General features: G+C 43.6%; 2 protein-coding genes across 2 annotated transcripts; both read right to left on the bottom strand.

Moving 5' to 3' along the window:
• Positions 1-26085: 26085 nt before the first annotated feature.
• On the bottom strand, positions 26086-50544 carry hbp1 (HMG-box transcription factor 1). Its single transcript, XM_056281644.1, has 11 exons — positions 50531-50544; positions 49060-49240; positions 48757-48937; positions 43857-43977; positions 43566-43680; positions 43025-43140; positions 37242-37398; positions 30809-30953; positions 28815-29102; positions 27612-27753; positions 26086-27056 (listed from the first exon to the last, which is right to left on the bottom strand). Exons 2-11 carry the CDS (start codon positions 49199-49201, stop codon positions 27039-27041), a joined length of 1425 nt encoding a protein of 474 aa, XP_056137619.1. The 5' UTR covers positions 49202-49240; positions 50531-50544; the 3' UTR covers positions 26086-27038.
• Positions 50545-52512: 1968 nt separating this feature from the next.
• LOC130114203 (cAMP-dependent protein kinase type II-beta regulatory subunit) lies at positions 52513-61032 on the bottom strand. The gene is made up of 11 exons (XM_056282012.1): positions 60577-61032; positions 59402-59437; positions 56208-56260; positions 55896-55979; positions 55524-55630; positions 54981-55137; positions 54223-54324; positions 54062-54136; positions 53871-53939; positions 53608-53743; positions 52513-52646 (listed from the first exon to the last, which is right to left on the bottom strand). The coding sequence occupies exons 1-11, from the start codon at positions 60833-60835 to the stop codon at positions 52513-52515; spliced, it is 1212 nt and encodes a 403-aa protein (XP_056137987.1). The 5' UTR covers positions 60836-61032.
• Between the last annotated feature and the right edge of the window lie 11057 nt (positions 61033-72089).

Below are 72089 nucleotides of genomic sequence, written 5' to 3'. Positions count from 1 at the left end.
TATCAGTCATCTGTAAAGTCAAAGGACTCCCGTGTCACTGCCCCATCTCCTCCTTCTGTTGTGCCAAAGTGTCGTCCAACCCATCCTGCTCTACCGCGCCACCTGTTTCTTTAACATTCTCTATTTCACGGGTCAAACTCACACGCATAACCAACACTGCTGCCAACATAATAGGTCTCCCCACACCAAACCTCTCAGAGCTCAATTGTAGGGCCATCACACATATTAAGAAAAATACAATAACACAGGACATCATACACCAAGTCAATCGCCTCTTCACTGTGTGGCCCTCTGGGCGCAGGCACAGCTTTCTGAGGTGCAGCCCTAAACAGGGTGACTCATTGAGGGAACTACGTGTCTTGTTTTTATGTTGTTTGGCCTGCCACTGTTGTGTGCTATTTTTTCCCCCCTATACTTCATGTTCGTATTATTACTGTTTCATTGTTTTGCGATGATGTGTGTACATAAAGTGTAATGTTGATTCTCCTTGTGATGTACAGTGCTGTGGAAAAGAATGCCCCCCCCCCGGGACAATAAACTAAACTAAATAACTAAATAAAATGTGCTATGTGTACATGTAATATGTGTTCAGTGATATGAATGACAACATCAAATCAAAGCAAACAAAACAAGCAAATTCCTAAAAAAAAAAAAGTAGATATTCAGGACGCTTGGCAAACATGTGCCTTTAATGCATTCAGCAGATATTTTTTGGCTCGATTGCCGCAAGCATCAAGCCACGTTTTTAGGTGGGCGGGGCATTAAAGCAGCAACACGAACACAGCTTGTCTTTTTTAAATGCAGAAACCTGTGGCGTGGCGTTAAATCAATACCATTCAGCAATCCCTACTGATATTACACTGGTAATATTATGCTTCACAATCGTCAAAAAATTACACACAGCACCTTGAAAACAGTGATGTTATTGAGGACGCAAAATGACTTGTTTAAAAAAAAGCTCTGTCGGATGTAATCTAGACAGGCAATTGGCAGAGCAGATAACAGGGGATTTACCCACAAGCGCATGCAGGCTTAGAGGCAGCAGGCTATTAGGTTTGTATTGATGTCTGTACAGATTCAGTGAGCGATAAGAAGCTGGGAGATGTCAAGTAGTGCTTGCTTCCTTTAAAACATGCCCTTGGACAGGTTCAGTCCCGCTCTGACAACTCACTGTACCAAACATAAACGGGCTTAAGAATCAGAACCATGTCTGATCTGACTCGCTGGGTTGACATGGAAGCTGATATGGCTACAGCATAAGAAATCCTACATTTTATAGAGCCCACCTGTGATACAGTTATTTGTACTGTGTGTTAGAGGGAAAAAGAAAACCGCACTACAAATGCATAAGTATTCAACAAACACATCTGTTCATACACAAGCACCCATTACCTCCACTATTAACCAAACACTGCTTCACCCGATGCTCAACCCCGAGCATGGGTAAATTGTTTGAGCCTGATTAAGTCAGGATTTAGATAAGGGAATTAAAAAGCGAATGTTTTATTTCATAAATGGTAATAGGTTTTACCTCAGGGAGTACACTAGCAGCAATTGTGGGTGTGAATGTGACAAATGAACGCTAACCTTCTCTCCGTCTTCCCAGTCACTTTTAATCATTGAAAAAGCTGTTATGTCCTTGATCGAACTCAGTGGGGCCGTATATTTGGGGGCCGCAGATGCCCACAGAGAAAAGGAGCAGTCCAAGAGCTCTCCAGGGCAACTACATAAAATACTCCTCATGTTTTGTGTTATTTTGAGAACTATCTGTATTTATTGTTTAACATTTGTCTAATTATTCAGTTAATTTATACTTATTTATTATTGTTAGGCCTAATCAAAGATAGAGGTAAAGTGGAAAGAGTAGTAGAAGCATGAGGGAGATAGAGTCAGGGGGAGACGTCTGTTTGAACTGAACTCCCCCCCCCCTTCCCCCGCCAGATCGGGCTTGTACGCTCTATCTCCCCCTACTCCCTCATTTACATGAGGGAAAATAGACAGGAAATTCCTTGTTTAACATATATTAAAAACAATCTATATCAATTAATTGCAGTTTTTAGAATGTTGTTTTCTTTTTCTATCCCTGTCTTGATTTGTTCAGCTTGGCTCTTATCCAGTAGTTGCTTAAAAGGACGTCCATGTAGGTTTCTTGTGTTGAATCCAAGGGGGTTGGGTAGCTAATGTTACAATTTCATTTAGCAGACGCTTTTATCCAAAGCGACATATATCTGGAGTTAATACAACACAAGCAAAGATCTAGTCAGGGGACAACAATGCAAGTAAGTGCCAAAAAAGTAGGTTCAAATCTGATAGGACATAGGTGTCAACAGGCGGTGCACAAAGGCAATGCATAGGGTGCATAGAAGACAGTAAAACCAGCTTCCTGGTACACTGTAAATCCTAACAAGTTTAGTTAAAAAAAATTAGGAAACCGATTACCTTGTGTAAAGTAAGTAAATGAACTTGTGTCAAGTTATGTGAAATCATTTCACATAAAACCATTTAACATAACTTGACAATTAAGTTCATTTACTTATTTTTCCCAAGGTAATCGGTTTGCTAGTTGTTTTTCTATAAGTAAACTTAACTTTTAGAATTTACAGTGCACTACCCCCGCTGTACACCACTAAACTCTATGATGTTGTTCACGAGTCACCAGGTTGGTTCTGCCACCGCTCATTCCGCTTTATCCAGATCCACTGGGACGACACCTCTGCTGGTTTGGTGATGTTGGTTTCCAGCCGCTTCCTAGCCAGGCCTTCAATCCCAAGCAGTCCTGCCTTGCAAAGCCCCTGCATCTCACTTCCACTGGCAGATTCGAGGCTTTCCATCTATTCCGTTGGTTCTCAAAGATGAGGGGGATCTTTCTTTACCTTGTGCTCATCTGCGTCCTCCTTCCTCTCTTCTCGAGGCATTGTAAGCTCTATAAGAACCACCTGCTGGGTACCTTTAGACTAGACACTGAGAAGATATACTTTCTCCGCCAGCTCAAGAAATTCAACCTGCCTCAGGAACTGTTGATTCAGTTCTACACTGCAGTAATTCAGTCTGTCCTCTGCACATCCATCACTGTCTGGTTTGGTTCAGCCACCAAACAGGACAGGGACAGACTACAACGGACAGTTAGGTCGACAGAGAAAATCATTGGTACCAACCTGCCCTCCATTCAGGAATTATACATCTCCAGACTCAGGAAACGGGCAGGCAACATCTCTGCAGACCCATCATCATCAGCGGTAACTCGGGGTCGAGTATGGCTGTCCTTTAGGATACCTGCATGGGATAGCTTTTTCGTGGAGTGGCTGATGCACCTGCAGCCACCACATGGTCCTTGGCAGGGGGTGGCCAGAGTCCAATGGTATGTAGAACAAAGACAATTGGGGACCACCCTCTGTTGCAGCCTTCATCCGCCTTCACTGGCATTGTGACACGGAGACATCTTCCACCAGTTCCGCCGTTGAGGTCTTTGTTAGATCGTGCTTTGTCCGGAACTTCCCCCTTAACCTATCTGCCTTGGGTGACCCTACCAGGAGCCAAGCTCCAGACGGCATAGCTCTTGGGATCATTGGTACATGCACGCTTCTCCAACACGACAAGGTGGTAATCCAGGAGCAGACCCATCACACCCTGGTCACGGCCTGTTCCAACTCCTCCCTTCTAGCAAGCGCTACAGAGCACTGTTTCCCAAAACAACCAGATATAAAAATAGTTTCTTTCCACAGGCTGTCATTCAAACAAATGCTTAACACTATCAAATAAACTATATACTATACTGTACTGTACATTGTACATATACTGGTATGCTCTGCCATGTCCATCTACCTCAGGCATGTATGTAAAGTAACCTGCTATCATCTATTTCACCAGCTCTGATATATTCTCTGCACCATTGCACTTTATCACCTCTTATTTTGCTTGTACAAGTCAATCCTTGTGTATATATCTGAAGATTGTTGTGTTGTGGTGTTGTTGTTCTATGTTAAGTACACTGAGACAGCCACGAAACCAGTGTCAAAATCCATGTATGTGCAAACCTACATGGCCAATAAACATGATTCTGGGAGAGATCCAGAGTATGTATGTATATGAGGCTGGTTTCAATCTGGCCAAAGACAGGAGATATGGCCGAAATGTTATTGACCACAGGGGCAGCAGAACATTGCAGGGGATGGTTGTGGCATGCAGGAAGTTCACCCCCCCCCCCCCATTGCATCATAAAGGAAAATATCAGATGTGATGTTGGTGAAAATTTGTGGTCAGAGACAGACAGGAGCAACAGGACATCCAGTGATGTGCAGTCTTTAGTGTAGCACTCCAGCTTTACTGTGTTACAGTGTTAGGCTATACATTACTGTATTTTCCTATTCAGTATTAATGTATTTTGTATTATATCGTGCTGTGTAAGTTGTTTTTTTTTTATTACTGTGGTGTAAGACAGTTACATTACGTAAATCAGTAACAATTTCCACGGAAATTAGTGCAATGTTTAATGTAAAACATTGCACTGTTGAAATCTTCATCTGAATAGTATTCAGTTAAATGCACAATAGCATTCAGTTAGCTACACAAAAATAACATTCTAGTACAATAAACATTCAGTGTCAATGAAAAAATAGGACAAGACTGAAATGTGGATATAAGGAACAATTCCAGGGTCCACTGACAAGACATCAGAACATTTTGACCACCATGGTTTACACAATAACAAAGGAAGTTTTCATTTTGAGGCCATTGACGTTTTGTATGAGACAAAATAACTTTGTTTTGAAGCATGAGTTAAATGTTTTGGATGAGTTATGACCCTTTGCAGGTGTGCTATGGTGCTGTGCTATACTGTATAAGCTGTTTTGACAAATTCACCTAGAGCTTTGAAGATTTTAAAAAGACAGTTCACCCCAAAATCAAAAATACATGATTTTCCTCTTACCTGTAGTGCTATTTATCCATCTAGATCGTTTTGGTGTGAGTTACCGAGTTTTGGAAATATCGACCATAGCCTTCTCTTGAATACAATGGAACCAGATGGCACTCAGCTTGTGTTGCTCAAAGCACCAAAATAAAAAATAAAAAAAATATTTTATTTTAAAAACTCAACAGCAATGTCTCTTTCCAGAAATCATGACCTGGTTACTCAAGATAATCCAAACACCTTGTTGTGAACAGTTTCATGTACGTGTAGTTCGGTCTAAGAAAATAGTTCCTACACGAAACTGCTCACAACAAGGTCTGTGGATTATCTTGACCGGGTCTTGATTTCTGGAAACAGACATTAGTGTTTAGTTTTTCAAAAGTTTTTTTTTTTAACCCAGCCACTGAGGATGCACAAGCCAGTGCATTCTTAGTGCCGGTCCCAAGCCCGGATAAATGGGGAGTGTTGTGTCAGGAAGGGCATCCGGCGTAAAATCTTTGCCAAATAAAATATGCAGATCATAAATAAGATTTCCATACCGGATTGGTCAAGGCCCAGGTTACCAACGACCGCCACCGGTACTGTTAACCAGCAGGGTGCCAGTGGAAACTATGCTACTGTTGGGAAAAGGAGAAAGAGAGGGGGTAGGCATGTCCAAAGGCAGCTAGAGAGGAGGAAGGGTAGAAGTGTGGAGGTGAGAGTCAGAACTTTGAATGTTGGCACTATGACTGGTAAAGGGAGAGAGCTGGCTGATATGATGGAGAGAAGAAAGGTAGGCATACTGTGTGTGCAAGAGACCAAGTGGAAGGGGAGTAAGCCAGGAGTATTGGAGGTGGGTTCAAACTCTTCTACCATGGTGACAATGGGAGGAGAAATGGGGTAGGGGTAATTCTGAGGAAAGAGTATGTCAAGAGTGTGCTGGAGGTGAAGAGAGTGTCGGACAGAGTGATGAGTATGAAGCTGGAAATTGAAGGTGTATTTATGAATATTATCAGCACATTTGCCCTGCAAGTTGGGTGTGAGATGGAAGAGAAAGAAGAATTCTGGAGTGAGTTGGACGACATGGTGGAGAGGGTACCCAAGGAGGAGAGAGTGGTGATTGGAGCGGACTTCAATGGACATGTTGGTGAAGAGAACAGAGGTGATGAGGAGGTGATGGGTAGGTATGGTGTCAAGGAGAGAAATGTGGAAGGACAGATGGTGGTGGATTTTGCGAAAAGGATGGAAATGGCTGTGGTGAATACATATTTCAAGAAGAGGGAGGAACACAGGGTGACATACAAGAGTGGAGGAAAATGCACACAGGTGGACTATATCTTATGTAGAAGGTGCGATCTGAAAGGGATTGGAGACTGCAAGGTGGTGACAGGGGAGAATGTAGCTAGGCAGCATCAGATGGTGGGTCTGTAGGATGACTTTGGAGACCAAGAAGACGAAGCGAGTGAAGGTAGAGCCAAGGATTACATGGTGGAAGTTGAAGAAGGAAGACTGTTGTGTGGAGTTCAGGCAGGAGTTAAGACAGGCACTGGGTGGTAGTGAAGAGTTGCCGGATGGCTGAGCAACCACTGCAGACATAGTGAGGGAGACATCTAGGAAGGTACTTAGTGTGTCATCAGGACAGAGGAAGGAAGACAAGGAGACTTGGTGGTGGAATGAGGAAGTACAGTAAATTATACAGAGGAAGAGGTTGGTAAAGAAGTGGGATAGTCAGAGAAATGAAGAAAGTAGACAGGAGTACAAGGAGACACAGCGTAAAGTGAAGAGAGAGGTGGCAAAGGCAAAGGAAAAGGCGTATGGCCAGTTGAATGACAGGTTAGACACTGAGGAAGGAGAAAAGGACTTGTACCGATTGGCTAGAAAGAGGGACTGAGCTGCGAAGGATGTGCAACAAGTTATGGCGATCAAGGATAGAGATGGAAATGTGCTGACAAGCGAGGAGAGTGTGCTGAGAAGGTGGAAGGAGTACTTTGAGGGGCTGATGAATGACGAAAATGAGAGATAGAGAAGGTTGGATGATGTAGGGATAGTGAATCAGGAAGTGCAGTGGATTAGCAAGGAGGAAGTGAGGGCAGCTATGAAGAGGATGAAGAGTGGAAAGGCAGTTGGTCCTGAGGACATACCTATGGAGGCATGGAGGTGTTTAGGAGAGATGGCAGTGGGATTTTTAACTAGATTGTTTAACACAATCTTGGAAAGTGAGAGGATGCCTGAGGAGTGGAGAAGAAGCATACTGGTACCGATTTTCAAGAACGAGGGTGATGTGCAGAACTGTAACACCTACAGAGGTATAAAGTTGATCAGCCACAGCATGAAGATATGGGAAAGAGTAATAGAAGCTAGGTTAAGAGGAGAGGTGATGATTAGCGAGCAGCAGTATGGTTTCATGCCACGATAGAGCACCACAGATGTGATGTTTGCTTTGAGAATGTTGATGGAGAAGTATAGAGAAGGCCAGAAAGAGTTGCATTGTGTCTTTGTAGATTTAGAGAAAGCTTATGACAGAGTGCCGAGAGAGGAGGTGTGGTATTGTATGAGGAAGTCGGGAGTTGCAGAGAAGTGTGTAGGAGTGGTGCAGGATATGTATGAGGGAAGTGTGACAATGGTGAGGTGTGCGGTTGGAATTTCAGATGGGTTCAAGGTGGAGGTGGGATTACGTCAAGGATCGGCTCTGAGCCCTTTCTTGTTTGCAATGGTGATGGACAGGTTGACGGACAAGATCAGGCAGGAGTCTCCATGGATGATGATCTTTGTGGATGACAGTGTGATCTGTAGAGAGAGTAGGGGGCAGGTTGAGGAGAGCCTGGAGAGGTTGAGGTATGCACTGGAGAGAAGAGGAATGAAAGTCAGTAGGAGCAAGACGGAATACCTATGCATGAATAAGAGGGAGGACAGTGGAATGGTGAGGATGCAAGGAGTGGAGGTGACAAAGGCGTATGACTTTAAATACTTGGGATCAACTGTTCAAAGCAAGGGGGAGTGTGAAAGAGAGGTGAAGAAGAGAGTGCAGGCAGGATGGAGTGGGTGCAGAAGAGTGTCAGGAGTGATTTGTGACAGAAGGGTTCCAGTAAGAGTTAATGGGAAGGTTTACAAGATGGTAGTGAGACCAGATGTTTCTTGGTTTGGCGATGGTAGCACTGATGGAAAGACAGGAAGTGGAGTTGGAGGTGGCAGAGTTGAAGAGGTTAAGATTTTTGTTGGGAGTGACGAAAAAGGACAGGATTAGGAGTGATTATATTAGAGGGACAGCTCAGATTGGCCGGTTTGGAGACAAAGCAAGAGAGGCAAGATTGAGATGGCTTGGACATGGGTGGAGGAGAGATGCTGGGTATATTGGGAGAAGTATGTTGAATATGGAGCTGCCAGGGAAGAGGAAAAGAGGAAGGCCAAAGAGGAGGTTTATGGATGTGGTGAGGGAAGCCATGCAGGTGGCTGGTGTGACAGAGGAAGATGCAGAGGACAGGAAGAGATGGAAACGAATGATCCACTGTGGCGACCCCTAGCGGGAGCAGCTGAATGTAGTAGTAGTAGTAGTAGTTTTTTTTGTTTTTTTGGCGCTTTGAGCAACACAAGCCGAGTGCCATCCAGTTCCATTGTATTCCAAGAGAAGGTTCTACATCCTATAGATATATCCATCCATCCATTATCTGAACCACTTATCCTGCTCTCAGGGTCGCGGGGATGCTGGAGCCTATCCCAGCAGTCATTGGGCAGCAGGTGAGGAGACACCCTGGACAGGCCGCCAGGCCACCACAAGGCTGACACCCACACACACACACATTCATACCTAGGGACAATTTAGTATGGCCGATTCACCTGACTTACATGTCTTTGGACTGTGGGAGGAAACCGGAGTATCTTGAATTGATGTCCACGCGAGTGGCAAAGAAACGTTGATTTTCACAACTCCTGAACAAGACAACATACAAAGACAAATGAACCCACTTTTTCATATAATTTTGACACCAGCAATCAAATGGATAGGTAATTGACGTAGTACAACTATTTTTCACTTCATTGGTGAAAAACAGGCAAATAAGAAATTTTTCTATTTTGATTCGCAGTAGTTTCCTGCAATCGCCATATTAAACTACTTTATTCTCTTATATCAATTGCAAGGTTATTAAATGGATGGCAATCACTCTAACTGACATAGATGGCAATCTGATAATACTAGCTAATTGAATGCAAAAGTCATCAAAACCCCATTTCACTGATCATCATCATCGTCCATCTCATCAATCTCCACCTCATCCTCTTCCCCCTCATCATCATCAATGATGACCCCAGCAGCCAACAGGTCAATGACAGATGGGGGCAGAATTGGTCCATAAGACCAGAGAGGCTCCAAAATCCCTCCCTCTTTCTCCCACCCCTGACCCTCTTCATATGGTTTAGGCCTCCCGAAGATCGGCTCAGCTACGTGCTTGTAACAGGCCACTCTATAGTTCACCCGCTGGATGTAGGGAATGAGTGAGTCTTGGCAGGGGGGCAGGCAAGCAAAATCGACTCTCGACTTTCTGCTAAGTGTCTCGTCTTCTCCCACAATCTTCCTGAGCATCTTGCTCCTAACCAGGTTGACTGATGTCTCACGTGCTTGACTGTACATCACGCATGTAAAGTCCTCCAACTGCTCCTGCGCTTCCGGCTTCACCTTCCACTCATCGCCCAGCTAACTGTAAAAAGATTGTTGGGATAATTGCTAAAGTTTTCTCTTTCCGAATCTTGCATTCTATTCAATATACATACTATAACATGTCAAATTATCTAAAAATTCCTTCATCAACCTGAAAGCCTTTTGAAATTTGGGGTTCTTCTGGAGCTTTTTGAGCGGTGCCACCTTGTCCCTTGCCCTTGAAGGCGCTGGTAAAGTCCTCACCATCGAATACATACATACATACATACATAGCTCACTAAGCCAGGTTTCAGTGAGGCACAGGGCGGCAGATCTGGAAAAGTCCGAGTTTTCTCCGTTTATGAGTAGGAGTTCGTTCATCTTGTTGGCCAGAGAGTGGACAATCGCCAGGTGGCTTGACGGAAGCGCGGTTCTAAATCCCCGCTGTCGCAGTATAACAAGTGCTCCTGCTCGCTTCCCCCTTCGGGCATCTTCATCGAAGTCTGCACAGGGCTGTACCAATCGAGACCTTGGCAAGACCTGCGTTAAAATGTTCAGTTAAAGTCGGTAAAAAAAAGTTTGTTCAGTTTGTCCAGTGGACAGTTGGAGGCTTAAAATTTCTTCCCTGCTGTATGTGATCCGTGAGTGGGCGCTGGAAACTAAACAATTAAACAAAAACGAGCTACCGTCTGTGGCGCCATTATGATTAATGATTAGCGCAATAGCTCAGTCCATATGTCCAAGCTCTTATCCCAAGGGTGACCCAGATTTGATTTTGGTCAGCGTGGTGGCCCAGTGGTTAGCACTGTTGCCTCACAGCGAGTAGGTTTGAACCTCAGGCCGTCCTAGGCCCTTTCTATGAGGAGTTTGCATGTTCTCCCCGTGTCTGCATGGGTTTCCTCCGGGTGCTCCGATTTCCTCCCACCATCAAAGACATGCATGTTAAAGTTAAAACTCCTGTCTGCGCCCCTGACCAAGAATTGGAGTTGGTCCCCAGGCACTGCACTGTGCCTGCCCACTGCTCCTACTGCACATTGCTTCCCACTGTTTCTAGTATATGTATAGATGAGTTTAAATGAAGAGAATTAATTTCATGGTATGTACAGTTACACTAAAGTAAAGCATCTTCAATTACAGTAAACTAAGTGTCAGTATAGAGCTGGTATACTGTATAATGAGAATGGAGACCAGGTGGGTGTTTGAAGATGTCTGCACTTTATCTCTCTGTCTCTCTCTGTCTCTCTCTTTTTATCTTTGGCGCTGGGTACAAGAGGAAGGATGCAGAAAAGTGGCAACTGTTAAATTTTGTAGTGGGGCAAGCGAAGTTTTCGATTTACAGAAGCAGGAAAAGTCTTATTAATAATGGTTCAGAGGAAGATTTGCTTCCGTTGTTCATTGCAAGGGTGAAGGCGAGAGTCCGAGTGGACTTCAGCTTCTTTACCTTCATGAACAACTTGGATTAATTTATTTCGCGGTGGTGTTTCAGTACAGCCGTTTGTTCAGTCCAATGAGAGGCAACTGGTGTTTCATTCTGTCTTTGCATAATATTCCTTTTGACCCTTTGGGAGGATGTGACTTGGACCACTGTTCTAAAAAAAGAAGAAAAAAAGACTTTTTTAGACGGCTTAATGTGAAAGAGTTGCTCGTGTTGATGTTGTGAAATGGATGTGTCTGTTGATTTTTTTTTGTTTTATGTAAAATAGAGTTTTTAAAAAAATTCAAATTCTCTCTCTCCATTTCTCTCTGTTTGTAGCACATCAGCAATGTGTCATTAGCGCTGTGCCCTGCGGTTATTGATCACTAGGAAGACGTTAATCACATTGTCGAGGCTTGGCCTGTATCTAAACACAGGAAATGAGGATCTCTGAACGATCATGTTTACTGATCTCAGTGGCGCGCTGACTCCAGCCCTCTATCTGGGCCCCGGTCGGAATTACGAGCAAAGCATTAATTGGCTGATGCATGTGGCATGATGAAAGCCTTTCGCTGTTTGCATTTCGTGACCATTTCGCTCTCAGACATTGCCCTGAAAGCTTTTCCCCCCTTCCCCCTGTCATTGGAGGACTGCATCCAGGGAGGAAGCGCTTGCTGACAGCAGGCCGAGATGGCCTCAGTAATGGATTCATCATCCACCAATCACGATTGCTCCCTCTAAAAGGGGCGGGGAAATTGAACCGGAGAAACGATGCGTTGTGTCCCTAACTGATGGCCTATACTTCCACCACCAGGTTTCTTTCCCACTGCTCGTTCTCCCCCCCACCACACCTGCCACTTGTCTGGTTCTGCCCCTTTACGGGGGATTTGTTCTCTTTGTTTTGTGATAGCTAGAGAGTGCTCTCGAAGTACAGTCGCCAGCAAATACAAGCAGATGCATTCGTTGCCGGAGCTTAATAATCACATTGTCATTCTAAAGCAATAACATATTCAGTGTAATGGAAGCGTATCTTGATACGAACTAGTCCCCTTGTTGATGCAACAAACGCATCTGCTCCATTGTAAAGTGTCAGTCGCCTGGCAAGAGAAAGCACTCAGTCGTACGTTCCTCCCAGCTCGCCGGGCGTGCGGCGGCCTACAGGAACAAACAGATTTGTAAGTCAGAGCAGTTCCTCCGACCACTGGTGCGTATTAGCATGCAGCTCAGTGGCTCCTTCCCAGCTACATTTAACTCTTGTGTGATTTCTTTTCTTTTTGCTTTTGTTGTTCACTTGACAGGCCGCAAAAGCACAAATTCTATCAGCGGCGATTTATTCTGTTCGGCTCTTGGTTATCCGAAAGCCGTGGACCAGGGAAATGAGAACATTCTCCTTCTTTCGCAGCCTTTACACAACCAACCAATTAGACCCCCGAGACACGAGGGAGAGAGCAATAGGTGGGCAGACATGCGAGTAGTAAAAATAAGGAGAGAATAAGAATAGCAGTGTGACGGGTCATAGGATGAAGCCGGAGAAAGACAGACGGATGTGAAAAGGGAAGATGGTGCGCGCTTAATCCGTTCGTTCTTTTAAAACAATGGTGCTTCTGCTGCTCTTGAATACCACTCCTGCCTCTCAGACTCTTTCCCTCTTACAGGTGGGGCACTCATCAACAATTCATGAATTATTTTTGATTAAGCGACTCTGAATATTTTAACAGATCCCCAGAGGTGACGCAGAAAGAAATAGAGGAGGCGATGAGTCCAGGCCATGAAAAGCCAGCCAATTTTTAATACTCCATAAAATATGGAGCAGGTGCTTGTTTGATGCAGTGTATGTCCAATAACAAAATCAGGGATCTTTGCTCCAGTTGAACTTGTGAGACCAACAGTGAAAAAGGGCCCATAGTTTCTCAATGACCTTCTTCGCCAGTCTGACACCTTTTGCACTGCAAGTCATCCTGCAGAAGCAGCCCAGTCAAAGGCAGAAATTCAGCTTACTGACTGAATGAAGCCACTTCTTTGCCCAATTTTGAGCTTCCAAACAAGAACAGCTAAGTGGATATGGCAGAATATAGCAGAAAGTATGGCAAAAGGAGGTTTTGGGCTTACTTGAGTGGGAAGGTTGTCATGTCTATGAAGAGATTATGTGGAGTAAAGGAAACTGAATTTTCAAGTTTCTCCGATGGCAAGTCATTCTTGACAACCTTTTTCTGTTTTTTGTTTTTTTTTCTTGAAAAATTTCAATGCCAAATTCCTCTTCAAATGGAGCATGTTTAATTGCTAAGACTGGCCAAGGAAAACATGTCAGATTTGCAATTGACTCTTTCCTACTTTTCTTTTGGCTTGGATTGATCGCCATGATCAGCACATATCACTTCCATGGCTGTGATAATAACACTTGCCCTACATCAGGGGCTGCATAACACATTACCCTGAATTGATGGTCTAATTCATAACAAGTTAAGCTCGCTACGTTTTAGCTACCTCAGTGATGATGATGATGATGATGATGATGATGATGATGATGATGATGATTGACATAGACCTACTTACCTGCAGTAGTATGAGAATCTTGCTTTTGTCATCTTTTGAGACTCTATTGCAAACTGCATTGTAAGTCCCTGTATTCTAGTGATTTTTCCCTCCTTCTGTGTGGAGTTTTCATGTTCTTCTCTGTGTACCCCTGCAACTCCTCTTGGTGCTCTGAATTACCCATAGGTTTGTGTGTGTGTGTGTGTGTGTGTGTGTGGTGTGCACTGTGCATAAGTGCGTGAGCCCTGTGGTGCACCAGCAACCTGTCCGGGTAGTACGCCTATCTGGCATAGTTTCCAGGGACCATGAATTGGGGAATAGATTTTCAAAATTTGAGGTGGTTCGGGCATCTGATTAGGATGCCTCCTGGGCGCCTTCCTTTGGAGGTTTACCGGGCACGGCCAACTGGGAGGAGACCCCTGGGTAGACCCAGAACTCGATGGAGGGACTACATGTCCAATTTGGCCCGGGAACGCCTTGGGATCCCCCAGGAGGCGCTGGAGGGCGTTGCTGGGGAGAGGGACATCTGGAGTGTCCTACTTAGCTTGCTGCCACCGCGACCCGACCCCGGAGAAGCAGCTGAAGATGGATGAATGAGTTTCGAAATGAATATTCATGTGGCTCTCAGGTGTCAGGTCACAAATGGCATGGGACAATGTAAAAAAAAAAATTCATTGTCAGGAAAAAACCCCTGCTCTTCGGGTCAGTTCCTTCTCTCACATCATTTCTCTGCCTCATTATCGCTGACGACCTAGAGCCCTCTCAGCTTTTCTGCTCACTCCATAGAGCTCCCCTCTGTACTCGTCATGGGCAGCAAACTGCTGAAGCTACAGCAATCTGCTGTAGCGCTCAAATGTCAAGCCGGCGCTGAGGCGCCAGGTGATTGTAGAATAAGTGGGAAGAGAGAAAAGAGGAATGTAGTCATCCTTCTTCCTCTCATAGTCCCTTTCTGAATGACAGCTGCACAAGATTTAGAGACAGACAGACAGACAGACAGATAGATAGATAGATAGATAGATAGATAGATAGATAGATAGATAGATAGATAGATAGATAGATAGATAGATAGATAGATAGATAGATAGATAGATAGATAGATAGATAGATAGATAGATAGATAGATAGATAGATAGATAGATAGTTGACTATTAATCCCCAGAGAGAAATTAAAACATAATTTCACACATCTTTGTTCTTAAATACTGCATTTCCTGGAGCAGCGACAAACAAACAAGCAGAGACTTTCTCTCTGAGATCGTCTTCATGCTCCGTTCTGCTTACGACTGTGTTGGGTTTGTACAGATGATGAGTGATGTGATGGTAAAATAGAAATGAAGACAGTACGGGGATAGTTTGATGTCAGCTCCACTTGGCAACCCTTTGTCACAATTGTCCCAGAAGCGAGAGGAGATTTCAGGAAAGGGCCTTCGGGAAACACCTCATCTGAGCTCCTGCCGATATGGAGACCAGGGGAAACCTCACAAACGTCAGATAGAGCTAAGCAAGACACACCCACCCACACAGGTATGCACCAACACACACCCACCCACACCCACTGCTGTGGGTGGGGGTGGGTAACGACGACACCAAGAGTCTGCTACCGCTCAGTGAATTACTATAGTTAATTGCCTGTAATTAGGAGGTCTTGATGAAGGTGCGGCTTCTGGTTTGAGAGGCAGGCATGAGCTCTGTCTGTCATTTTTTCCCATCCTAATTGTTCATTTCATTATTCATTTGCTATATAATTGTTTCTGCCGAAGACCTTATGCATAATTCAAGCCAGTGGTCAGGTGAAAGGCCTCGCCTTGGTGTCTTGAGACCTTAACTCAGATTTATTTCAGTGATTGCAGCTCACGAACCCGGGGAATTATTTTTTCATATATCACTCTTCATTTGCACAAGCTGCCGGCAGAGACTGGGGACGCATCGAGGACAATATTCACCTGAGATTTTTTACGAGCACATTTTGTTTTTTGCTGTTATTTCTTTTTTTTTTTTTACATTGGCCCTCAAATCTGTAATGTGACAGACCTTCACGACTGAGCCAGACAACAGCATCGGTATCAATCACAAACGCTCATATGCACTGTAACAGTGCTACAGGTTGCATTACACAGGCTAGCTCTGCTGTGGGCATCTAATGGGAAATAATCATCGGAGGTAACACGGGGATTCGAACCGGAGATCCCCGTGTTGGTAGGCAACGGAATAGACCGCCACGCTACCCGGACACCCTGAGGAACTTTTTCCACCGTTTTGAGGTATCTGCCCCTTATAATACTAAACTGATGCTGTAGCATCCAATATATTACTGCTAAAGTGTTTGAAGTTTCAGAAATGCTTTTAATTTCTGACTGAAAAGTTCATTTCTTCTTTGAAACGTTGACGTCACCAGCTGTGGCGTAGGTAGGAATCACAGCGTGGGTATGCACAGAGAAAATCAGGAGGGCCTAGCCCGTCCAAGACCGGTCATACTTAATAGGCTCTGTATATATATATATATATATATATATATATATACTTTATTAATCCCCGTGGGGAAATCATGCTCTGCCTTTAGCCCATCCTCGCTGTGTAGCTAGGAGCAGTGGGCCGCCGCTGTGCAGCACTTGGACCAACTCCTCCAGTTCGTCTCGCCATGCCTCGGTCAAGGCACGGTCAAGGTCAAGGGCCCAGACAGGAGTACGAACCCTAACCTGCACGTCTTTTTGATGGTGGGGGAAACCGGAGCACCCGGAGAAAACCCACCGCAGACACGGGGAGAGCACATGAAGCCCCACACAGAGGACGACCTTGGATGACCCCCGAGGTTGGACGACCCCGGGGTTCAAACCCAGGACCTTCCTGCCGTGAGATGACAGCGCTAACCACTGCGCCACCTTGCCGCAGTGGTTAACCAAAATAGGCCATTACAACTACACTTGCCTGAATGCACCACAGTTTAATCATAAAAGCCTTATGCATCACCAGAGATAATGTTACAGGCACCGAGACACACATTAACAGCATCACACAGCCTGGCACCACACACACACACACACACACACACACACACACACACACACACACACACACACACACACAAAATCATCATTGGCAGTCACTTGAACGAGTGTGACTGTCCTCTCCGTGCTGCAGAGGCCGATCCGCGATCCACATACTCTGGAGGACGCCTGTGCGTGACTTTGTTTAATGCGGGGAGACTGATGCACAGACAGCCACCACACGGTCCTTGACAGATCTGGGTCAGGATCCAGTGGCATGGAGTCCAAGACCACTGGGGGCCCATTTCTGCTGCAGCCTTAATCTGCCTTCCTAGCCGTCGTGATGCTTCCCTAGAGTCAGCCATCATCCTCCGCCTGTTCCACCGTTGCGGTCTTGGCTGGCTTACTCTTCATCAGGGACCCCACCTTTGACCTTACCACCATGGGTGACCCTACCAGGAGCATAGCTCCAGATGGCATTGCTCTCGGGATCTCAGGACCATGCAAGCTTCTCCACCACGACAAGGTGGCAATCCACAGAGTACCCACACACACACACACACACACACACACACACACACACACACACACACACACACACACACACACACACACACACACACACACACATCAGCATAAACGTCAGTTGTACACCCAACAAACATTAGTATGGTAATGTGCAATAGGCTACTAGAGTCCGAAATTGTAAATTAGCTTACTTCTGATGATTACAACAGGAGAAGACGGGTGTGGTGTTGAACACTGACATTATTTTGTTATAGTCCAATGAGTCAGTTGGTTCTCTTTCAAAGGGGAGCAGGGACAGAGTCCTGTGTCATAACCGATGCCCTGATGCCAGTTTTTATCCAACTGACAGCTGAAAAGAGTCTTTCAACAGTTCAGCTTGTTATGGGTAGGGTGATGAGGGCCCATAGGGTGACGAGGGCCCGTAGGAGACAATTCATTTTGGGGAACATGTCGCTGGGGCATGTGTCAAGTTCCTAAACAAGCGATGAAAAGGCCCTGTCCTCTGTGACCTTTCTCTTCAGCTGCTGTGAAAACACTTCCACAGCGATGGGGAAAGTGTGTGCTGGCAGGCTGGATTAACGCCTTGTCACCAAAGGTGTTTGACCGAGGCAAGCAAGTAGCAGCTTCTCTCACGTGTCCGCCTTAAAACCAGTGTTCAGTTCCACGATCTGCATGTCTAGTATATCATTGCATATATATTTTCTAGGTCTGAGTTTTCCTTTACACGTGACGCTTTGCCCACGGTAGATTCAATCCGCATATCGCCCAACTTAGCTGGCAAGTTCCTCTTTTGAGACCCAGTGACGTCCCAGCTCAGAACGTCGTGTTTCTTCATCCGATCATCTGTCAGTGTCATTACTTTACCAAAGTCGTTTTGTGTATTCCTGAATGTATTGTAGCTCTATTTAAGACACTCAGTTAGATCAATGCAATTTGTAACTGATACGGTGGGAGGTTGCAAGCCCTTGGTGGCGTAGTCATTCATTTCAAACAACTTGTCGAACATGACAAGTAGAAACACAATTTTTTTTTACATTTGCATTTGCTGGAGTAGAGAGTCGGCTTCAAGTTTTGTGTGGCTGGAGCTTTCAGAGAATCTAGCAAGGGTCTCCAAAATTGAACCAAAAAGTGTCAAGAATTTACTTACTCCACTTGACCATGAGCTCCATCGGGCATCGCAGGATCTCTCTAGTTCCAAGGTTTGTTTCTCTGGTGGCAGCTGTTGCTGGATCTCCATAAATCTAGCACGTCTATGTGAACCAGTCATGAAACTGTGCAGATTGTTGGAACTGCAATGCACATATATGGCGTGGGGAATTTTTCTTTAAAATCATATGTCCCCCTTCTTTGTTGCTGCACATAACCGATGCCCCATTGGAGCCAAATCCAATGCACAACACGGGATCCAGCTGCAATGGCTGCAGTGATTGCAGGATCTCTGCTGATATAGCATTTACGTTCATGTCACCAGTCTCCACAAAACCCAGAGCCCTTTCCTTCAACATGCCTTTGTGCATGTATCTGATACAGACTGCCACGTCAGGGACGCGGGAAGGGGGAAGGGGGTGCTGAAGGTGCTGCAGCACCCTCTAGTGGAGATGGAATAGCCTGCCACCTTAGACGCAGCAGTAGCCTAACCTACGATATGCCGAAATGAAAACGAAAAAAAAAAAAAAAACAAGGCTAGTAATAACCGTGACACTGACGACGGGTTAAATTAATATTTTTGATTATCTACTGAAGAAATTACTTGTTGAGGAAACGTATTCATCTGAACAACATATTAGCCAATCAACGGCCCCCCTGAGTCTTGACGTCAACGCGCTTAAACAGAGCAACCACACAACCGGCAAGCAAAATGGCGAGTAAACCAGAAACGAATCTCAGATTATTTTTTCCAACAACAGTTCAAAAAAGAAAAAGAAATTAATAATACATGTACTGAGGACAAGGATAACAGCAAAGCTGGTGAAAACAACAATGATATCACCGGCGCTGAAACCGAGCCAGCCACTCCAGCAGAAGAGCCTACACCTAGCAGAGCTAGCAGCAGCCAGGTGATGTGTTGAGTTGATGCAGTTGGAGGACAGTAGGGGGAGCTAGAGGACAAGATAGGATGTAAGTGACTGTAAGAGGGAAGAAGGAGTGCGACTGTGACGTGGGTTGTTGAAGTAAAGAATCGTATGCTAACAGACGTGTGTCTTCGAGTGGTCCCTTAGCGACACAACACCAACGCTGGAAATCAACAGGCCACTACCTCTGCCAGAGTTAGCACTGCCGGGTATGAGGAGCCCTTTCAACCGAACATTAAATTTCCAGGGAGAAGATTTGGCACGGAGAGTTCTGAAAAATTCCTGTTCAATCTCCATATCCATACCCGGACACCATATGTATGAGCGTGCTAGGCCCTTCATTCTTGATATGCCTGGGTGTGTGTGGTGTAGCTGTTTCAGTATGGCCTTCCTTCCTCTCGTGGGGATGACCACTCTCGCGCCCCACAGCACACATCCATCCTTCACACTCAATTCCAGTCTTCTCTGACTGTATGGTCTGTATGACGGGTCCACCTCTCTTTGCCATCCTTTCAGCCACCATTCATTTACTCGGGAGAGTGTTTCGTCCTTGGCCGTCCACTGCTTCACCTGTGCTGTTGTGATTGGTGGTTCGTCCACCAACTCTAGCATGAGCACTTGGTCTGTGTCATCCTCCTCCTCCGTCTGGGGCAGCGGCAGCCTGCTCAACGTGTCTGTGTTTGCGTGATCTTTACCTGGCTTATAAACCATCTTGTACTCGTATGCTCTCAGCAGGACTGCCCAGCTCTGCACTCTGGGTGACCCCATCTGCGGCACTGGTTTCTCCTCATGCAACAGCGAGATCAATGACTTGTGGTCGGTGCAGATTGTGAATGTCCGTCCATAGAAGTACTTATGAAACCACTTAATCCCAAACATTATCGCCAACCCTTCTTTGTCGAGCTGCGAGTGATGTTTCTCCGCAGGTGTCAGTGTGCATGACATGAACCCAATGGCTTCTCACTTCCGTCTTCCATCACGTGTGACAGCACGGCTCCAACTCCATACAGTGAATCATCACATGACAACAGTAATTCTTTGTCAACTGAGTAATGACCTAGAACTTTGGCTGATTGGAGCAACAGCTTTGACCTCTGAAATGCTACTTCTTGTTCTCTGTTCCAGGCCCATGGCAAATTACATTACATCACAGTCAGTTATTTTATCCAAAGCAACTTACAATAAGTGCCTTTAACGTAGGAAATCAGGAGAACTACTAGTCATCAGAGGTCATAAGTGTATCTTCTCTCTAAACAAGCATCTAAGAGCAAAACCGGTGCTAAAGTAAAAGTGCAAGAAAGAGTTTTTTTTTATAAATGAGTGAATACAATAAGTGCTAATAGCAAGTAACAGGGTAGTAGTTCTTGAAGAGGTGAGTTTTCAACCTGTGCTGAAAGATGGGCAGTGACTCCGCTGTCCTGACATCAGTGGGGAGTTCATTCCACCACTGTGGGGCCAGGACAGAAAAGAGCCGTGACCGGGTCGATCGGCAGCAGGCGCCTCTGAGCGACAAGACAACCAGGCGTCCCGAGGCAGCAGAGCGAGTGGACAGGCGGGGGTGTAGGGCTTGACCATGGCCTGGAGATAGGTAGGAGCTGTTCCTTTCACTGCCCTGTAGGCTAGCACCAGAGTCTTAAACTGGATGTGAGCAGCTACTGGGAGCCAGTGTAGGGACATGACAAGGGAGTTGTCTGGGAGAACTTAAGGTGGTTGAACACCAAACGAGCTGCAGCTTTCTGAACTGCTCCAGAGGTCTCACATCTTTTCTCAGCAGCTGGTGTAATGGGGCTAGGCGTGTGGCAAGGTTAGGCAGGGATTTGTTGTAACAATTTAACAACCCCAAATAAGCTTTCAGGTCAGTTGCTGTGTCTGGGGATGGGACTTCCACTATGGCTCTCACTTTGCTCTCCACCGGATGTAAGCCTTCAGCATCTACCTTGTGACCTAGGTACTCGACTTCATCCTGTAAGAATACACACTTACTTCTGTGGAGTCACAGGCCAGCTTCTTTCAGTCGTCGGAGTACTTCATCCAGCATTCTCAGGTGCTCTGCTTCATCTCTCCCGGTCAGTAGAATGTCAATTCAAATACACAGCTACCCAGGGCAGGCACTGCAGCAGGCTCTCCATCGTTCTTTGGAAGATTGCAGGTGCTGACGAAACCTGACGAAACTCCAAATTGTAGGTGAAGAGACCTCTGTGTGTATTCACTGTTAGGTACCTTTTGGATTCCTCATCCAACCCAATTTGTTGGTAGGCGTAGCTTAAGTCAAGTTTGGAGAACTGTTTTCCTCCCTCTAATGTGTTGAAAAGGTCGTCGACATGGGGAATCGGGTATTGCTCTAGTGAGGAGGCGTTGTTGACTGTTAATTTGTAGTCGCCGCATACCATTCTGCTGGAGAACAGGAACGACGGGCGCTGCCCACTCAGCGTACTTGACTGGTGATATTATGCCCTCCTTCAACAGTCTGTCTAGCTCTTCTTCCACCTTGGCCCTCATGGCGTATGGGACAGAGTGCGGATGATAGAATTTGGGGCAGGCTTCAGCAGACATGCAAGTCATTGCTTTCATGCCTTTCAGCATGCCTAATTCTTTTTTGAAAACGTCCTCATTTTTAATGAGCGCCTCCTGTAATGTCAGCGCCTCTGTTCTCGTGTGCTTAATTTCATCCCACTTCAGCTTTATGGCCTCCAGCCACCTTCTTCCTAGTAAACTAGGTCCTGCACCTTTCACCACCACCAGGGTCTTCACCTGCCGTGCATAGTTCACTTCCACTTCTGCCACACCAACTACACTGATTTTCTCCCCAGTGTATGACTTCAGTATGAGTTTGGTTTGTTTTATTTGTGGGTGTTGTTTTGTTCCCTGCATCTCCTCGAACTTGCTCTCGTTCATTATGCTCACGCTGCAGCCCGTATCAATTTCTAAGAACACGGTTTTCTTGTTCACCTCAATATTCACTTCAAAAGGCTTCACTCTCTGTATTGCCGTGTCTGTTTTAATGCAGGCTTACCCCAATGCCTCCTCTGATTCGGAGCCATCATCACCGTCATCTGAGCTCTCTCGCACGTGGTGTGAACGGTGTGGGCGCGGGCCTCTGTGCTCTGGTCTGTGCTGCGCTCTGGGTACTTTATTTTCACTGCCACGATTGCGATACGCTTTGGCGATATGCCCTATTTCACCACAACAGTGACACTTCTCATTTTTAAACTTGCACTCGGCTGCACTGTGCTGTTTCCCGTGACATCGGTAGCATTCCCTCTGTGTCTGGTAAGTGTTTTCCGTACGTCTCTGTCTCATTGCGTTGTTCTCAGTCTTCACTCGGTTACATGCTACTACTTTAGCTTGCAAGTCTTTAACGTTCCTGCAAGCGGTTTCTGCAGACACAGCCATCTTGCATGCTTTCTCGAACGTCAGATCTGTTTCCGCTTGCTAGCAGAAACAGATCTGCAATCTAGCAATCGCTACTTTGGTCGAGCTCTGATATCTAACGTTACTTTTGTCTTCCTCTGTTACTTTTGTCTTCCTTCATTAACTAAAAAACCCCATAATTAATTGTTTTTCTTTCTTTCTTACACTCAGGTATGCAATCATGGGATGTTTTTGCATACGCTACTATTTCCAATAATGGATTCCAGTGAATGATTTGGGTTAGAATTAGCCCACGTCCTACCTCAGAATTCTGGAACATCAACACCAGGGGTGGGTAATCTTATCCAGAAAGGGCAGTGTGGGTGAAGGTTTTTGTTCCAACCAAGCAGTTACACACCTGATCCCACGAATCAACCAGTAGAGTCTTTGCTGACGAACTTGATTAGGAGACACAGGTGTGTAACTGCTTGGTTGGAACAAAAACCTTCACCCACACTGGCCCTTTCTGGATAAGACTGCCCACCCCTGATCTGGACCGTGTTTTGAAAAAAATTATATTGTATTTAAAAGACTCAATGGTCAGTTTAACAAAAATAAGACTGCACACCCCTTTCTGTTACAGTAATAAACACACGTTTTCATAATTTTGAATGGTGTAGCGAATTCTGAGGGCAGTCAGGGAACCGTCACAGCCGGGAAGCGAACCCGTATCTCCTACTCCGCAAACGAGAACGTTAACCAGTCGACTAAAGGGTCAGACTCGTCAATCAAGGACCAACGTGACCACTTATCCGTGCACGTTACAATACCATTCATTGCCTGACATCTTTAAGCATCTTTCTGTAAAATATGGTAAATTGATTTAAAATACATGTGATGACGTCACATTTTTACATTCACTTTTACGTTCAGTTGGCAGCACCCCCTACTTAGAACGTCTTCCCGCGGCCCTGTGCCACATGCTCTCGTTTTGAAGTCTTTACAGTCAGCTGCCAAACTTGCGTAGTACACAAGCCTGTCTTGTCATATAAATCCATCTTTATTTTGAGGATAAGTAGCGATACTGCCATTTCCAATATCTTATTCTGGATGTCGGGGTTCTTACCTTTCCCGTTTCTAGGCGATTCCTCCCGTCGCTGTTTTATTTCTGGGTCATAGTTAAAGACCAGCTGAAATAATGAACGAGAAGTTGCATCTGTTCAATGCGTCTTGGTTTTCATGACGCCCTTGCGACGGGATGTCTTGTTTTGCACAGAATAAAACGAGGTCTATAGAAGTGTTTCCTTACTTACCTGCGCAAACAAGCGTGCGCAGATTGTGAGGCAAAAAGGGGCCACGAGTCTTGTGTTTCTGAACATTACGACGTTCGTTTAGAAGAGGTCATCGCGGAGAAACTGATTTAAAACGAAACGAAATGCCTTTCCCCCTAGCCCACAGCGGTGCAACACACAGACAAGAACACGTTCAACAACTACAAGAACACACATATTCAAACTAACACATATATAAAAAGAACCCCAAAACAAAAAACAGCCGGTCTGCATGGGCTAGCAGTTAGCCTAGCCTACACGTCCTGTCAGACCGCCCCCCGTGTCTCCTCCTCAGGCGCAGCTCCAGGCAGGGGCCGTGGTCCCTGTGGCAGCCGGACGGAGCAGACCAAGCCCTCCCAGCCGATCCAGCTCCAGCTCTCCCAGCTGGCTCTCCCAGCCAGACACCCTTGACACACCTCCCCGCACTCCACACGACGACGTCAAAAACACCAGTAAACGCCAGGCGAGGCTGCTGCCCGACCGCCCTCGATGTTATCGGAACTGCCGGTCTGCATGGGCTAGCAGTTAGCTTAGCCTGCCCCACTCCCGCGTCCTGTCAGGCCGCCCTCGTTGTTACCTCCTCGCGTGCAGCACCAGGTAAGGCCGCGGTCCCCGGGCCCACAGTGCAGCAGACCAAGCTCTCGCAGTCGACGCAGCGCCAGCTCTCCCAGCCAACAAGCGGAAGACAAAAATGTAGACGTGGACAAAGACACTGCACCGACGGCACTGGGTGAGGCCGCCGCACATGTGAATTTGCGCCGCCATCTTCCCACACCGGTACTGGGTGAGGCCGGCGCGAGAGTGAATTCGCGCCGCCATCCAGAGGCAATGCAACATATGGCAAGCCCTTTTAACATTGGCTAGGCTGGATATTCAACGTCAGTGATCTGCAACGTCATTTCGCCTGGTGAACTCTTAACTCCTTAGAGCCATACAACCCTCTACAAGCCGGTCAGTTCCATGTGGCTCTCCACAATTGGGTGGGCCCGGGTGCCAAGTGGGTGGGGCCAAGGCCCACCTAGGCCCACCCAAAGCTACACATCTGGTCACCAGGGAATCAAAGGCACAATTAGACCCAACTGGCCATTTCTCAAATCTGTTCTCCATAAAGTATTTAACTCTACACATCATTTTCTAGTTTCCTGTTGTGGATATACTATAATTAGACTGCTATGCTTGAAAGAGTTGGAGGGTGTTGATCAGTTTTATTTCATGAGGCATGCAGTGGTTTGAATCCCCTCCATTCGGACTAGTTATTTTCTCCTCACAGAGAGAAAACAGGGCCCTTGGGTGTCTTTAAACATGAAAACAATGACGTGTCAGTGTCGGTCAATCATCAAATCTGCATTCCTTTCAGGGAATGTATTTCTTGTGCTATTTTCCGCTCATATTTCACACTGTACTACCAGTGAGTTTAACAGAGATTTAGTACCAAACTACCACTGTATATTCCCCTACAAATATAGTGTCTTAAGCATCATTTCTACATTAGCCTTGTATAGACTATCTTACTCAAAGGGAGAAGAAGGAATGAGATGAGGAATTATTACGTTATAGTAGGGACACTGCACATTGAACAATGAAGAAACCTGGCGTCTGAGCGCCCTCTGCAGAATACATGGCAGAATAAATGTGGGCTGAAAATGGAGCAACTGAATTCAGTTTTTCCAGTAACTGAGTGATCGATGTAGATAACCTGTATGTACCTGACAGCAGGGTCATTTAACGTGGACATCCTTTACTTTTACAGCCGATCATAATATATCAATGAGAGTTTTGATTATCTTCATGATCCTGTGATGATGCAATTTCCGCTTAGAGACACGGCCCCAAGTTAAAAGCTTGTGATGATTTGTTTTTTCCATCTTCATCTCCTTTTTCATCTTCCGCAGATAGGCCAGGGTGCCAAAATCATTCAATGACTTAATTAAAACCTTCAAAGTCCCTTTATTCTGACAAGAAGGGAAGAACCCATGTGAAAGTGCTGCTTGGGTGCTGACATTAGTTTATCCATGTGTAACGGTTTTGATGTGTAAGAGCAAAAGAGAGGGAAAAGAAGGAACATGTTGTTGCCACGGTAACTGTAGGCCTCTTTTTTAAGTTGAACACTTGGATCAGCAATAACAGAAGACGACACGAGCCAGAGAGATCTGAGGGAAATGGGTGATGTGCTAGCTTTTAGAGTGTCACCTCAGGACAAATAGCTCTTCAGAGCAAAGGAGAGGCCATGTCTATTAGGCAAATGATAAACTGGCTAAAAGCGGATTCAAACCCGTAGCCGAGCAACTACAAGTAATGGCACAGGCAGGCAACAATGTGCAAAAAAAAAAAGACCACACAACTGACTAAGATGCAAGTTTAGAAATTTATTTATAATATAATACAAGGATATTTTGTGCAAGAGGTTGGTGGGGCTGTGTGAACCTGTACATTATCAACAAAGCATTATCAATGCAATAACAACCTGCAAAGCGGAACATGGCCATTTGGCCACGATCGTGTCTGTCGACGATCTGATCAGATAGATGTCGTATTATACAAATGGTTTCTACTAGTATACAATGGCTGTATAAGATTAGATTACATATTTATATAAAGTGCAAGAGAAATGAAACACTTACAGTGAAGGCCTGACCCTGAATTGCTTTGAGACTGAGTATAAACCACGACTATGTGACAGCATCCACCTCATTATATGGCCAGGTGGTTGGGCTAGCATGCACAATGGCCTCAAGGAGGGCGATGTCGAAAACTATTGGCCCTAGTTCTTCAGCTGATTATTTATTCTGTATTAAAAAACGTATGAAAGGGTTACCGATCTGTACAATATATTGACTTGTACAAATATAATCAATATGAGCAGTTGAGAAAAAAAGTTTATCTAAAATTCCCCATTTTTACAATTATAAATAGACACTTGTCGTTTACTGCTCACACTAGTCTGAGCATAGCACCACAGGGTCACGTTTCAATCCTTAGTCATATGAAATAAACCTGAAATAAATGAGCAGATTCGATTTTTTTTTTCAGAGGAATAAGGCATTTCTGACATAAAAAAGATATATGAAAAATATAAGCACTGTTTACTAGATTACATGTTTTGTATGTAGCTCATAATTATTGTTTTCTTCTTAATGGTTTTGACTCTATAATGTTTCAAGGTTATAAAAAAAGCAAATGAATTCAGCGTCACAGTTAAAGTCTTGTGAATACAAGGAGAGCAAGGAGGCATCAAGCGGTCGTTCAGACTCTGTCCGGCACCTCTCCACATCAACCACCAGCACTTGGGGATTGTGGGGGATTATCTAGGTCTGCTGGGAACCCTGTGACAGCACAAACAGAGGGGGGGAAATCATCTTATCCTTTTTGTTTTCTACCAAGAACAAGAGGGTATTTAGTAGGTCACCAACATGTGGAAGAGATCAGCTCTGATCACCCAACAAATAGCATCTCAGTGCAGTTTCAAATATCGTCTATATAAACCAAACAATGTAAATAGACACTTTGACCTACTAGAGAAAAAAACGAGAAGGTTGTCATTTCTGTGTTTTTGGATGGGCCGTGTGTTACCGATGTTTCTATTGTTTCTGTCTTTGCACCATTATCCATGGCTGTGATGTCATCTTAATGTGACAGTTAACATCTACATAAGTGAGACCATAGGATGGGCAGCTTTCTAATCTTTAGTAACTGACTTTATGTCAGAGAATTTCAGTGAGGGGCTCAACTGATCATTTTGGCAGACAGATACTGAAAAAAAGCATTTAAATTGTTTGGCAAATATTTTAGTACACGAGGGGAAGACATTAGAACATGAACATTGCCAGATGGGAGGAGAGACATTAGGAGGACAGCGGTCAGTGTCGTTTGCTCCTTACTGAGTTGGTTCTTTTGCGTTTCCAGCAGTCTGGATTCAACCTCTTCTGTTCCTCAGCCAGTGCTTTGGCCTCCATGGTGTACATCCTCCTCTCCTCGCTTTTCATCTTCTTCCACCTGTCACCCAGGATCACGCTAATGGCTCTGCGGTAAACAGTGACAGTAAGAATATTGATAATTTCACTCCCTGTTAAGCAATGATGCATAGTTCCTTTGTTGCCGGCCAAATAGCTCAACTGCAGTAGTTTGGGGTGATGTGCCTTACAAGAGGGCACCGTGACTCCTACTGTTGAAGCAGGGAAGCATTACTTGATGATCTTTAACAGCATTTTACAGGAATCAACCTAGTGAACTTTAAATAATAACCTTGCTTCTCTAACTTCAAGGCTAAGGCCCCCAACACAGCCACAAATGTGCTGTGTTACAACAGAGAGAATAACCCAGAGACTCTCTATTTGCATAATGCAAATGGTACTGTGTGTGTTATTCCAAGAAAGCTACAATGCTGCTTCCATCCTCATCCCTGGGGCCTAAGAGCTTTCAAGAAGCATGTTCTCTGTGTTAAACCCCACTTGACATTTCAGTGATGTTTGAAACCAGTTTCTGGCCCCGGGCCTTGGAGCTAACTGTTCATTTCACACTGCAACATTTTGCACAAAGAGACCCTTTCTTTTTCCTACAAAACTGACTTAGTACCCCCCCTGTGACACCCCCAGCCCACGTTCTTAATTTCTGCAAACTGTAACTGCTATCAGCTGGTTGACAACTGAGCATGTCATCAACCAATGAGGAGAATGTCACAGTACAGGCTGGTAGGACAGCGAAGGGTCATCCATTTGCCAAAGGCAGAGAAACGAGCTCTGCAATTTCAGTAAGGAATTTCTTGTTGATGGCTGACTTGGTCAGCCTCAGGCATGTTTTCACCATGCACCAATCACAGTCAACCCTGCTAAAAGGGGGCGGAGCTATTTTAGTCAAGAAACTCCCAAGGTTTGTGGTGCTCATTGACATGCTTCTGTGGCTGCTGCTATTTTTGCATGCTTGGCTGCTGCGTATCCACCTCCAACCAACCTGCTACCTGTTCTGATCTGTTTCTGTGTACTGTGCAGGGGTAGATACAGTTCACTCTTGGTAAAGTCATTACATACCAGCGGATCCATTCAGAACCAAAGCTAAAAAAGTCAGATCACAAGAAGATTATGTACCTATTATCCTTCCCAGGATACATCTGGGTGTACTCCACTCTGTATTTCTTAGCAAAGAGCATGAAGGCGTTCATTGGCCGCTTGCATTTCGTTTGCGTGGCACCGCTGACTGTCCCTGAGGTGTGGCTCCTGTTTGATTTGCTGCTAGAGGATTGGGGAGAGCTGGAGCGCTCCAGTTTATCACAGTCCGGGCTAACAGCGCCCCCACTGGACTGGGAGGTCCTGCGCTGACGAGCCATGCTGCTAAGAACATACACTGCAGAGGAGTCCAATGGGGTGAAGTCATAACTGGAAGAGAAGAAGGGTGGAGAGGAAAATAATTGAATGCTGGTTCAAATCTCATCTATTAGTCTCTGTCAGTCCACACTCCCTCAGTTTAATGTGGTCGGCTCTAAAACACTTACTGTTAGCGGTAAGTCACATTTAAAGCATACAAAGGTCCTCTAAATGATAGTGTAGAATATTAAATTCTAAGAAATTTTGGCAATACCCAATAACTGATCCTTTCCATGGTCATTTCAGCGGATACTGATACCTTTATTTTTCATTTCACTGCAATACCACCATCTATCCAAGTTTCCACCAGAGGCGTTTTCTATCATTATAGTGTAAACTGTGATGCTTGGTCCAAATGCATATGTCTAAAAAACACTACTTTATTACGACCTGTCCTGATTTATTGCTTAACACTAGACCATTTCCAAGTGTCTGCATTCACTCTAGGAGATAAACACAAATTACTTCAACTAAAATGGAGTAAATATGTAATATCTATTTTGGCATAACATTTTCAAACATCTTTCTTCTAGCATTTGTTCTACAACAGGTCGCTCCACATAGCTTCCCTGTCAAATGCTGACTAATCACACCATTGCCTCAGGTGGTTTGTTGTAAATAACATAGCACCTTTGCATCTTTCCAAACTCCTTCATATCCACACAACCTCCAGTTATTCTCAGATGCTCTTCTGCCATCCAGCTCACTACATCATCTGCCCGCTGGACTACCATGGGGTCTGCAGCCCTAAGTCGTTCTGCCCCCTGCCTCTGGAACCCCCTCTCGCAAGACATTCACAATCGCTTTTCACCTTGAAATCCCATCTCAAAACACACCGTTTCAAAGTGGCATATTCAATCAGTCTGATCCGGATTTTAATGGTAACACCCACATTGAGCTTTGTGCAGATGATCATTTTATACATATATTAACTTATTATTGTATATCCCTGCTTTGTTTGATTTTATGCTATCTGATAAAGTGCTGCTTGTTTTTGTTTTTTTGGATTTTCCCCCCTTTTTCTCCCCAATTGTATCTGGCCAATTACCCCACTCTTCCGAGCCGTCCCAGTCGCTGCTCCACCCCCTCTGCCAACCCGGGGAGGGCTGCAGATTACCACATGCCTCCTCCCATACATGTGGAGTCACCAGCCGCTTCTTTTCACCTGACAGTGAGGAGTTTCGCCAGGGGGACGTAGCGCGTGGGAGGACCACGCTATTCCCCCCAGTGGGTACCTTTAATCTATTGTTACACTAAAACAGCATTGTCTGTTTGTCTTTTTTCCTCAAGTTTTGATGCTTAAAAGCTTGGTATCCCCATTGCCTTTTCTAAGGTTACATTGTTGTCTTACAACAATGCACTTAAGTAAAAGTCACGTTATTGATATCTTTTCTTTTGTCTTGTTTTCATATTTGGCATTGAGATAATCCACAAGCAACTGAAAGTATACTTAGAGTAAGTTACTGAATACATTTTTCAACAAGTAATGTGTAATTGTAACAGAAAACATTTGTAAAGTAACCTTCCCGACCCTGCACTTATTAATCACTTATCTATTGTTTAAGGAAAAGCCCAGTCTCCTTCTGTTCTACAAGAAAGTTGAGGAACTGCATAAATGCACAATCAAACAGGACATGTTTTGTCATCAATAAATATCTAATTTTGGATCCAGCAGACTTAGTACACAGTACAAGATCAAACTCATTGTAGTACCATACCTCCTGAAAGTGTCAAAAACGACAGAGTCATCACAGTTAATGGCATCTGGGTGATTCGGTGGAAGACACAGGTCGCCCACCTGCATTTCATAGCAAGGTATCCCATGGTGTACCACGGTAAGGCTCGGGTAAAAGGAGGCCCATCCTAGATTAAAAAAAAACAACAAAAAAAAACAAATAGAGATGGGTTAAGTTCAAAAAAATTTTTATACTAAATGCTCAACATTAGTATAACACAGAAAACTTTAGGCAAAATGTTTCTGTCAGCTACATTTGCTTTATTTTCAGGGATTGCTCTGCAGATTGCTGTTGTGTTCTTTTAGCATCTCTTAAGGTTAATCAGCAAAGTTTACATTATCTATAGCAAAGTTAATGTACAACCCTAGTTTTTGGCTAGACCGGCCGGCGGGCCAGCCCTAAAAACATGAATGTCCCTGACTCACTGACTGACTAACTGACTATGTTAGCGTGACTGACTGAGTGATCATGTTACAGTGACTCACTAAGTGGTCAGTTTGACACGATAGATCAGGTGACCAGCAACATCACTGAGGTTACATGAGTGGTCGGCTGAGTGCTGAGAGGCACAAGGGAGAGTGTAGAGTTAAAGCACCCCAAAAAACTACCACCCTGACAAAGCACCCACAAAAGGTGAAATGCACCTCTGTGCTGCCAAGCAAATCCTGTATCGGTGCTCCGGTACTATTTGCATGTTTTTAGGTAGTATGCATACATTTGGTGCAAAATTGGCCCCTTTCTATGCAAATGAGCCTCATTGCGAAACACCAGCGCTAACAGCCACACGCATTTAGAGTGAAAATTATTAGTATCTTCAGAGAGTTGGTGGTAAGTGATGCCCAGACTTTCCAGTGATGATGACAACAGTGATTGTAGCCAGGTGAAGGCATCATCATGCCAGTGTGCTCGTGAGTGGATATTTCGCAGCAGAAGATCAAATTTTGATTTAACTGAGACCGAAATCATTCGCAGATACCAGCTGCCAGGTCAAACAATTCTTGCGATACTTGATGACATACGAGGCTGAACTTGGTTTCTTATTCGAATTTTCCATTCCACCTTAAAAGTGACATTATAGGGGCTGTCCGGGTGGCATGGTGGTCTATTCCGTTGCCTACCAACACGGGGATCGCCGGTTGGTATCCCCATGTTACCTCCAGCTTGGTCGGGCATCCCTACACACATAACTGGCCGTGTTTTTGGATGGGAAGCTGGATGTGGGTATGTGTCCTGGTCGCTGCACTAGTGCCTCCTCTGGTCGGTCAGGGCGCCTGTTCAGGGGGAAAGGGGAACTGGGGGGAATAGCGTGATCCTCCCACACGCTACGTCCCCCTGGTAAACTCCTCACTGTCAGCTGAAAAGAAGTGGCTGGCGACTCCACATGTATCGGAGGAGGCATGTGGTAGTCTGCAGCCCTCCCCGGATCAGCAGAGGGGGTGGAGCAGCGACTGGGACGATTCAGAAGAATGGGGTAATTGGCCGGATACAATTGGGGAGAAAAAGGAGAAAGAAAAAAAGTGACATTATGTCACCTATAAGGGGCTCTGTTTAGTTTTTCTAAAGACTATTCTATAAGAAAACAGTGAACGTCCTTGGTCCTCAATCAAAAGAAAAAATGAAATAAACAATGACTGTTCAGTCTGCATTTTTGCATGGACTGTATTTCAGAATGTGGAAATATATACTAAAAAACACAGAATAACAAAACATGGCATGTTAGACTATAATTAAATGATCAAATAACGTGATTGCACTTTCTGCTTACTTACCGTGGTTCTTCTTCCTAAATATCAAAAAGTATCAACAATCTGAAACTGTGGTGTTGTGCTCTGTATAACTGACTACTAAAATGCTGAGTATTAAGAAATTTTACTGTGACATTTCTTTATTAAGACCCTTTGAAGATGGCATGTGGTATTATACTGTCATAACACAGTGTGATGGCACTTTCTGCTTAATTACCATGGTTCTCCCTCCTTAATATCAAAAAGTCTCAACAATCTGACACTGTGGTGTCCCACTCTCTATAACTGACTACCAAAATAAATCCTGAATTTTAAGAAATTTTACTCTAGCATTTCTTTATTAAGTACCTCTGAAAATGACATGTGTGATCATCCCATCATCATGTAGTGTGGTTGCTATTTCTGCTTAATTACTATGGTTCCCCCTCCTTAATATCAAAACGTCTCAACAATCTGACACCATGCTGTTGCACTCTGTATAGCTGACTAACAAAATCCTGAATAGTACAATATTTTATTGTAGCGTTTTTATTAGGACCCTCTGAACATAGCATGTGTGATTACATGGTCTTAATGTAGTGTAATTGCACTTTCTGCTTAACTACTAATGGTTATTCCCCCTTAATATCAACAAGTCTCAACAATCTGACCCTGTGGTGTCACACTCTGTATAACTGATTGCCATAATCCTGAACTATATAATATTTTACTGTCGCACTTTTATCAGAACCTTCTGAACATGGCATGTGATTATACAGTCATAATGCAATATGATTGCACTTTCTGCTTAATTACCATGGTTCTCCCTCCTTAATATCAAAAAGTCTCAACAATCTGACACTATGGCGTCAAACTGTGTATAGCTGCCTACCAAAATCCTGAATTAAACTAAATTTTACCGTAGTATTTTTTATTAGGACCCTCCAAAAATGACATGTGTGATTATATGGCCATAATGCAGTGTAACTGCACTTTCTGCTTAATTACCATGGCTCTCCCTCCTCAATATCAAAAAGTCTTATAAATCTGACACTATGTTGTAACACTCTGTACTATAACTGACTACCAAAATCCCGAATTTTAAGACATTTCGCTGTAGCACCATTTTATTATGACCCTCTGAACATGGAATGTGTGATTATAGTCATAACCTTCTTCCCCTTGGCAACATCCTCTGTCACCATGGCGTTCATTTCCACTGCTATGCCGATGACATGCATTTCTACCTGTTGACCAAAGTCACCTCTACTTTCCCTCCCCCCTCCTTAACCAGCTGCCTCCAAGACATCACGACTTGGATGACTAAAAATTTCCTGAAACTCATTGTAAAAAAAAACAGAGGTTTTGCTCATCAGCTCCAAATCTACCCTGTCCAAATAAGCTAACTTCAACATCACAATTGATGGTTTCTCTGTTGCACTCTCCACCCATGTCAAGAGTCTTGGTGTTATTTTGGACAAAACCTCACATCAAAAGCATCACCTACAGTGCATTTTTTCATCTTGGCAACATTTTCAGACTTCGCCCAGCCCTATGCCATCCTCCACTCAAGTCCTCGTCCATGCTCTTTTCACATCCCGGATTGACTACTGAAATTCTGTTTTCGGCGGCATCCCCACTTATTTACTCAATTGACCCCAACTCAACCGAAGTTCGCCTGCTTGACTCATCATTCAGACTCAGTCTAGTGACCGAATCACTCCACTCTAATCCGGCCTCACTGACTCACCGTTGAATTATTAAAGATTAAAGATCCTTCTGTTCACCTTTAAAGCCCTCCATAGCACCCCTCCCCCCAATTTACCTCTCTGAACTCCTCCAGGAGTAGATCCCCTCCCGCACCTTTCGATCCTCCTAAGCTGGTCTTCTGACTGTTCCCCTGCATGCCTAAACGTTATAATTGAGCAGTTTGATGCTCATTTATATAGTGTGACACCACAGTGTCAGATTGTTGAGACTTTTTTGATATTATAGAGGAAGAACTATGGTATGGCAATTAAGCAGAAAGTGTAATCACACAGCTTATTTTGATCGAGGACCAAGGATGTTTACTGTATTCTTATAGAACAGTCTTTTGAAAAATGACTAAACAGAGCATTCGGGTTGGGGATGAGTTGTTGCCTCAAGTGAAGGATTTCAAGTATCTCGGGGTCTTGTTCATGAGTGAGGGGAGGATGAAGTGAGAGATTGACATGCGGATTGCAGTGGCATCAGCAGTAACGCGGAAATTGTACTGGACCGTTGTGGTGAAGAAGGAGCTGAGCCGGAAGGCAAAGCTCTTAATTTACCATTCAATCTTCGTTCCAACCCTCACCTGTGGTCATGAGCCTTGGGTAGTGACTGAAAGGGTGAGATCACGGATACAAACAGCTGAAATGAGTTTGCTCCGTAGGGTGTTTGGGCTCAGCCTTAGAGACAGGGTGAGGGGCCTGGACATCCAGAGGGAGCTCGAAGTAGAGCCGCTGCTCCTTCATGTTGAAAGGAGCCAGTTGAGGTGGTTTGGGCATCTGATTAGGATGCCTCCTAGGCGTCTTCCTTTGGAGGTTTTCTGAGCACATTCAACAGGGGGGAGACCCCGGGGTAGACCCAGAACTTGCTGGAGTGACTACATGTTCAATCTGGCCACAGAATGCCTTGGGATCCCTCCAGGAGGAGCTAGAGGGCGTTGCTGGGGAGAGGGACATCTGGAGTGCCCTACTTAGCTTGCTGCCACTGCGACCCGACCCCGGAGAAGCGGCTGATGATGAGATGAGAGATTAAACAGAGCCGTCCATAGGTAACATAACGTCAGTTTTTTTTTTTTTTTTTATAAATTTATTTCTGATTTTCCCCTTTTTTCTCCCAATTTAGTGGCCAATTGATCCCTATTTTAATTCAAACACCCACCCTCGTATTGCATGCGTTCGCCAACTGCATCTCTCCGGCCGGCAGTCTCGAAGGAAAGCGCCTCCCCACTTTCGTGACAAGGCGAATCCAAGCCGAACCACTGTTTTTCCGACACACACAGAGACGCATTCACATGACGAACACAAGCCGACTCCGCCCCCCTCCCGAAGACAGCGTTGCCAATGATTGCTGCTTCATCGAGTCCGGCCATAGTCGGATCTGACGAGACCGGGGCGCGAACCCCAGTCCCCAGTGGGCAACTGCATCGACACCAAGCCGACGCTTAGACCGCTACGCCACCGCGGACCCTTCATAACGTCAGTTTTAAGGTGGAATAGAAAATTCAAATAAGTAGCTGTTGAATAAGAAGCCAAGTTCAGCCTCGTTGATGACATCAAGGATGGCATTGAACCTGCCTACTGTATTCTTGCTGCAAAGCCACCATTTATATTTGGCCATATGGATAATTGGAATCAGACACAAGACAAGGGCAAAATTGCACTGAACTGCAAAACTATATGGGTGTGTTTGTGCTGTAATATCATCAGCACAATATCATTTGTGACTCGAACCTTGAGACGGGGCAGGTAGCGGTTGCAAGTGATGCGCATTTCATGGCGTTATCAGTGGCTGCAATCCACTCTTAGTGAAGTCACCTGTCAATACAGAGTGAGTCTTAGGGTGGTTTCACACCTGAGCTGTCTGGTCCATTTTAATCAAACCCTGGGGCGTTTACCCCCTTGGTACGGTTCGTTTGGGCAGTTGTGAACAGCAATCGCACTCAGGTGCGGACCAAAACAACTGTACCGAGACCTTGTTGAAGAAGTGGTCTTGGTCCTGTTACAAATGAGCTCTGGGACGGTTCATTTGTGGTATGAATGTGGTCCAACCTAGATCCGACCCAACTGCAGGAAGCATTGTGCATTTTTTGGATTAAACTGCCCCCCGTTGCCAGCTGCACTGTGCATTATGGGCTGAGGATGAGCTTTGTTAACGCAACTTCAGACCTTTTCTTCACCTAACGTGAAGCAAGACATTGTTCTCTAAATGTGCCAGTCTGCTTGCTTATTTTGGCTTGGTAAATGGGCCAAATTAATTATGAAAAAATGCCAATTCTGCCTATTGTCCATTTTGGATAGCTATCCCGGGAAAAAAAAAAAACTCTCCATTCCCTGCCCGCCAACCCAACAAGATTTCTGGCCAATGGACAGAATGACAACTCCCAAATGGCTTTTTGTTGATACATTTTGGTTTGCTTGAAATTTTGCCATGTGAAACTAAACCAAATCAAAGGAAAAATGCAAAGAAGTTGCAACTCATCCACTGATTCAGACCAAGGTAAACAGACTAAAACGAGAGACATCTGCAGATAGAAACTGACGAAAGTGGTGGAAACGTTAACAGATAATTAGAACAAGTATATCTACAATTAAATGTGGCTCTCTTTCAAATCAAACATCTCAAGATATGAGTGGAAAGTATTGTTCTTGCATTTTATAGCCTTTTTTTTAATCGAACATAGCTTAACCAAGTCATATGATATACTACTTCAGTACACTTAAGCAACAAATATTACTGTGACCACAACAGAAAATTGCAAATGAACATTTAATATCCAGGAACTCACATTATATACACTGCACTGACTATCCCTGTAACAAATTGGCCAACATTTCGAATATTGACCATTCACGGTCCAGCCATATACCTAGGTTTTGACTGGTCTTGTTCACTTATTTCTTAGCAGTGATGAAAAGTATTTTCATATGTAAAATGTATTTTACCCTTGTTTTTTACAAAGAATGGATGATCCAATCGGCATTCAGCTGTCAGAGGGCCATCATCGATTGAGCCAGGGTCAAAGGTGAGTTTGAGAACTGCCTGGCTGAAAGACACGGCCTCCTCATGGGCCACCAACTTCAACCCCTCTGAACCATAGCTCTGAAAACAAACATTAAGAAAAATAAGCATCCGCCAATCGTACCAAACCAAAGTCCTCAAAGTATTAGTCCCCAAGTTACTTCTCCTGATGGTACGTATATATTGTATTACTTATGACAAGTTTTTTTTTTCCTGAAAGGATGTATAACTTGTGTGAGAGAACAAATGTTAGGCATTGTGAAGGTAATGTGTTTTTATTCATTAGCAAATATCCATTTACTAACAACCAGAAATTATGTAAAACAGGGGCAGAGGCAAAAGTAGATCTCTTAAGTCAATAACAATGAACCCCAGTTTAGGAATTACTTCTTGTTCAATATTCTTATTAGTTTTTGCATAATAAATTGTACACTTTTGCAAAATCAAAAAGTAACTTTAAACAAAGAATACAGATATGTACACCATTTCCTCTTCTAATTAGGTTTTGATCATATACAGTATCCTAATCCACTTATGTCCTGAAGGAGACAAACGCGTACAAAATACAGATGACACCTAACAGGAAATACAAAGCTAGAAATAATTCAGGTGTACAAGATATCCAACATGAGCCTACATTCTCTCACACACTAGCATACGTACATACGAACACAAACACTCACACTCTCGAGAAGCAGTCCTATAATACATATCTTGAAAGTCACACAATTTTAGATCTACAAGATAAATCTTACATACATACATACTCAGTAATCACAAATCGTTATTGATATATTCATGTACTTCTGAAGCCTAATTTGTAATTCATCTTCGATACTAATTGAGACTGTTGCCAGGTATGCAGGAATTGGTCCAATCTGTTTTTAGTTGTGCATGAGAACCTTTCAAGTGAAATCAAATTCAGGAATTTTTCAAACCAAAGTGAAACATTAGGAGATTTATCACCAATCCACCTTTGAAGAATACATAACCTTGCAGCATACCAACAAATTCTTAATATATAGTCATACTTAACAGCATGCTTTGCTATATCATCTAATCCTAAAATACAGATGCCTGGGTTTAATGTTGACTTGCATCCGAGTGAACCATCAATTTTCCTTTTAACATGTTCCCAAAATACTACAATATTTGGGCATGCCCAAAGAGCATAGAAATATGTAGCTTTGCCAATATTAAATTTTGGACAGATCAGCGGTCACTTGGGATTGAGTATGACCATCCTCCTCTGGGTCCTCAGGTGGGCATAGAGGCCAATCCTGGAGCTAGCTGTATAACGTGAGGACGCCTGCGTGTGACAGCTTTTTACGTGGCGTGGCCGATGTGCCTGCAGCCACCACATGGTCCTTGGCAAGGGGTGGCCAGAGTCCAATGGCATGGAGAATCAAGACGATTGGAGACCACCCTCAGTTGAGGCATTAATCCGCCTTCACTACCGTTGTGACCTGGAGACATCTTCCGCCAGTTCTGCCGTTGAGGTCTTTGTTGGATTGCACTTCGTCTGGAACCTCTGCCTTGGGTGACCCTGCCAGGAGCCAAGCTCTGGACGGCATAGCTCTTGGGATCATTAGTACATGCAGGCTTCTCCACCACGGCAAGGTGGCGATCCAGGACAGATTATAGTACAATCAGGATCATACTTGGATCTAAGATCATACTTGAGTAACATGCAGTTTATGAATTCAATTCAATTCAATATATTGTCATCAAAAACAATGTGCAGGCACATGTTAAAAATTAAATGAGGGATCTTTAATTGCATTTCATGAGAAATCATACTTTGAGCAATTTCTTTTTTGCATTTAATAAAATTGTTTTCCATTTGTCTTTACTTATCATAGTCCCAAATTCTAATTCCCAGGAACACCTACTGATGTTGGTATTAATCTTCTTCCAGTTTACAATTTCCCCGTACAAATAACTTAATGTCTTTTTATTTAGAGAAATGCAGTTTTTGACCAGTAATTTTTCAGGAAAACTAATCTCAACCTTCCCTCTATAGTGGGGAACAGAATGAACAAAACTCCTCATTTGCAAGTATCTAAAAAATTGCACTTTTTCTGATCCATGCTCTGTCCTCAACTGAGCGAATGATTTCATTACCAATCCATCAAACAAATCCTTTATATTGATTATCCCCACTTCCTGCCATCTCTTTAATCCAGTGACTATGCAAGAGGGAGGGAAGTGAGGGTCATTTACCAATGGTGTAAGATAAGATAAGGATCCCATCATCCCATAATAATTACACATTTTGTACCAAGTGCTTAAAATGCTTTTAACCACAACATTGTCTTGTATCAAAGGATGTAAGCTGGTTCTCTTATAAATGGTAAATCAGATGGCAACAGTGATCCACACCCTATCATTTCTAAATCTATAAATATTGTTTTAGAATCCTCTTTCATCCAGTGTAACATACATATGTCTCATTTGAGAAGCCCAGTGATAGAACCTAAATTTAGGTACAGAGTGACCTCCTTTAGATATGGGAAGCTGCAGTTTTACTAATTTAAATCTTGGTCTTTTATTATCCCATATGAATTTAGATTAATAGTTATGCAGTTTGCTAAACTATTTTATTGGAATATCTGTTAGCAACATTTAAATAGGATACAATATCCTCGGTAATACATTGTTTTTATTAATGCGATCCTTCCAATCATTGAGCGATGAAGACCAGACCATCTCTGTAAATCATTTTTGATCTTTGCTATGACTGGTGCTATATTATGCTTTGTTAATTGCGTCAGCTCACAAGGGATTAAAAATACCAAGGTATTTGTAACCATCTCTGTTGAACTGAAATGGAACGTTTTGATTACCCTCTCTTAAGCAGCCTACGTTTATTACACTCTTACCTCACCAACAGATCTTTCTCTGTTGTTCTGGGTAACTCTACCCCCTTGGTGGCTCAGTGGAGTTGTGGTGTCCCTCAAGGCTCAGTTCTTGGCCCCTTCTCTTTTCTATATACATGCTGTCCTTTGCCCAGGTCAATCAAAAGGACGATGTGCTCTACCATTTTTATGCTGACGACACTCAGTTACACATGCCAATAAAACCCAAAGATCCTAGTGCCCTAGCAAATCTCACAACTTGCTTCTGACATCCTGGATGTCCAAAGAGTTTCTCAAATTTAATGACAAGTCTGATGTCATTCTGTTCGGTCCCAAAAATTCCATCAGCCCTTTTGTTACTAATCTTGGTGGTCTGTCAGGTAGTCTTAAGCAAGCTGCTAGGAATCTTAGGTAATATTCGACGCTAAACTCAGTTTTGATAATCAAATCAAACATGTTGTTCAGTCATGCTTTCTCCAGCTCAAGCTTATCTCCAAAAATAGGTAATTCTTATCAATTGCACCAATCTGCAAAAAGCTGTACATGCTTTTATCTATTCTCTGCTTGGCTATTGTAATGCACTTTATTCTGGTATCAGCAAGGGCTCCTTCCACCGTCTGCAGTGAGACAAAATGCCGCTGCTTGGCTCATTACCAAGACAAAGAGGCATGACCATATCACTCCTGTGCTTGCCTCCCTACACTGGCTCCCTGTTATATTTTGAATTGATTTTAAAATTGTATTGCTCACTTTTAAGGCTTTAAATGGTCTTGCTCCTTCATACATTTGTTATTTATTGACCTGGTATATGCCCCCTCGACCATAAAATCCATTAAAATCTGCAGATGGAGCCCTGCTGGTTATTCCCAGGTCTCGGTTTGTTACAAAGGGTGATCAGGCTTTTACTGTTAGAGCCCTCACACTATGGAACCCTCTTCCTGTTGAACTAAGACAAACCAAGTCTCTAGCTTCTTTTAAATCTCGTCTTAAAACTTTTCTTTTTAGGAAATCTTTTACAAATGTTTAATATTTGTTTTTATTTATTCTTTTTTTATTTTTACTCTTATTTGGTCTTACTCTTATTTTTGCCTTGTCTGTTTTTGTTTTGTTTTTTGTGAAGCACTTTGTAACATTGTTTTAGAAAAGTGCTATATAAATAAAATTATTATTATTATTATCATTAGGGCCACTGACTTACCAAAATTAATCTTATAACCTGAAAAACTGCTAAATATGTTAATTAATAAGTTTTGGCAGAGAAGTGCTTTGGCTGGTTACAAACAGCACAACATCATCAGCATACAAGACAATTTTGTGCATACTTTTCTTTGTTTTTATACCAGTTATTTTTTTCACTACGTCTGATAGCGTCAGATCAGAATCAGAATCAGGTTTATTGGCCATGTAAGTTTGCACACACAGGGAATTTGACTCCAGCTTCATGGATCTCACAGTGTACTTAACACTAGAACGACTGGGATTTCACTCCTACCTAAAACGACCATGGGCCGTCAAACGGAAAACACATATTGCTAATCTAACAAACGTAACAAGGCTTATAAAACGTGAAATGTAAAAAAAAAAATTTAATAACTGACCGGAACTTAAAAACTACTAGAATGACCATGGGCCGTCAAAATGACAGACCAAGGTTTTTAAACTCTATGTTCTGTCAAGATAAATACCCAATTGAGATATTAATGCATTGCATATATTAGTACGTCTATTTAGAAACAACTGACACCAAAATTAACATTTTAACAACTATAATACTATTTTTAAACAATTTAAACTTCATAGAGACATGACCGAATTTGAATAGCAAAATTGAAAAAAGAGAAAATATTACTTGAAAAACAAAAAGGGAAAAACATATTGCTAATCTAACAAATGTAACAAGGCCTATAAAACGTGAAATTTAAAAAAAGAACAGAAAGTAGCAATTGAAACAGTCCCAAACAACGACCGGAACTTAAAAACTACTAGAACAACCATGGCCCTTCAAAATGACCGCCCACGGTTTTTAAACTCTATGTTCTGTCAAGATAAATACCCAATTGAGATATTAATGCACTGTATATATTAGTATGTCTGTTAAGAAACAACTGACACCAAAATTAACATTTTAACAACTTTAATACTATTTTTCAAACAATTTAAAATCGCCGCTGTCCGCCTATAAATACTGCAACGCAAGTTTAGACTATTATTCTACGCTGGAGAACTAAGTGTGTTGCTAGGACAAAGCAATGAACTTCGTGAAGGAAATGATGCAACCAACACACGTCATAGATAGTGACATGACGCGCATGATCATGCGCAAATTATGAGCTGTCTTTTTGACAGCTCATGGTCGTTTTAGGTAGATCTTATCATATGTAACTTTTTTTGTGCAATTGATCTAAAACCCATTTTAATGCAAATATATGCAATTTTAGGAGCACTCAGGGAGCGGCAGAACTGTATCTTTTTTTCCCCCCCACAAAGTTATTAAACTTTGAAAATCCAAAACCGTCAAAATGACAGCCTTAGTCGTTCTAGTGTTAACACAGAATAACAACACAACAATCTTCAGATATATACACAAGGATTGATTATATACAGGCAAAATAAATGGCAATAAAGTGCAATGGTGCAGAGAATATATCAGAGATGCTGAAATAGGTGTTCGCAGGTTACTTATATACATGTCTGAGGTAGATGGTCATGACAGAGTGTACCAGTATACGTACAATGTACAGTATATACAACACAGCCAGGGGTTCCATAACAAGAGCAAACGACAGTGGTGATAGGGGGCAATTACTTCAAGATATATTGTGACACCAAAATCACTCTGTGATGGATACCTTCAGAGAGGAGGCCAGCATCATGGTTTCATCATCCGAGTCATCCTCAGAGTCTCCAAGATCATCGGCATCCTGCCACTCCACATTAGGACCACGATGGAAGCGCAGTCGTGTGCCTGAAGATAAAGATAACAACATAAATAATCCAGGACAAGCAGAACCTGAACACACAACTGATAATGGATGTTTATCTTTAGCCGTCATACCACTAAATATCAATAACTGTCATGCTGGTATTTAAACACCAGAGGGCAATATGCCCATTAATTTCAGGCATCTTCTGAATGGTTGAATTTCTTGAGGGGATGGTTATTTTTTTAGAAATTGTGTACACAATATTTAGCAGCACAAACTTTGTCAGTGGCAGGTTGTTGTCACCATATTATCTGTAGAGCAGCTCAGGCAAAAGTAATGATTATTGCCATATTGTTACACATAAAAATTGTTAGAAAAATTGTGTGTATGTGTGTGTTTAAGCACTAGTACACGAATTGTGTAAAATTGCATAAGTATGTGAGTGCATGGCTAAATATATACACACCTTTAAGGAAGCAATGCCATGCCGTTGAGGGCCAAGAATGAGACCAGGCCATATCTTCATCATCTGAGAATGACGAGGAGATAGAAAAAACTCCGGACTCAGATTCACTGCTGGCCTGTTTAAGACGTTAAGAAAAAAAAATTAGAAAGGAGACTGACACAAATCTATGTAACTTACTGAGTATGTATGTAAACAACATTTGAATGTCATTACATTTGGTTTATTAGATACAGTCTATAGGTAAGTCTTTAGGCAATCAGTAATCAGATCAGTCTTGAGGTCAAAGGTTACCCTGACACGTCTGCGCTCCCTGAGGTGACCTCTTGATGGATTGGGCGCACTGCTGGCTAAAGGAGGCCGGGCATAGGAATGTAAACTATTACTGGTGCCAAAGATGTGGACAGGAGATGATCTGGGGGGAAAAAAGAGTACAAGGATAAAAAAACTATGAACATAGAAAGACAACAGTGTGTGTGTGTGTAAACCAGCAGATCCAAGTGTCTATTAATGCACCGTTGTATATTTTATAGTCAACTGCACTGTCCTCTTGCACTGCATGTAAGCTTGTGTTGCTCCTACTACATGGATTACATGTCTGAGCATCAATACAAACAACAGAAAAATGCTTTTATTATTATTAAGGGACCAAGAAGCGATGCGGCTGGAATCCTATTGCATCTGTTAGGGTTATCATTGCTTTTCTCCCGCCCTACAAGTATCTAGAGCTCAGAAACTGTAACAGCTACAGTTCCCAAACTTGGCAGGTAGGTTGAAAATCTCACTACTCAGACAAAAAAAAAAATTATATATATGCCTATTGGCCAAATGTGGCGCTATAACAACAAACTTTATGATTTGGCCTATAACGTTTGACCTTTAAGGCTCAGAAACAATTTTTTTTCCCTGGATTCTGTGGGTTGAGAAAAATCTAAAGATATAAGACATGCCCATTTGAGCCTACAAAGAGTTGCTGCCATTTTGAATTTTGTCCAAATCTGTTTTTTCGCTACTCCTCATACAAATTTTGAGAAATCATCACCAAATTTGGTACACGATATTTCAGGACAAAGCTGGAAAAAGTTAATTTTTCGGGTTTTTGATATTCTATAGGCTTTCATTATACAAGCCAATCCTAATTTATCAAAATAGCTAATATTAATAAGTTTGCAATATTTAATGAATGCATTTAGATCTCAACCTGTTATTTGAGAAACGTGTTCAAGAGTTTTCACTAAGCTTACATATTACAGTGCATTATGCTTAACCTCTAGGGGGCGCCACAAATGCAAAAAGTTTATGTCTCGCAATCAGCTGCATGGATTTGTACGAAATTCGGTTTACACGATCTTGGGTCATGACTCGGTTAATGCATAAAATTTGGTAACGACTGATCAAACTGGGTGTGGCTTATTACAACGAATCTAAACCTCTAGACATTTCACATTCCAAACTTCAAAAAATTAAAGAAAATCCCCCGTACGTCCTACAGAGCTGACATTTTTTCAGCATGTCCACTATTGTGTGACAAAGTTTACTTCACTGCAACCTGTGGTTAATTCACAAGTCTGTCACGCTATATTTTCCAAAATATTTGAAATCAATCAACATCCTTATGTCCACAAGTCTTCATTCAAATACTACCAAAATACCAACAGAAATTGTGCCAATGCTTGAGATCGCATTTCAAATGGTCTTTAGATATGTATGTCCAACGACGAGTCTGCAGTGATGTTCTGTGTCTTGGTACTTAGTAATTAGTACTGTATGTACAACATTTTTTATTTCGCCAAATGTTTCGCCAAAGAGCTATCATTCATCTATAAGCAATATAACCACATGGGCTCTGGATTACTTTGGCAAACCTTTGTCAAGCATGACAACACAAATGCCAGTTAAAACTTTACTGTGCCAAAATTAAGCCAGGCAACCTGAAATCCTTATTATTGGTGACTCCATCGTAAGATCTGTTGAACTCCCAGGCGCTATCACCTACTGTCTCTCTGGTGGCAAAGTTGCAGACATGATTGAACTGTCTACAGTGCTCACAGATCACCCCTCAGCTCATATTCTAATTTTCCATGTGGGCACAAAATGACATTATGAATAACCAATAAATCAAACTCCATGATCGATTAGAGTCTCTTGCAATCACAATCCAGAGCCTGGGCAAAACCTACATTTTTTTTGGTCTTTCAAAAAGCCCTGACATTTCAGCTGTCTTGCATTAATGCCTAAAAACCTTCTGCACTGCAGCTACACAGGGTTTTATTAGCAACTTTGACTGTTTCTGGACCAGACATGACCTGTATAAATCAGATGGACTGCAGCCAAACACACAGGGCATTAAACAGCTTTCTCAGAATCTCGTACAGTATATTGCTCTTAATGACTTACTGCTTGCTGCTGACTCTGGTGCTTGTTAAATTTTAATCCTGCTAGACTTGAGTTCCGCTTTTGATACAGTTGATCATGACATCCTTTTAAATTGCCTGGAAAACTATGTGAGCATTAAGGACACTATAGCTTATACCTTAAGTTGAGTGCTTCACAACTTGTACTGCATAGCGGGTTGGTTTTCTGTCTCAATGAATTTACCAACCACTGTTCTGCCGACAAGATTACAGCATATAGATTATGACTAATTGATGACTTAACTGATTATGACTAATGATTATTACAAACTGTTCTCTTCTCACATGTATTTTCTCTCTCTCTCTCTCTCTGAATGATGTCTCCTCCTTTCTCTTTTTCTGTGTGTGAATGGTGTCATGTGAGTCTCCCTTGTGTGCACGTGCAGTTGGTTCTCCTCCCAGGTCTCCGTGGTGATGGTGGTCGCCACTTGAAGGCTGCCTGGCATTCCCCTCATCACATTTTCTTTTTATATATATCTTATAAATACATATAATTTTTTTTACATGATGATGCTGGTCGCATGGCTTGGGTCATGGACTGTTCCGGTGGCTCTGGACACTGCTTGGCATCCTGCGCATCATATTCTTCATAAATTTTATAAGTCCATTATAATTCTGTTTATCCTCTTTCAATGTTGAATTGTGTAAACTGTGTAAACACAACATCCATTGCACGTTATCTGTCTTGGGGGAGAGATCCCTTCTCTGTTGCTTTCGCTGAGGTTTCTTCTGTTAAAGGGTTTTTTTAGGGAGTTGTTCTTTATCCGATGAGAGGATCTAAGGACAGGATGTTGTGTTGCTGTTAAGCCCATTGAGGCAAATTTGTAATTTGTGATATTTGGCTATACAAGTAAAATTGACTTGACTTGACCTGACACTGCTCTTGCCTGGTTCCGATCTTACCTATCCGACAGATCTTTCTCTGTTGTAATGGGATGCCTCACCCCCATCCCCCCTTTGCATGTGGTGTTCCCCAGGGGTCAGTTCTCGGTCCAATATTATTTTCCATTTACATGCTTCCCTTGAGTCAGATTATCTGTGATCATAATATTAATTTTCACTGTTATGCACATGACACACTTTTATTTCACTTGTTTTAATTATAAACTTTGTTTTATCAGGTTCAGTGTTCTATGTTTTGCTTATGTTCTTGTGATCTTTATCCTGACTGTTTACCTTGTTCTGTAAAGCAGATCAGGTCTTATGCTTTTTTTTTGTTTTGTTTTTGTTTTTTATCTTAACTGTGTGTACTATTTTATCTTGTATAGTAAAGCACCTTGTAACATGGTTTTGAAAGCGCTGTATAAATAAAGTTTATTATCATTGCTATTACGTTAACCATGTCCAGAAGCACCATTGACTTCTCTGGGATCAGAGGCATCTGGGATGGACCATCACACCGTGGAAATGTGTACTGTGGTCAGATGAATCAGTATTTCAGGTCTTTTTTTGGAAGAAATAGATGCCATCTTCTCAAAACCAAAGAAGAAATGGACCATCCAGACTATTACCAGCAACAAGTCCAAAAGCCAGCGTCTGTCATGGTATGAGGTTGTGCCACAGAAGTGTAAGCAATGCTCAGCGTTTTCGGTTTTTATTTTTCAAAGCCATCCAGCATGCCGAATTTTGCCACAAGAGGACACTGTTACATAACCTCACACAAACAGGAACAACTTTTGGATCCGTGGAAACATAAAATCCGGGTGAAAATCAGTTTAAAAATCTGGGTATTTTTCGGTGAAATCAGTAAAATCGAAAACGCTGAGCTTTGAGTCCAAGTTACCTTTACCCTTGGCAAACTTAAATTATATTGTGATGGCACCATTAATGCTGAAAAGTACATAGAGATTTCAGAGTAACATATGCTGCCTTCAAGATGACATCTTTTCTAGGGATGCCTATGCATATTTCAAGAAGACAATACAAAACCACATTCTGCACACACTACAAAAGGCATAGCTGCGGAAGATGTGGTGCTGGACTGGTATGCCTGTACTCCCGACCTGTCCCCAATAAAGAATGTGTGGCCTATTTTGAAACACAAAATACGCTAATGAAGACCCTGTACTGCTGCACACCTTAAGATTTGTTTGCAGGAAGAATGGGACAAAATTATACCTGAAATGCTTCATCACTTGGTGGCTTCAGTCCCTAAAGGTCTTTTAAGTGTTGTGAAAAGGAATGGCAAGATTACAAAGTGGTAAATGGTAAGTGGGATGCATTTTATATAGCGCTTTTCTAGTCTACCGACCACTCAAATCACTTTTACTGTCCCAACATTTTTGAAATATGTTGCAAGAATCAAAATTGAAATAAGTGTTTATTTTGGGAAAAAAACAATAAAATTTATGAGGTAAAACATCAAATAATGTACTGTTGTATTGTTTTCAATTTAATACAGGTCAAAGTTAATTTACAAATCACTGTTTTTAGGTTTAATCTTAATTTAACGTACCATTCCAACTTTTTCTGATTTGGGGTTACTATTATTATTATTATTACTATTATTATCATCATTCAATACATTCATTCATTTACTACCCCTGCTTAATCAAATTTAGGGGAGGTGGAGCCTATTCCATCATGCACTGAGTGGAAGGCAAGGACACAACTTTAATAGGTTGACAGTCCATCACAAAGCATACACACAAAATCACTCATACACCATTCACACCTTTAGACAATTTATGGTCTCCAATTACTATTATTATTGTTGTTGTTACTATTACTCTTTATGAATACAGATAATTATCTGGATTCTGCAGTACACATCCACTAACCTCTGATGAGGGGCATCCATGAGGAGCGGGCTCTGAGGGCTGGTGGCAATGTTGGCCAGCTCAGTAAGCCAATTGGTGTTGGGGGAAGAGCTGAGCTCCTGGTGGGACACGCCAGCACCTACTGGGAACAACTCAGGAGACCTCTGGTCCTCCTCCACCTCCTGCAGCTCTGGCATGTCATCTGGGGAAGGAATGGGAGGGAGTAAGGGGGTATTGGGGGTTTATAAATGTGTGAAAATCTTGTCTTCTTGGCTATGGAATGAAACATATTGTTGACATATTATTGTAAAGGTCATCAGGTACCATAGTCCATGTTGCAGCCAGGTGAAGCAGGGAGGTCTTCATTACACTTGAGCAGATCAAAGGTGCTGTCCATCCCTGTAGTGCTCTGTTGCTTCTTGACTTTCTTCACAGGCTCCAGATCAGTTCGTTTTCTTTTTTTCATATACTTCTACATCACTTTATGCCACGCCAGCTGACCTGACTGTTGAAACAATGTGGACAAATATCACCTTTCATGCAAAAAGTGAAACTAATTCAAGGTGACAATGTGGCCTGAGCATAAAACAGGCCCATATCTTAAATTGTATCAATGAACTTGAAATGAGCATGCTTGAATGTTTTGATGGTAACATGACGGTTTTGTAAGAGTATGACAACAGAAACCCTTAAATTGTCAAACGTTCCAATAAAAAACACCTTTTTGACCATTCATAAATTCATCTAGCGGTATTACGCAAGATCAGTGTAGTATGGTGAAGAGCACTCTTTCAGGGAACCCTTTGTCTCTGAAGCCACACAGCAAAACCTCTGACAGGCTAGTCATGTGATCCATTGCGTGCGGGCCTTGTTTATAAACTTAAAGGACTTCGCGCATGCGCACCATAGCTCATTCATTCATAACTGCGTAACAGAAGTGATCGATTACATGATACCGATTAAAAGTCGTGTGTCGGGGCTTCGACAGAAAACACACGGATATGAAAATAAACAGTACGGCAGCCTTCGTAATGCTGGATTTCCTTCGACGGTATGCAAGGTAAAGAGGAAAAACAGTACCCAAAACATGAGAAATACGAGCACAAGAATAGAAAATGCATCACTTCTCAAGGAGCAGTGAATGCCACTGTTGGTGCTCACATAACCAACTATGTGTTCGTGCCGCAAATCTTGTCAAACAGACGAGAACTGTCTCCGATGATAGAAACCGCACTAGGGTCCTATTTATAGGCTTATTGTGCTCGTTATTTTGCACATCCATAAAAAAATTATTTTACACGTCATTTTTGCTGCGTCCATAAATACGTTTAGTGCGCGAGCATACTCCCCCCCCCCCCCCCCCGCCCCAAACCCCCCGTGTCTTCATTGGAGCGCAAAGCCTCCTACACTGTAAACAAAAGAATGTCAACAAGTTGAGGCATGACGCAACCCTCTGTGCCCTGTTCAAAATGAATGGGACAAAGACGTATCGACCAGGCTTTCCAAACGTTCATTTGAGGCGAAGAAAATGTTGACCTTCGGACATCTTGATCGAAAATACAAACTGTTGTCTGACGGCTCGATACAACCAAAACAAAACGTCCGATTGGGGGGGGGGGGGGGGAGAAAAAAAATGTCAAACGCGATCTGCCATTTCGACACCGAATAAACTTATGACAACCCCGGCACGACGCGATCATTTAGCTGCGCAAACAAGTAACGCGTGGTTCCGGCTGATAAAATGAGTTTAAAACGTTTGTTTCTTTGAAATCGGGCAGACAAAACTTCCACTCACCAAACCTGTCGCCATCAAGTAACTCTGGCATTCGCTCGAGAGGTGGGAACGAACGCTTCGCAACAAGGCCTCCTATTGGCGAACGGAAACGTCAATAGCGAGAATCCGTCGTTTCTATTGGTGCCTATCGCCCATAAAACTGTAGAGGGCGCGGCTTAGTTTGTTGATCACGTTTTCATTGGCCCAAAGTAAATGTCTGTTAATATCCAGTAACAGCTGATTGGCAAAAACACGAACAATACGCTGTTATGTTTTTCTAATCTACTTGGTATCAGCTGGAGAGAGAAAACAACTCCCTTCATCGTCATGTTCGAATCATTTTCTTCTTGCTTTTCTTCTTGTTAGTTCTGGATTCACTCCTTTTGTGCGAGTGCTGATTCATGTATGTCGAAATGAATGAATGAATGAATGAATGGAGAGTCAAAATGTTGTAAATTAAACGGTGTTGATGTCTTCCCCCCCAGATGAACAATAGTGCGACACAGGGATATAAAACAGCTCTTTATTGAAATGAAAAGTAAAAGATAGTTGCTGATCAACATTGTGGTGTCTTGTATGAAGTTCCAGATTATCAATCAATCAATCAGTCAAGTTGCATTTTATATAGGCTTTTCTTGCTGCAACAGCCACTCAACGCGCTCGCTTGCCACGTGACAAATGAAATTGGGTTATTTCAATTTGCCAAAATACAAATAAACAAACAAATAAAAAGTGTTAAAATCACCTATAAACCATATTAACCTACAGGAAACAAAAAACAAGTTTTGTACTTAACATGTCTTTCAGCCGAAAAACTAGACAAGTGACCACTAGAGATTCATATTGGTAGGAAACAATTGTATATGCATTACCAAACAATGTCAGTTGTTGGCAGAGGTAGACAACAATAAATATTATCAATGTCACTAGGTGTATTTATCATAACTCGGTGTTTCACTGACACAAGAACGGTGCAACTAAAATTATCACATTAAAACACAGATAAATGAACTATTTCGAGACATGTGCTCATGGTGACTAAAGTCTGGTGGAGTCATTTATCCAATTAAAGGCATATTATAACAGTAGATACTTAAATGATAAGCCAATGTATATTCTTTAAAAAAAACTATGTCTCTGAAATCTGTTTTGTGCAAAAGCATAATCTCAGGCTACAAGCCACCAAACACTTAGGAACAACGTATAGTTAATGAAAAGGTATCAAGAGATAAAATGTGGGGATAATGGAGATGCATTTCTTTTTTTTAAGTCTGACCACTGTGTCCAACAGGAAATCTACATTCTCTGGTGGTCAAAAAGCAAATGTTAGAACTGTTAAAAAAAACTGGATGTCAGAAACAATGTTTTCATCACAATTATTCTCAAATTATCAACAAACTTTGTTAACTCCCCATAATTTGGCGCCGTTGTATCAACTTACTGTACTTATCGGTGTGTTTTCAACACTGCAGTACTACCTTTGCCAAATAATACTGAAGAATACAACGTAACTGGTCCATTTAGAAATTCCCTTTGGCATGTGATATTATCAATTAATACTCACAAATGTACAAAGAATGTTATGCTGTAGGGCTCTTGATAAGACTGTAGAGAGGAGGCCAGGTTTAAGTAAAGTGTCCTGATGTACCACCAATTAAGTGACACTGATAAAGAAATAACACTGTTAGAGCTCCGAAGTGATAGCTGAGTTACTCCTAATCTAAGACAAGCTTCAAGCTCTTCTGCTTTGGCTTACGACTCTTAATAATAGCACGGAAAAAAACTCTTTATTTTATATCAGATACTGAAATTATATTGGGGTTGTATAAATTTGTTTTACTTATCTTAAGCACAAATGTCAGTGCAATGGGTTTTTCACATTTTTTGTAAGAAATTTTGTTGATTAAAGTGATCATGGGTTTCAAAAAAAAAAAACTCCCGTGTTGGATTGTGTTTTTCGTCCACCAATCCACGGTCCATTGTAGCTGTCTTCAAACTCAACTTCATTTGTTTTGCTCCTCAATGTCAGTGCTGCTGCCAAACAAGGTCTCCAGCTGCTCCTGGTAGTTAGCGATGTTCCTCTTCATGATCTCCATGCACGGGCCCAGCAGCCTCTCAAAGGCCTGCACGTCCATGACTGGCAGACAGAAAACAGAAAATGTCCAGCAGTTTTAAGAGAATTCTATCATTGAAAAAGAATAAAATACTGAACTATTAGACATCACTGACGTCATATTTTCTAACCGTGGTTAAAATTTTGATTTGTGCAAACTCCAACCTCACCCTAACCAAAGTTTGTCCAACACTAACCAGCCTTTCGGTCATGACACATACAGAACGTGGTCTTAACCCTTACCTTGACCAATGTTGATTCACTCTCTATAGTATATGTTTTGTATATACACGTATACCATCGAACCATTATCCAAACCGCTTATCCTGCTCTCATGGTCACAGGGATGCTGGAGCCTATCCCAGCAGTCATTGGGCGGCAGGCGGGGAGGCACCCTGGACAGGCCGCCAGGCATCACAGGGCCCCCCCACCCACCCAGACACACACACACACACACACACACACACACCTAGGGACAATGTAGTATGGCCGATTCACCTGACCTACATGTCTTTGGACTGTAGGAAGAAACCGCAGCACTTGGAGGAAACCCATGCAGACGCGGGGAGAACATGCAAACTCCACACAGAGGATGACCCAGGACGACCCCCAAGGTTGGACAACCCTGGGACTCAAACCAAGGACCTTCTTGCTGTGAGGTAACCGCACTAACCACTACGCCACCCTATGCTATGGCCTATGCTATGTGATTATTTTGGTCTAATTCTAACCCTGTATATACACTTATGTATATAACATCAATAGGCTTGTGTGTGCTACATATATTCCTCAATTAGAGCAGAATTCTTATGTATCCTTTTTCTTAATCCCATGAAAGTGCATTGCATTGCATTTTTAAGTGCAAAATGTGCCATAAAAATAAAGATATTTTGTTTGATTGACTGATTTATTGACTGCTTGATCGCAAGATTATGGAAGCTAACAAAATGTATGTGTGAGTAAATAATTTTTTTTTAAAACATACCCAAGCATTTCACGCTCCCCACAGCATAAGCTGATGCAGCTCTGGGCTTGTTTGTGACAAGGGCCAGTTCCCCAAAGTACTGGCCTCTGGAGCATGTGGCTATGTCCACCTCCTCTTCCTCTTGGCCTTTTTTCGTCTGTCAAGGTGAGAGAAATACAACTTTAACACACCAAGAGGACATTCTGGGACTCCGTCTCTGAAGGAATAGGACAAATTTACATTTGGTATTAAGTAATTAAAAGTTGAAAACTGTATTAACGTACTCTGCCTCTCTTCATGGTGATTCTAACTTGGCCAGATTCAACAATATAGAAGCAGTCTGCTAGATCACCCTGCAGAACAAAATATCAGAGCAATTACAGCAACAAAACAAAAAAAAATGTGATGAAAAATTTGAGTGATGAAAAATGTCATATAAGGGTTTAAGATGGAGATTGCTGATCCAAGTATACACCTGAGCAATAATCTGTTGTCCACCACTGTACACCTTGGAAGATAGCACATCTACCACCTTCATTCTCTCTGAGAGCTGTGGATGAGAGCACATTCGGTTTAGACGGGTTTTACCATACATACTTGTGATGTAGTACACAGGAAGAAATGGTGGCTCTCAACCTCTAATGATGTGAGCAGTGGTAATGTTTCAATGAAGGCCTCATACAGCCTCCTCTTCTTGGCGTTGTTCTTAACTATTATTCTCCGAAATGTCAGACGATCCTGAAACATATTTTAAAAAAGAACAAAACAAAACAGAAGAAACCAAACAAACAACAGCAACAACAACAAAAAAATCCATTCATTATCACAAATGAAGACAAGATAACAAAGAACAAGTCACATAAGAAAAATGATCACAGAAAGTTGAATCAGTTCATCTGGACACAGCGTTTATTGAGAGAAACATTTCTTCTAAGTGACCTCTTCAGTCTCGGCTGACTGCTGGTGAGCTTTGGATAAGTAAAACAAACGTTTCTCTCTCAGTAAACGTCGTGTCCAGATGAACTGATTCAACTTTCTGTGATTTTTCTATCTGGATTATTGAGCACGCATAAAGACACAAGAAAAATGACTTGATCCACTAGAGGGCACTGTGAAACAAGAGTTACTAAACAAAAAGCATGCAACGTCCTCCTGGCTCATGTCATGCTGCTGCCTTTCATAATGAAGCTTAAAAACAGCTCTCTTGGCAGTTATTCGGACTGGCAGACATGAAGTCCAGACACTCTTTGAATCTAAGATGATATGATGCTTTGCAACCAGAGCCAGCCACGTGGAATCTGGGGCAAACTGCTGACACAGTTGGCCTCGGTATTGAAAGGTGTGTTGTGCAGAGGGAGGTGTGTAGTGGCATGGCAGCTCGCCGGTGTACCCACCAGGCACCACAGGGCTCCAGGGGAGGTGGCAATTATTGTAGCTGCCCTGGGGGTGTTGTACATCAATGCCAACTCCCCAAAGCTCCCTCGGTTGTCATAGGAGCCCACCATCTTCTTCTCCGTCTTGTCAACCTTCATGAAGATGTCAAACGTCCCACTGAGTGGCAACATAATGGGAAAGAAAGATAAGGAGAGAAATAATCAACACATTATGTCATTATCATTATTGTTTACGGCCACATAACTGCCGTCAACAACAAGTTACAGTAACAAGACAATACCAATAAGTAATAATAAATAACAATAATAAAATAAAAATAGTAATAAATAATGAATAAATAAATAAATTAATAATTTTAGCAATAAGTAAATAACAAGTTACAGGCTTGTATTCCCATTATCAACATGCGTTTTTTTTCTTTTCTTTTTTCTATGATGTAAGAACCCGTTCTTGAACACAATTAGTAAACATATCCACGTGTGAAACAAATCAATATCAGATCACAAAATAACCTCCTCGTGAGCATTTACGTGAAGGGTTACCTTTCAATGACATAGAAGTTGTCCCCATCATCATCTTGATCGATGACATGCTCTCCAATGGTGCAGAACTTCTCAAAAATGGCATCCAGGACCTGAGACATTTCTTCCTGTGGTGGTTTGGAGGAGCAACGTTTGAGGAAAAACAGTGTGACACATGTTTAAAATTCAAACACATGGAGACCATCATTCAGAGACCCTTCCAGCGGTTTCTTTCCGCTGCTTAAAAACGACCATTTACAGCAAAAATGGTACGCTAAGTCGTGGCAGAGAGCTGCAGGCCCCTGGCTGGTTTGTCCTTTTGGTGGTTTACAAGATGGCAGAGTACAATCCAGGGGGGGGGGGTCAGATGTGAAAAGAAAATCCATCACTTACCGCTTCCAAATTTTTGAACAGTAGAATGTCCCTACATGCCTCCTGTAGTCTCTGTCTCTGCTCATCTGTTTTAGGGTAGGCGACCTGCAAATACAGCCCATTTATTTTATATAGTCTCTCCAGCCAGCCTGTTAAATTATATCCAGAAGACTTCAGCTTTTAACCACTGTCACTATACAAATTCTATGGCAGACTATTAATATCTGTTCCCTTTCAGAGCGTTGATTCCTATCGTTTGCTGACGTCATCCCTCACCATGATAACCAAATCCCAATGTGGAAACCCAAATCAGGACAGCATGAAACAAGTTACCCTTGGCTCTTTATCCTCCTCGTCTTCATCAGGGTTGAATGCTTCAGCACACACTGCATGACAGAGACAAAGAGACTAATGAACCGCACCTTCACAACCGGACGGCAAATTCAACAGGAAACGTTCATTTTGTTAAGTATAACAGGCAGGGATTTTGCACACACAGGCATCGGAAACAAAAGCTGGAGAACAGTAGTCCGTGTTCAGGATGGCTAACCCCGCATACATCCCAGTCATTAGCACAGAGTTCCAGACCATAGTCAAAACCATTTTATGCAATGAATCTTTCAGTGAACATGACTTTTCTCTTTTAAGTGTTTTGGGTTTTAAGTTTCTTTGGGGAGACCAAACGAAGAGGCTGGAATTTCTACTACTAGTCACATTTCCTCCTGATGCTAGCAGCATGGAGACTGACTCCTCTTAACAAAGCCTCGGGTTCTTTTAAATGGGTGCATAATGCTGACCCATTATGTCAAATCTGGCCATACAAAGCACGTTTAAGCCCACTGTATAATTATTATTTATTTATTCAATTATTAGTAATTAGTTAATTATCCTGCTCTCAGGGTCGCAAGGATGCTGGAGCCTATCCCAGCAGTCATTGGGCAGCAGGCAGAGAGACACCCTGGACAGGCCTCCAGGCCATCACAGGGTCCACACACACACATCTAGGGACACTTTAGTATGGCCAATTCACCTGTCCTACATGTCTTTGGACTGTGGGAGGAAACCGGAGCATCCGGAGGAATCCCACACAGACACAGGGAGAACATACAAACTCCACACAGAGGATGACCCGGGACGACCCACCAAGGTTGGACTACCCCGGGGCTCGAACCCGGGGTAGCCACCATGCTGCCCATATATATATATATATATATGGCCTGGCGGCCTGTCCAGGGTGTCTCCCCGCCTGCCGCCCAATGACTGCTGGAAATAGGCTCCAGCATCCCCATGACCCTGAGAGCAGGATAAGTGGTTCAGAGAATGGATGGATGGATGTATATAGACAAAAGTATTGGGACACACCTCTTAATCATTGAATTCAGGTGTTTCATTCAGACCCATTGCCACAGGTGTATAAAATCAAGCAGCTAGCTGTGCAGTCTGCATTTACAAAAATTTGTGAAAGAATGGGTCGTTCTGAAGAGCTCAGTGAATTCAAGCGTGGTACTGTCATAGGATGCCACCTTTGCAATAAGTCAGTTCATGATATTCCATGGTCAACTGTAAGTGGTATTATTGAAAAGTGGAAGCATTTAAGAACAACAGAAACTCAGCCACGAAGTGGCAGACCACATAAAGTCACACAGCGGGGTCAATGAGTGCTGAGGCGCATAGTGCGTAAAAGTCGCCAATGCTGTGTTGACTCAATACCTGCAGAGTTCAAAACTTCCTCTGGCATTAACATCAGCATAAAAAATGGTGCGCCAGGAGCTTCATGGAATGGGTTTCCACGGCCGAGCAGCTGCATGCAAGCCTTACATCACCAAGCACAATGCCAAGCGTCGGATGGAGTGGTGTAAAGCACGCCGCCACTGGACTCTGGAGCAGTGGAAACGTGTTCTGTGGAGTGACGAATCACGCTTCTCTGTCTGGCAGCCTGATGGACGAGTCAGGGTTTGGTGGATGCCAGGAGAACATTACCTGCCTGACTGCATTTTGCCAACTGTAAAGTTTGGTGGAGGAGGGATAATGGTATGGGGTTGTTTTTCAGGGGTTGGGCTAGGCCCCTTAGTTCCAGTGAAGGGAAATCTTAATGCTTCAGCATACCAAGACATTTTGGACCATTCTATACTTCCAACTTTGTGGGAACAGTTTGGGGAGGGCCCTTTTCTGTTCCAGCATGATGTGCCCCAGTGCACAAAGCAAGGTCCATTAAGACATGGTTGGGTGAGTTTGGTGTGGAAGAACTTGACTGGCCCGTACAGAGCCCTGACCTCAACCCCATCGAACACCTTTGGGATGAACTAGAATGGAGATTGCGAGCCAGGTCTTCTCGTCCAACATCAGTGCCTGACCTCACAAATGCTCTTCCGGATGAATGGGCAAAAATTCCCACAGACGCACTCCAAAATCTTGTGGAAAGCCTTCCCAGAAGAGTGGAAGTAATAGCTGCAAAGGGGGGACCAACTCCATATTAATGCCTATGGATTTGGAATGGGATGTCATAAAAGCTCCTGTAGGTGTAATGGCCAGGTGTCCCAATGCTTTTGTTCATATATGTATGTATGTATGTATGTATGTATGTATGTGTGTGTGTATATATATATATATATATATATATATATATATGATGATTGCTTATGGCATGAAACAGGCTTGTACTGTCTAATAAAGAATTTACTTTCTCTCTCTCTCTCTCTCTCTCTCTCTCTCTCTCTCTCTCTCTCTCTCTCTCTCTCTCTATATATATATATATATATATATATAAATTTAAGTGTTTGCAAGATGAATTCAGTCTGTAGATAAAGGTTCAGCTGTTTTATTTGATTAAATCTCTATTTACTTAGAAAGACAAGAACACTTTGTTCTGTATATCTCTTGTCAGTCTTTCCATTGTGTTCGTTCCCCTTCTTCACTGATGACATGGAAGAGCTGCCCACTAGCGTGTGTGACTGAGGACTCACACTTGCTCATAACCACATCAGTCTTCAGTTTTTAATTAGTTTTTCACAAATGAGGGGTGCACTTTCATTCTGAAAGGAGGGTACAAGACCGGTGTCCAATTTAATAAATATTTTGCAAGACTGGCTATTCATCTAAACCTCCCTAACTGCCCTCATCATCACTCACCAAAGCCAAGCGTGCAGACATCAGCCCCCCTGCACCACTCTCAAACAACTACAGCCAAGCTCAGTATAACACATTTACACAATAAGAGATCAAAATGATCAACATCAGGCTCCAACACCTGTCCTGACATGCGTCAGTTGGCTCTGCAAGAAAAACCTGCTGCCACAGACTCACAGCAAAGGACAAGTAAAACCTCAAATAATCAGCAGACTCCCTGAGCTGAAACAGATGGAAAACTGTCCCGATATTGTATAAACTGGAGCAAAATGTTCGTAGCCTTGTAAAGTAGTGACGTGTCAAGGACGTTCTATAGTTTCAGCTGAGATGTTATCCAGAGGGTTCACGCTGGACGGGCGGGCCCTCAACTCTGTGACGACATGCAGCAGAGGACAGCTTACCTGATGCTCTCCGGATGAATCTGTTGATCACCGGGGCTGGTAAAAAAAAAAAAGAAAAGAAAAAGGTAGAGGTATATTTATGTATGTCACATTTCAGTAAAGGAGCAGACTACATTAACTTCATAGTAACTGAAAAATCACCCAAAAAGCAGACCATGGGCAAGCCTGGTTAACGTGGCACGGTTTAAATCAATGCTGATTAGGAGGGCAATAGAAATGGCCCTCCCTATAGGAGGATGCTATGCCAACGCCACTGAAATGCCAGTAACACTGGCTGCTTTGAGGTGCATTTGCGTCACCCAGTTTAATTTAGAATATAATGAATGACAAGCCAGGCCTTGAAGCACTAAACCAGTAGCTTTGTATGAAATATACATCAGATGGGCGGTTGCATCTATGAGCACCCTTTTAGCCGTGCATAATGTTAATCTAGAAAGCCTGTTAGAGACATGAGGCTGGCTCCAATCGCGGCCCACTTAAAAAGCCTACTCAGATCTTGCACGCACCTGTCTCCACATAACAATGCCAGCCCACAAGACTGGAGGGTACTCATTGGGATTCTGTGTCAGGACCGTGGGTTGCTATGCTGCCTGCTGCACCTTAAGTGGCAGTCTTGCTGCAGCCATCGAGTTAAGAGTTGACCCCACGCTGGACAGAGCACGCGAATGTGGTGGCCAGCCTATAAGCCCCGAGAGCCATTCTCGCTCTGGCGTCATAGGCTATTCTGTTGCACAGCGATGAGGCTTGTCATATCGTATTCGTGGTACGATCAAATCTGGTATAGGCCTGCCATTAGATAAATAAATAATACTGAAACGCTCTGCAGGATGCGTGTTTTGTGCACTCCACGCTACAACTCCGGCGCTTTTTGTATTACTATCCCGATATTTGGACCAGGAGCGAGGCTGTAATGCGGCACGCTCATTAGCCATATATTCAGCCTCCATGCCCATATATGGCAAACCGTAAACCCCCCCCCCCCCCCCCCCGGTAGGTACGAGGTGCCAGGCACAGCATCCCTGCTCTCAGCGGCGTGTTCTTCCATCAGCCCGGCTTCATTAACGGGAGCTACATGCTCACAATTCAGAGTACAAATTAAACATCTCATACCCCCCCTTCTCCCCCCCGCGATCACAAAGCCCTCTCGTCCACCGCGTAACACTTGGCGAACCCACCTACGTATTCCTCGTCGTCTTCCTCCTCTCCGTTCTCCGAGTCGATTTGCATGGCTTCGTCAATGAAATTGACCGCTTTGCCGGATCGCGCGGCCGAATTTCGGTCATGGCCAACCGCGGCCTCGCTGGTCTCGCTGTCCCGCAGGCGGGTGAAGTAGCGCAGCGCAAACTCGAGTAAATCCCCGGGTTGGTTCCTCAACACTTCCACGGTAAAGCTCTGTAGCAGCTCCGTCAGTCCTTCCGGAATTTCTATACTCATTCCTGTTGTCAGTCTTGTTAATGTGGACAAAATGCCGGTTAGCAGCGAAATTCCCCCCCAAAAAAAAAATATCGCGGAAGTAAAATTTCGCCAGATGTTACGTCCGTTTTTTGGGGGGGTCTACAGAACTAGCGGAGCCATCCCCACAGCAAATCCGAGCCGTTTGTTGAATGAAAATGGCTCTGGTTTTTTTTTCTTTTTTTCTTTTTTTTTTTGGTCCAAGCATCTTCTGCTGCCTCCGGCTCCAGGAAACCCACGCATGTGACCGAGGAATCCATGGCAACCACCTACCCGGGGAGTGCGCGAGCATCAGCAATGGCGGCAACTGCAGTCAGGGGCGAGAAGATGGGGGGGGGGGGGACGTGGCCGAGAGAAACCTTGAAGCGTTACCACCGAGAAAGCTGCCGGTTAGATTCGGAACCGAATACATGCAAAATAACCAAACGGTGTTGAGTGAAATGTTTAGCTTAAATCGAATAACATTCAAAATCAAATATATCTCCCGTTATACAGTTGCATGGTACATTTTTATAACAAATGCATTTTGCGCGCAGTGTGGCATTATTGTTCGAAAACGCAGCGGCCCGAGTGCGAGACACGTTTCCCTAAGGAGACAATAAGTATTTCTTGTCTTATCTTAACTGTTAATGGTGCCATGGGGGTGGAGGTGGAAAAAAATGACTTGGGTTTAAGTAAGAGCACGATAGGTGTAGAGTTAACCTGATGAACAGACAATTCCTCCCTCTTGATGTGGACAATGTGAACTGTTTAGTACATTCATGTGAAGGCAACTTTCTTATGTTAAATGTCTCAAATACAATAGTTTACACTTGCAAGGTTTTGTTTCCCAGGTAAACAGACAGGTAAGAACCCAAACGCACGACACACAAACTGGGAGGTTACAGTAACACCCAATTTAATGGTCAAAGGTAGGCAGGGGTCAGTACACAGGAAATCAGTCTGATAGGTGACAAGATGGACAAGGGGCAAGGGGTCTAAGAGCTGATGAATGGGGCTGGGGATCTCAGGCGGAAGGCCTGAGGCCTGGACTTCATGGATGCATCTGATCTGGAGGGCGACCAGGGTGCAGGACTGAAGGGCAGAGCAGCTCTGGTGGACAGGCAGGAGGATGACCTGGAGGCCGGTGACATAGATGGGACCACTACTCAGGGGGCCAGCAACATAGACGGGACCGCCGCTCAGGAGGCTGGTGACATAGATGGGACGGCTCAGGAGGCCGGCATCAGGAAACCAGGAAGGTGGTTCTTGGGTGGCTGGGCAGAGCGCAGGGAAATCTGGTCAGAGGCCCTGGGACTGACAGGACAGGAACCAAGCAAACGGGAAGCTGGAGGTTGGATCTCTGGAGTCATAGAAAGCAGGGCTGCTGAAGATTCTGGAGGTGGAGTCACAGGAGATATGGGAAACTAGTCCACAGGTAACTGGGCCACTGGACACACAGGAAGCTAGACCACAGGGGACACAGGAAGCTGGACCACTGGAAATGCTGCATACGCTGAAGGCGGAGCTACAGGATACATGTGGAGCTGGGCCGCAACAGACACAAGAAGTTGAGCCACTGGAGACACAAGAAGCTGGGCCACTGGGGATGCGGCAGACACTGGAAGCGGAGTCGCAGGAGACATGGGCAACTGGGCCTTTAAAGACACGGACAGCTGGACCGCAGGAGACATGGGGAGCTGAACCACTGGAGATGCTGCAGACTCTGGAAGGTATCGGGAGGTGCAGCTGATGGCTGGAGGTCAGACAAGGCGTCGCTGGGTGCGACCGAAGGCTGGAGGTCTGGCAGGGCATTGGCCATCCCTGTCGATGACTCAATACCAGGCTGGGCGTCAGCAAGGGCAGCCGACGACTTGGAACCAGGCTGGGCATCAGCCGTCCCTGCCAACAGCTCGGGATCTGGTTGAGCGTCAGCAAGGACGTCCGATGACTCAGGATCAGGCAAGGTGTCAGAAAGGACAGCCGACAGCTCGGGATCAGGCTGGGCGTTGACATGGACAGCCTACGACTCGGGACCAGGCTGTGCATTGACAGAGATGGCCAACCGCACTTGAAAAAGAAGCTGGGCATCGGCAAAGGCGACTGACAACTCAGGTGCAGGAACAGGCTGGGCATTGGCAGGGATGGTTGATGGCTAGGGAACAGGAAGGGCGTTGGCAGACGTGCTGGGCAGTAGAGACTGCCGATGACCTTTGTGACTACCTCCTGGGAACAGGCTGGAACTCAGAATTGGTGCTGGGCAGAGGAGGATATGTGATGCTGAGCAGCGGAGACACTGGAGGCCAGACTGAGGATGTCAGCAAGGTGGCCATATGCTGAACTGGTGGTGTCTGGGAGACAGGAGGCAGGTCTGGCAGTCCTGGTTCTGGGTCTTATGCAAAAGAATTTGGAGAGGAGGCTGAACACAACTGCAGGTAATTCTCAAGTATGTCTTGGATGACATCGTACTCAGGAACAAAGTGGCTCCCCCACACCCTCTTTCTGAACCACTACAACAGATTGAAAACCTTCACCTGGTTCTGGTTACACTGCAGTGGGTTGGAACCGATGAACAGGGCCACTGCACTACCAAACTCTACTTTTTCTGGTTAGCTGAGCAACTCCTTGGCGCTGGGCTGCGAGGACATCAGGGTTCAGGGCTGCGGTAGTTCTGGAGGTTGACAGGTGCTGACAGGACAGGCTCTGGAATGGACTGGGTTGGTTTCTGCACGCCTGGTTGAACTCCTGGGTTTCCTGCCACAAAGCCTGGGAGTCTGGCTGATGTTCAGGGTCCACCCAGGGACAGACGGGTTCCCCAGAATGGGTTTAGTACTGGAACCAGCTCTGGACAGGCAGGCTGCATCCTGCCACGCAGCCTGGCTGATGCTATGAGGACCTCCCAGAGCCAGGTGGGTTCCCAGGAATGGGTTTGGGGCTGGAACCTGCTCAGGACAGGCAGGATGCAGTGCCTCCACCATGGAGGCAAATGGCGTAAAAGGGCTCTGGTATGCGCCAGCAGCCTATTCAGATAGCAATCCGAGTTGGCTGGGTTCACGTGTGGCCAGATTGTACTGTTACGTTTCCCAGAGAAATGGACATGTAAAACCCCAAAAACACAACACACAGACAAGGAGGTTACAGTAACACAGTTTAATGGTCAAGGGCTGGCAGGGGTCAACACACAGGAAATCAGTCTGACAGGCGACCAGATGGACAAGGGGCAGGCAGACAGACAAAACATGTTTAAAGCAAGTAATAGGTTGTCAGTCCAAACAGGCGAAAAGATCCAATGAGGGACAGGCAAGAGAAACAAGGCCCAGGAAACAGGCAGTAGACTGCAAACACAGTTAGACCAGAAGGGCGAAAGTTAATAAAATGTTGAACAGCTTGGCTGAATACACAAGACAATCTGGCAGGGGAACAGGGAAACCAGGGGCGTATATGAGCTGGGGAGCTAATGAGGGAATGGGAAACAGGTTTGGGATACACTGGGTTGACTGAGGACAAAACCAGAGGCAGGTACTGACACGATAAGACAACAATAACAGAGGTAATAGACTGACTATGGAAGACAATGACTGCCAAAAATAACTGACTGAACTGAATTGGGAGACTAAACTAGTAAAATGGCTGACTGGGAGACATTGTAACACAAGGAAATCTCAGCATGGATAAACACAATCCATTCTCACGTATGGCATGGGTGTAGCCAAAGAGAGGAGGGTGGTCATGTGGGTCATTTGACCTACCCTAAAAATAAAAGGTCCAGAAAGTCTAACAAAACTGTATTCAACAAAACCAAGCCATGGTCAGCTTCGGTGGGAAAAAAAGATCGTTGTCACAACCATATAATGTTTTGAAAGTCCAGGCAAAATTAAAACACTCATATTTCCTAACATAATTTATCACTTTTATCATTATGCATTTTGTACTGTCTTACTCTACTCAAAAAATGTATAAAAGGTAGAATTGAGTTTTTCTTCTTCTATTTTTAAAAGAGCTTCTCCCCCAATTTTTTTCTGACACTCATGTCATCACACACTTATTTACAGACAGCCAATCAGATCAAACCATCAAAACATGCCCATCCCCACCATCAAGCCTTGTTTGTACTTGTCACTCAATCAAAGGTAAGCTCATGAATGTTAATGAGGGAGAGACTAGTCCTGCACAGTTCTTGAGACAAATGAGAACAATTATGAATAACGCTAAAAAAATAAATAAATCACAATTTAAAAAGTGGTGCTTGATGTTTTATTATGCAAAGTTTTTAGACATGAAATGTTAAATCTGATTACTGATTTGATCCAACTTGAAGCCTGATATATCCATTATTTGGTAAGCCTTCCACTAAATGAAGATTTAATATACAATAAAGTGGAGAGTATTCATAGCCATTGTAGATAAAGGGCCAGATTCCATAGGGTACCCTGTGCTCAGAATAACAAGGTCCACTTTTGGGGAAAAAGACCCACTCCTTTTAGTAGGCTGACTACAGCCCTGCATGGGTCAGGAGGTGGAGCAGGCTTAAATATCTGGGAACTGAAATAGATGGCTGTTATCAGGACGTGTGGATTATGTTCTTAGTTTTTATGTAAAGAAAGACACGCTGAATCAAGTGTAGGTATTAATCTCTCGGTGAGAGTGTCATAACAATTGATAGTCCTGTGGTTTAATTACCCACATGCTTCACTGGCTAGAACTTATTAAACGAGCCAGCAAAATCACAAGGGTTGAACAACCTCAGCTTTTCACTCAGAGCGTTCCACTGAACGATGGACAAAACAGAAGTCATCCTCTCCATAGCTCCCTTCGACTATGACGTTAGGCTGCAGGTTCAAATTGCCATTGAACCCCATTTGCCTACTAAAAATTATTTTTCATCCCAAGTGCTATAGTTCCTTTCAATGTGCCTATCACAAACACGGATTGTACGTTCATATTATTTATCCATTTGTGCTATTTCCTAATATGTCATGATGCTAAATTGGCGGCACGGTGGTGCAGTGGTTAGCGCTGTCGCCTCACGGCAAGCAGGTCCTGGGTTCGAACCCCAGGGTTGTCCAACCTTGGGATCGTGTTCTGTGTGGAGTTTGCATGTTCTCCCTGTGTTTGTGGTGGGTTTTCTCCGAGTGCTCTAGTTTCCCCCACCATCAAAAACACATGCATGTTAAGGTTAGTACTTGTCTGTGCCCTTGACCGAGGCATGGCAAGATGAACTGGAGTTGGTCCCTGGGTGCTGCACCGCGGCTGCCCAGTACTCCTAGCTACACAGCTAGGATGGGTTAAATGCAGAGCATAATTTCCCTATGGGGAGCAGTAAAGTATATCAAAATCAAAAAAATCAACAACAAAAAAATCTACCTTTAAGGTAACCAAGACAGTAAAGTGTTGAATTGAACTGAACTGAATTGAGTCAACGCTGATGGGAAAGTGAATACATTAGCTATATGTGCTAACTAGCCGTTATGCCTTTTTGTTATTAGGACTACTGTCTTGATTGTGAGAGCGCCAATAGCTGAGTCAAGGTGAGGCTGGTGCTTGGTAAACCAGCTGAGACACTAAACAGTCTGTGTCTCGTCAGTTCACCGAATTAGCATATCCAAATCAAGGGATCTAACGAAGCATTTTTTGTTCAGAAAAAAAAAAGCTTTCTTAACCGTCTAATCAACATGCATTTAACTTGCTCCTTTGTTTAGTGTCTCTGACATAAATCCCTCAGAGAAGATTTAACCCGGAATATGAACCAATATAAATGACGTGCTATTTCCTACAACCAGTTGTTTGTTTACTCACAGCTCATCCTAACTGGTCTGTTTGGATCAGTCTGTTTTCAACATGGCACGCTTTAATGAACAGTACATGAAAATATCATTTAGGAACTCAACCGTTAACACAACTATGAATACGTTCTGTTTAAGAGTTCTGTGTTAAAATGATATTGGCACTTTACTGTTTTGACCCAATTTCTGTCCTTCAGGGAGAAAATTTAATAGATCTGACCCACATACTGGAGAATGTGAAGGGATTTGTGAGAACTGCGGGGGAGTTCCCCTTTCAATATGTCTCTTATGCCGCTGTGCATTCAAGTCTGATTCCTTACTTCCCAGTGAAAAAAATCTGACACCCACTATGACAAATTGATTGCTGGTATCAAAGGACAGCGCACTATCGATTTCTTTTTAGCAGTTAACTATTTACAGGCCTTTACTTCAAAAATTAGTTATATCATTCAGGATACAATCATTTAAAAATATTCATCTTTGAATGTCCGGTAAGACATTCCCACAAAATTCAGTACACAACATTTTTAAATCTTTTACACGTACTGAAGGTAATTCTAAATTCAAGTGTCTGGAAGTCACTGTTGTGGGGTCTCAACCTAAACTTTGTGATTCCCAAGTTTGTATGTCTGTTGGGTGATACACTGAGGGAATGTTGCTATGATGTATGACAGTCAAGGGTGTGACAAGCATCCTTGTCTCCAGTGACTGAGATTATGATATGGACGTATTGCAGATAATTATACATGACACATTGGATTTTAAGGCAAATGGCTTGTTGGTAGGGCGGCACAGTGGTTAGCGCGGTCGCCTCACAGTAAGAAGGTCCTGGGTTCGAGCCCTGGGGTCGTCCAACCTTAGGAGTCATCCTGGGTCTTCCTGTGGGGAGTTTGCATGTTCTCCCCGTGTCTGCGTGGGTTTCCTCTGGGGGCTACGGTTTCCTCCCACAGTCCAAAGACATGTAGGTCAGGTGAATCGGCCATACTAAATTGTCCTTAGGTATGAATGTGTGTGTGGGCTCTGTGTGACAGTCTGGCGACCTGTCCAGGGTGTCTCCCTGCCTGCCGCCCAATGACTGCTGGGATAGGCTCCAGCATCCCCGCAACGCTGAGAGCAGGATAAGCAGTTCAGAAAATGAATGAATGAATGGCTAGTTGGTCACATTTAGAGGTCAAACAGCACAAGGTTCATAGAAGAAAAAGCTAATTTTTGCCATGGCAACAGAGCACAGCTATCATCTGCCATGGTTACTAGTGTTCTGAGCCCATGTAGGTCTGCTACGAGACCCCCTCCCCCTGCTTATGACCCATATCTGTCATCATGCATCTTGCAGTCACATGCTCTTGCCCAGGCGAAGAGCAGAGAGAACCAGCTCTGGCAATGACCCTTTAATGGAGCGCTGCTGCTGCAGCCACTGCTCAGCTGCTCGCTCTCCAACTCAATCACACTTAATAGCAGAGCCAATCAGGACCACAGCTTTGCACTGCTCCCTGTGCTGGGCTGAGGCTCTGCAGTACCTCTATGGGTTTATAGGCACCATTCTGAAATCCAAGATGAGGACAGACACCCTTTACATGGCATGCAAATCCTTCCTGCTCTTTGGGTCATACGTAGTTCCTATGAATTCTCCTCCCTGCTTAATGCACCGCAACAATCTAGCAGAGCTCACAGATGTAACCATCTAGCAGAGCTCGCAGATATGCGAGTACTCTCATATCTCTGCCTCTGATAAAGTACACATGAAATATCTCTGGATGAAGGTCTTGAATTGCCAAAGTAAGATGTAATGCATTAAAAAATGGAATAGAAATGAGAGGGTGGCTTTTTTGTTTAACAGCACGAGGGTCCTGGATACGAGTCCTGGGGTAGTCCAACCTTGGGGGTCGTCCCGGGTCATCCTCATTGTGGAGTTTGCATGTTCTCCCTGTGTCTGTGTGGGCTTCCTCCAGGTGATCCAGTTTCCTCCCACAGTCCAAAGACATGTAGGTCAGGCGAATCGGCCACACTAAATTGTCCCTAGGTGTGAATGTGTTTGTCGGCCCTGTGATGGACTGTCGGTCTGTCCCGGGTGTCTTCCCGCCTGCCGCCCAATGACTGCTGGGATAGGCTCCAGCATCCCAGAGACCCTGAGAACAGGCTAAGCGGTTTGGATAATGGATTGATGGATAGAAAAGAGAATAGTTAAAATAACAGTTAGAAAAATAATAATTACACAATTAGTGTTGGCACCTTTCCAGCACTTGAGGATACCAGCACAGAAAAATCTAAAGAGAAAAGACAACAATAACAGTACGGGACAACAGCGGAAAAAAATTAACCAAAATATAAATGAAACCATGATGGAATTTTAAAAAAAAACATGACAAGTAATGAAATGGAAAGTTACACATTTGTTACAGAAATGCATGAATTAACCCTCACTTACACTTGAAAGGACTCTTAATTGAGGCGCTAGAAAACCTAGTCTGAGGAAGGTGATTATATGAGAGATAATAACAATAATAAATAATAAACTATTTATATCACACCTTTCTAAACAACGTTACAAGGATACAAGTATGTTAATTCTACTTTGACTAAAACAATGTACACATGCTGCCTGCCAACTGCTGTTCCAAAGGAGCAGTGGGTGGCTGTGTTCTGTTGTGATGTGTTCTGTTGTGATGTGTGTGTGTGTGTGTGTGTGTGTGTGTGTGTGTGTGTTAACGCTGAGCAGTAATGCTGTAACAAACTAGGAGGGCTCAGCTGGGGGTAGTAATGTAACAGGAAGACATTTAACCTCGGCATTTCCTTCTGTATGTAAAGGGAGAAGAACGGTCATCACGTCTTGTGCTCAAGACTTGTTGCTGTTCTAGAGACAAATCCCTGGAACCAGATTACAGTCTAAATTTCCTATCCTCATAGTTTAAAAACTAAGGAATAACATTTAAGCAATTATCAATGTTATCCATGCCTTTCAATGTCATTCTAAAAAAACAAAATCTGCTAGGTCGCAGTTCACATCCGCCAGTGGTGACACAGCAGCACAGGACGTAACCTCTCTCCTCAGAGTGCAGACTCGGACTGACTAGATTTCTCCGCGATTTCATGGCTACAGTGGATTAACAAATTATAATTGGCTCTTTACAAAATTCAAATAAAAACACAAATGATTGGCTCATTACAAAATTCCACCTTAACAGTGGGAATCTTTACACCACAAAGCATCTTGGTAAAGGTAGTAACAGCAGAAACAAGATACAGGATATAGAGTAGAAAAAAATACATATATTGTGTGCATTAACCATATTTTACAGGTCCTTACACTCTCCCTCCACCAAATATACAGCATGTCCCCATGCTGGGTCAAATACGTAATAAGGTGAAACAAGCAAATGAAACAAAATCAAACAAACAAAACAACAAGCATCGTCTAGTATTCAAAACCTGACTATGGGTGTAATGGCAGGTGTAGTGCATGGCACAAGTAAAGGCCTATGTGTACAGGTGTTACATAGAGCTTGTGAGTTACACCACCAGGCATGAGGACTATTGTAATTATCAAGGAAATGTGAAGTCTGTAAAGTTGCTAGGTAAACCCCACAATGTTGTGATGCTACTACACCGTTCCTACTCTGCGCCCCCAGTCTGCCATAAGTCAAACAGTCAGTAGACTTCCTCTCCCTGCGCAACCTGCGTACTACAGGAGGCACTAAGTCTGAAGGACCTACATCAGAGTGAGCTACAGGGTGAGTGTCAGGAAAGCTACAGTCCTCGGTTACAGGTACTAAGTCCTCTACATCCTCAGCTGTCCCAAGTGGATTGACAGGGAGCTCAGCCTCTAAGAGAACTGTAAGTAGGGGTGAGTGGAGTCGAATAGGGTCACTGGGTTCAGCGGAGACTAACTCCCGTACAGGCAGAGCATTCTGTGTGTTTTCAGTCACCTGAGGGGTGTTCTGCATTACATCTTCAGCATAACAGCCAAACTCAGCCTCAGAATCTGAAGAACTACAGTCTCCGTGAACTACAGGAGGCTGTATTTCAGGCTCATCAGCTCTACGCTTCTCCTTAGCCTTTCTATGCCTCACAGCTCAAGGACATGGAGCTGGTGTGGTGTCAACCACAGGACCCAGTCTAACCTCTTGTCCCAAAGGCAAGATATGATTACGGTGCATCATCTTGACTGGCTCTGTACCATCAACAGACCTTAGTCTGTACACAGGCAGATCTGACAACTGACTGTCAACTACATACGGACAAGAGCTCCACCTATCTGCAAGCTTGTGTTTTCCCTTCAGACCCAGATTCTGAATCAAAACCCGATCCCCAGGACTCAAACTATGATAGCGGACTTTCTGGTCATACCTTTCCATATTACTCTGATTCATCTTATCGGCAGAGGCTTGAGCTAACTGGTAAGCAGCCTGCAACTCACATCTTAGTCACATACTTCAAATGTGAAGAAGATGACATGAATCTGCTGAAACACCAAAGCAGACATCTACAGAGAGCCGGGCTTCCCTACCAAACATTAGGAAATAGGGTGAGTACCCAGTAGCCTCATTAGGAGTACAGTTATATGCATGTATCAGATGCATAATGTGCTGGCTCCATTTTGACTTTTGGTAACATATCCAGCAAGGTTTAGAGGTTGTGGCGGATTCCATCAGCCGCACTTCCAGCTGCTTAAGAGTGGGTATCCACCACAACCAGAAACATACGTCCCTCCAAAGGACCAGCAAAAGCCACATGGATTCTCTGCCATGGCGTCCCCAGCAATGGCCATGAATGCAGCGGGGAGAGACTGGAAGACTTCTGGCTGCATTGACATGAATGAAACACTTTGGCCTGCTGTTCAATCTGAGCGTCAATCCCCGGCCACCAGATGTAACTACGACCAATGGCTTTCATTTTAATCACTCCCGAGTGCCCCAGATGCAGGTCTTTCAGTAATTGTCTCAATTTTGGGGGCACATTTACCCGGTTGCCCCACAGAAGGTACCCCTGGACCACTGTGAGCTTATCTTTCCTTAAGTAAAAGGGTGTCAAGGCAGTGTCCTGCCCTTTCACCACAGGAAACTGCTCTGACAAAATCATGTCCACCACTTGAGAGAGCACTGGGTCATACCTTGTTTCTTTGTAAATGTCTGTGATGAATACAGGCAGGGAGTCCAGGTGCTGTATCACCACTGTATCCACTGAACCTGGTTTGTCCTTGTGTGCTACCTGCAGCAGCAGGCATGACAGGCCATCCGCACTGCCATGATCACGTGTGATCACGTGCCATGATCATTCCTGTACTGAATCATGTAGTTGTGAGCTGTTAATACAAGGGCCCATCGTTGAAGCCTAGCAGCTGCCATAGACAGACGGAATAGCTTTGCTGGGGCTTAATATTGTTGTCAGTGGCCAGTGGCCAGTAAGTAGGGTGAAATGACCCCCATACAGATATGCAGGAAATTTGCATACGCCAAATATTTCAAGGGCTTCCCCTT

The sequence above is a fragment of the Lampris incognitus genome, chromosome 6, assembly GCF_029633865.1.
Source record: "Lampris incognitus isolate fLamInc1 chromosome 6, fLamInc1.hap2, whole genome shotgun sequence".
In the NCBI taxonomy this organism is placed as follows: Eukaryota; Metazoa; Chordata; class Actinopteri; order Lampriformes; family Lampridae; genus Lampris; species Lampris incognitus.
Note: the sequence above shows the minus strand (reverse complement) of the source record. Positions and strands in the feature narration are given on the sequence as shown.

What these genes read in the sequence shown, in the direction of transcription:
- hbp1 (XM_056281644.1), bottom strand. Translation starts at nt 49,201, where the DNA reads ATGAAAAAAAGAAAACGAACTGATCTGGAGCCTGTGAAGAAAGTCAAG. An exon ending in TGGCTGCAACATGGACTATG is followed by an intron (nt 48,938 to 49,059) that starts GTACCTGATGAC and finishes TTCCTTCCCCAG; the next exon opens with ATGACATGCCAGAGCTGCAG. An exon ending in GTTTTTGACACTTTCAGGAG is followed by an intron (nt 29,103 to 30,808) that starts GTATGGTACTAC and finishes CTTCTCTTCCAG; the next exon opens with TTATGACTTCACCCCATTGG.
- LOC130114203 (XM_056282012.1), bottom strand. Translation starts at nt 60,835, where the DNA reads ATGAGTATAGAAATTCCGGAAGGACTGACGGAGCTGCTACAGAGCTTT. An exon ending in AGGAGGATAAAGAGCCAAGG is followed by an intron (nt 55,980 to 56,207) that starts GTAACTTGTTTC and finishes CTGTATTTGCAG; the next exon opens with GTCGCCTACCCTAAAACAGA. An exon ending in CACTGCTCACATCATTAGAG is followed by an intron (nt 54,137 to 54,222) that starts GTTGAGAGCCAC and finishes TCTCATCCACAG; the next exon opens with CTCTCAGAGAGAATGAAGGT.